Source organism: Oratosquilla oratoria, chromosome 6 (assembly GCF_046742065.1).
Source record: "Oratosquilla oratoria isolate Oo_2021 chromosome 6, ASM4674206v1, whole genome shotgun sequence".
Lineage (NCBI taxonomy): Eukaryota > Metazoa > Arthropoda > Malacostraca > Stomatopoda > Squillidae > Oratosquilla > Oratosquilla oratoria.
The window spans coordinates 69,088,617-69,141,116 of NC_134782.1; the positions used below are offsets into that span (position 1 = coordinate 69,088,617).

The 52,500-nt window shown below is 39.4% G+C and overlaps 1 protein-coding gene across 3 annotated transcripts; it reads right to left on the bottom strand.

The window, feature by feature from the left end:
* Positions 1-7,461: 7,461 nt before the first annotated feature.
* Sar1 (Secretion-associated Ras-related 1) lies at positions 7,462-28,012 on the bottom strand. 3 transcript variants are annotated; one of them, XM_076187215.1, is made up of 6 exons: positions 27,894-28,012; positions 20,855-20,924; positions 15,329-15,448; positions 15,010-15,167; positions 10,153-10,296; positions 7,462-8,432 (listed from the first exon to the last, which is right to left on the bottom strand). In XM_076187215.1, exons 2-6 carry the CDS (start codon positions 20,895-20,897, stop codon positions 8,316-8,318), a joined length of 582 nt encoding a protein of 193 aa, XP_076043330.1. In that variant the 5' UTR covers positions 20,898-20,924; positions 27,894-28,012; the 3' UTR covers positions 7,462-8,315. The 3 variants fall into 3 exon arrangements, with proteins under 3 accessions (XP_076043330.1, XP_076043331.1, XP_076043332.1); XM_076187216.1 differs by lacking the exon at positions 27,894-28,012 and adding an exon at positions 26,544-26,563; XM_076187217.1 differs by lacking the exon at positions 27,894-28,012 and adding an exon at positions 21,378-21,398.
* Positions 28,013-52,500: the final 24,488 nt, after the last annotated feature.

The window sequence follows — 52,500 nt, forward strand, 5'->3', positions numbered from 1 at the left end:
TTTCATCACATATGTATATATTTACTGTATATACATACATATACCAATGGCTTTTTCCCCTTACAAGGTAGGTAGCCAAGTCAAAGGCATAAATCAACACATAAACAAGTTCTTAGAGAGTGTTGGGAGGAATAACAATATAGTGATTTGGGTAATCTCATTGTTAGAGGAGGGGATAAGCCAGTAAATGGAGTAGTAGGGAATTTTGGAAATCCAGGTAACACTTAAGAGTATAGAGTTGATATGAAAGATATGTCTAGAGAGTTAATTATAGCAAACGCAGTACAGTGGTACCACTGCTTATGAACTTAATTCGTTTGTGAAAGAAGTTTGCAAGGTTGTATCCGAGTAATTTTTTCACCATAAGTATAGGAAACATGAATAATTCCAACCTTAACAAAAGTCCCTATTTTTTGCTATGTAAGTAAAGGTTTGTAATTTGCATACACATTAAGATATAAAGATGTATGTCAGAAATTAAATAATTAAGCATAAAGTGTGATTATAAAGTCTATAATAAAAAAAAAGATCCACTTTTCCTTGTCCGTGGGTATTCTTGTCTTGCAGGGGACAGGTTACGCCATGTATGACACTATAGATACTTTTTCTTGAACTTGTTGAACACCCACAGCTAGCCTTGAATGGTTTGTCTTCAGAATCTGCACTAGGCTCTTCTTTCTCTAACAAATCTGCATGTACATGCCTTACCTTTTCACATATGATGGCCTCCAACACACTATCATCCACTAACTGTTCTTCATTTATCCACAGAAGCAACAGCTTCTCTACCTGTTTCATCACCTTAAGCCATTGCTTGCTTAGATTTTTCACCATCTTTGCCTCATCTACAGCCATAATCACATCTTTCATCATAATTGTCCCTATTGTTGACTTGTTCTTCCTGTACATACTGGCAAGATCAGCAATATCAATGTCATATTTCTTGCAAATCTCCTTCAACTCCATGTTTGCTTCCTTTTTGCCACCACCACTCTTTTTCACTGCTTTCTTAGGCCCCATACTAAACTGGGAAGAGTACACTATCACTGGAAAGGCAACAACACACTAAAAAAGTACATGAAAACACACAGACCGCAGGATATCTCTACATTCATCTTATCTGGTTCGTAGTGAGTGTATAACTGAGCAAGAAGGCAGGCGAGAATGATGTTGATCCCACACAAAATCGCCACAGGCATACAGGCGCAATAGTATCTGGGGACAAGGTTTGTATGCGGAAGCTTGTTTTTGTTTGAGCAGCAGTTTGTAATTGTGATTGTTTATATGTGGAGGGGTTTGTAAGTGGGAGTTTCACTATATTTAAGAAGAGAGCAAAGCATAAGTATACATGGGAAAGGGTGATGGATGGAAAGGAGATTGACAAGACTTTAATGGAGTATGTAATGGTATCCAAAGGAAGGATAGGAAAAGCTCTGGATGTCCTTGTTCTTAGAGATTTGGGGAGTGTCAGATAATTTTTAGGTAGAAGAGGAATTAAGAATGGAGGAAGAGGAAAAAGGTGGAATGTAGAGAGGTGCTGAGATTAAAAAAACTGAATAAGAAGGAAAAGAGGGGATATTAGGGACAGCTAAGAGAAGTGGTGAGAGAGTAGAAGTAGGAGTAGAAGAAGAATGGGTTTGTTTCAAGGAGGAATTGACAAGGTGTGCAGAGATAGTATGTGGTGTGAGGAGGGTGGGAAGGAATGATTTTATATTAAGATGGTAGTAAAAGAGAAGAAGTGATATTTGGATTGGTTGGAAAATAGGACTAGGGAAGCATAGGAAAAGGAGAAGAGAGGCAGATAGAATGAACTTAAAGGGATGACCAAAAAAGAAATGGATAATGGGGTGAAAGGGGCTTTGACCAAGAAAGGAGTATCAGTAGAGCAGAGAAGGAAGAAGGCAGAGGATAGGTTTGGGTGGAGAATGATTGTGTATGGAAAGTATTTTGATGAAACCTGAAGGAATTTCTCCATGTCTTCTCTATTTTTTGCATGAGGGGATGGTCGCCATGTAAATGAAATGGCCCTGGTGGATGTGCTGTCTCTTGCTGCACTGCCTTTGACCTGGGCAGGAGACAGGGGTGACCCTTATAAGGGGGAAGAAGCCCTTGGTATATAGACAGACATAGCACATGAATCATGTTCAGATAATGGTGGTTCATAGAATGGCAATTTGGATATGGAAAGAAGTACTATATGATATGGAGAATATGCTAGTTCAGGACAGGAAATATATGAAATTGTTTCCAAAAATTTACTGGTAGCAATCCTGAAGTGACCAATCAAAAGCACATCAAGTGATCTTCAAATGAACCATGCAGTATTAATGTAGGATGTGAAGAAACTCGACATTCCTTGTGCACACATTTTGGAAAAGTAAACATTCAAGATCTTTTTTTCCATCATTTGGATATACATGATCAGTTTTTGTATGTAATAATTAAAAAGTAAAAAACAAATGTCATCTATGCAAAGTTTCATTATAGACTAAGTAATAATAGTCTGATTATGAAATGAGTTTAAGATTTCAGATTAGTAAATGTTTACATTGTTTCATTTGATATTTATTTTTTGTGTTTACCTATTTTTACCTAATTGCAGTACACAAGAAAGGAGCAACACTTGTGGGATTCCACTTTGATCTATAATCTTATTTTCTATTTATCACATTTCATTTGAATTCACAGTTTGGGCTATATCACCTAAGCTGTTCCAAATATTTATGACTTCTGAAAGCCCTCCTATCCCTAATTAAGATCTCTTGTCAGTGTAGTCTCTCCCCTTTAGCAACCTGAATATTATCATGGCAGACCAAATTCTTTTCGTTCTACTAGATATGATTTATGTGTTAGACTGGAAAAAAGTTTGGTTGCTGCCCTTTGTATTCTGAACTCCCTTACACCCTTCACTGTATGTTGGTACCATACCACTGATGTAGTCTATTGCCTTGACTTTCACTGACAAGAAACCCTCAGCCCTACAGTAGCTGGCAACTGTCCTTAGGCCCTCCCAGACTGGACCTTTCTGGGAAGAAAATTTGGACTGTTGTCTGTGCTGTATTAATGTGAGAGACTGTCTAGGGTCACTGAAACTAGTAAGAAGTAGGGAGCAGTTGCCAGTTGTTAGCTCTCCATATAGGAAAAGGTGGAAGAAATTAGATTTATATTGATAGAGATCTTGGGACCAGTCTAGAGAGTGAGTGTCAGCCCCACAGGGTTGCAACTCCAGGAGATCATGGGGTTGATAGGTGTTGAAAATAGGCAGCAAGGAGGTGATTTTCTCTGCTGTTTATCTTTCAGGACAGTTGCAAGCAGATACCTGTCATTGGTAACTTGACATGGAAAGAAATTGAAAATTACAAGGTGTCAGCTATTAAGAAATACATATACACAGGGCTTTTTTCCCCTCCTTACAAGAGAGACAGCCAAAGTCAAAAGGCATAATTCCACTCCCACCCATTCACCACACCTCCCTCTCTCCCTCCTTACCTGGCTCCTCCTGGATGATGGGTCATCCCTGCATTTCACCCATTGTTCTGGGTCAGAAGCAATACTTACGTCCATGAAATGAAATTGCAGTAAAATAACGCAGATCAGATCAAAGTTAAATTTGATCAATGGGAGTAATGAGGTGGGGTCTAATCCTACTACAAACAAGTACAATAAGTCCTCGTTATACGGTACATATGCGTTCCTGAAAACCTTACCGCAAATTGAAATTACTGTATACCGAACCCATTATAACATGTAATAATAGGATATGGCAGACGTACCTTTTCCCTGCTCTTTCCTCTTCAAAACACGAGCAGATACCGTATCTGTGAATTTTTCTTACCATAAATAGAATCGAGGGTAGTAATTACCAAATACCGTAACTGTGAATTTACCAGATAAAGAATTACGTATAAGGAGGACTCACTGTATAGTAAGCCCTATCTGTACCCAATTTCAACTACATTAACCCTAATGAGACCTACTAACCTTCCATTTGATATAACAAAGGTTGGTATATGCAGTGCAAGTTTCAATATGGATGGTGGGTATGTGGAAAATTTAAGTACATATACATATTTTCAGTTATAACAACCAAGCCTTATCACGGGTTAACTGTGTAATAGGAATGGTTGCCTTGATTTTCACAGACTGGAAATCTGCAGCCCCACAATGATTGGCAATGATCCTTGGGCCCTCCCTTATATCTCTGGGAAGGGAAGAAATTTTGGATTGTTATTTGTGTTGTATTAGTCTGGGAGTTCCCATGTCACTGATTTATAATAGGAGGGGAGCAATTTCCAGTGGTCAAATCAACCTTAACCCCTTCCATATGATGATCCCTACATAGGTGTCATGAGGCACAAGTGGGTATATGAGGATGCCAGTGTTGATGTCCTGATTATATTTATTTTGTAGCTGAGTGACCCACATATTCCGTGAACTGGCTGGATTGTAATTTCTGTGGTTATTAATATTCAGAGTGAAAAAGAATTAGTAATACAGCCGCAACTTTATATTTTATAATATGAGTATTGTGGTGAACCATCGTATATCAGGCAGCTGATGCTGCCCACAAGAATTTGACTCTTGTTGAAGTGGTTAATGAAAAGGTGGTGTTGACAAATTTAAAAAATGGGCAGCAGGTCCACTATTTGTAGGTACTTGTCACTGGTCTCTATTTTATGAATGAATGTACTAATGCTGCAACACATATATATATATATATGTATATATATACCAAACACTTCTTCACTCTTATAAGGGAGGTAACCAAGTCAAAGGCATGCACCCACTCTCACTCTCCACCAGTATTCCCCTTTCTCCTTGTGGGTGAAAGGTCATCACCGTCTTTTCCCCACTGCCTGACTTAGAAACTGTGCAAGAAGACATAGTAACACACAACCATGAAATTGGAAATGCTTAAACTTAGATTGAAAACAAGAAATGCCTCAGAATCTGATGAGGTATCCAATTTTATATGGAAAGAATGCAGAGAACCAGCAGTGAATAATACACAATTTGATAACTAGTTCACAAGAAGAGGGAAAGGCATTGTTGGACTGGAAATCGCAAACATACCAATTTTCAAAGGAGGTAAAAGAGGTAGCCCTTAATTGTAGACCAGTGTCCTTAACCACAAGAGCAAAGAATATGAAATCAAATTGTATCCAGAAAAGGAAAGTCCTGTATAACCAACCTGATAAGCTTCAACTTGAAGGTGACCTGTGCTGCACGAGAGGGATGGACTGTGCTACATACATACATATACCAAAGGTTTTTTCCCCCTTACAAGGTAGGCAGCCAAAAAGAAAAAGGCAATAAAAACCATTCCATCCCTAATACACTCCACTCCCCTCCACCCTCCCTCTTATCTTGGCACCTCCTGTATGACAGGTCATCCCTAAATCTTGTCCACTGCCCTGGGTCAAAGGCAGTGTCACAAGACACAGCACATCCACAGCAAGGCCGCTTCATTACATTGGCGACCCCCCCCCCTCTCCGTCCCCTCATGCAGAAAAGGAGAAGACGGAGAAATCCCTTCGGGCTGCATCAAATTTTTCACACATACTACCTCACCCCCCACCCATTCCACCTCATGCATCACATCATCCATATACAACCATTCTCCCGTCTTCTGTCCTCTCCCATCCTTCCTCAATAGACCTTCCCCTCCTCCCCAAAGCCCCTTTCACCCCATCCATCTCATCCTAGGTCGCCCCCCTCATATTCACTCCCTCCACATCTGCCTTCCATACCTCTTTTACTAGTCTTTTTTCACTCATTCTTTCCATGTGTCCAAACCATCCCAATACTCTTTCATCCACCCTATCTCCCAACTCCCTTTCTACCCGTTCTCCTCACCTTCTCATTTCTCACTCTATCTAGCCTAGTAACCCCTATCATACTTCACAGACACCTCATCTCAAACTCCTCTTTTCCTCTCTCATGCTCCATGTTTCTGCCCCATACAGTGCTGTTGGCACAATTACTCCTTCATACAATCTCCCCTTAGCATCTATTACCAAATGTCTATTCCTCATTACACTTTTTAATCCACCAAGGCATTTACTCACTTCTCTCAATCTACATTCTACCTCCTATCTACATAAGAGATGGATTGGAAAAAAAAAAAAAAAAACAGGTCTCAATGAAAACACATTGGAATGGATAAGATAAGTTATTGAAAGATAATACCAGAACAGTAGAGATGAAAGGTCAGAATGGAGAAAAGTGACCAGTGGTGTGCCACAAGGCTCAATTATGGCTCCTATAATGTTCTTTGTATATATTTACATGAGGAAAGGAATAAATAGCTATGCAATCTTGTTTGCTGATGATGCAAAGATTATATAATCTTACAAATGGACCTGAATAAAGTAACAGGAATCAGGTGGTGAAAATTACTTTGACCACAAAGAAATGCAAAATATTGGAAATGGGCCAAAGCAAAAGACCAATGATGGATTACAGGATAGGAAATTAAATACCAAAACCAAAGGAAGAAAAGGACTTTGGTATCATAATCTAAGACAACTTATAACTTGAAGCATATAGAAGGAAAATAACAGGAGAGACTTCTATTGATCGATATGAGTCATTTTACTACATAGATACATATATTTACCAAGGGAGAGAGCCAAACTCAAAATGCATAAATCTAATTCCACCCATTTCATCCCCACATACTCCACTCCCATTCACCACATCTCCAACCCTCTTTTCTTGGCTCCTCCTGGATGATGGGTCTTCCCTGCATCTCGCCCACTGCCCTAAGTCAGAAGCAGTGACCCTCCCTCTCTCTGTCCCCTCATGCAGAAAAAGAGAAGACAGGAGGAAATCCCTTCAGGCTGCATCAAAATATTCACTTGTACTCCCTAACCCCCTCCCCATCCCCCACCCACTCTTACATGCATCACAGCATCATCCATACACCCATTCTCCACTCACCCCTATCCTCTCTCTTCTCAATGGACATCCCCCTCTTTCCCAATGCCCCTTACATGAAAATAATTGAAATTCTGATAAGACCCAAACTGGAATGTGTAGCAGTGATGTGGTCACCAAAAAGATAAAAGTAGAATACAAAAGGCAGCAACCATGATGACCCCTGTTCTGAATGACCAGGCATACAAGGAAAGATTGAAGAAACTAGGACTTCCCACTTTGGAGTGAAGAGACAGAACAAGTTGGATAAAACTATAACCCAACCCATCAATATAAAAGAATTTAGGGCAAAGTTTGACAAGTGGAGGAAAAGATGGGACATACATGAGCGTAGCTCCAACCCCATACACTACAACTATGTAAAAACAGTCCAAAATTCCTTCTGAAAGGGAGGGCTCAAGGACTGTAATCTGTTGTTCTGAGGCTGCAGTTTACCGAATCTTGAAGCAGCAATTTATAATAATATACAACATTCAAACTAATAATTTGCCAAGCAAAAGGTGGTTTAAAAAAAATGACTACTCCATATCCTTCCAAATTTTATTATATAAAGACAGCACTTCCTACAACATGAAAATCACCTGAAACATGACAAGACTTCATACAAGTTGAACATGGGTAAACATCTGCAAGTGGGCACTGCCAAGACAATACTTTTTTTGCTGCCCAAAGGATCTAATTCATCTACTGCTGTGTTGAATAAGGCTTGCTAATCATGGCATCCATATTCTCACCAAATCAATAAATATGGAAAACAAGGTTATCCTAGAATACCATAAAGCCTTAAATTATATACATAACACAAAATGGAAATGCTTTCTGCATCTGTAACATAACAAGGACAAACTTAACTGGGATTTCACTGTAGGGAGAACAAAATGAATATTAAAGTCATCAAGCACTTCACAACCCTGACCTACTTTGAAAAGAAAAAGAAGAAAATATATATATATATATCAACCAGCAGCCCTTTCATCAACTTGCATCCATTCAATGACATTCAACAAATTCTGCCATGAGCTGGGTGTGTTATGGCAGAGTCATCTCTGAACTAAATCCAAACCAAAGATGTAGGTCCTAAGGGCAAGACAGTAGGGCTTTGACATACCACAGTCCAAGATAAAAACAAGGGCACCTGCTGGTTTGCGTTTCTGTTATGAGGCAATGCTACAAAATTTATGCCTGGGCAGCAGTCACTGGTCACAGGTGAGTATACCAACCACTTGCCTGGTGGTCACCAACACTGTTTTTGCATGAGAAATTGTCTTCAAAAAATATCCACACAGCCCACACTCGAAGACTTCTAAAGCTTCCAGAAATAAAGCCAGAGGTGGAGAAGAGATGAGGGGCTTGGGGGCACTTAAGCTGCTTTGCTGTTAGTCAATGTAGTTGGCAATCCAACGGAATCCTTCACCATAGCCTTGACGCTTCAGCACTGAACACATGAACAACTCTAAAGGACGACCAGGTAACTCGTTACGTGGGATTTTACTCTGAAAATGAAGGAAGAACAAGGTTAGCTATTTCAATTCTGCATCAAAGTGGTAGCACTTGGGCACATACTCCATTCCTATTCACCACCCCTCCCTCCCTTTTTTCTTGGCTCCTGGATGATGCATCATCCCTGCATCTACAAGCTCTACTACTCTTGTAAAAATTCTTGACTGCCTTTAACAACTTTGCCCCAATCCCATATATCTGCAATACCTCCCACAGTCCCCTCCTGTCAATCCTATCATAACCCTTCTCCAAATACAAAAAGGCCCCAAAAAACATCCTTACTTTCTGCTAAAACCTTCTCACAAAAATTTGATCCAAGCATCCTCTACTTTTCTTAAACCCACACTGCTCCTCATCAATTACTCCTTCTGTTCCTCTCTTAGTAGGAACACAGTGGCAGTATTTTTCTCCCTCTTCACCCACCACCACAGGGAACAAACAAAAATAAAAATAATGGAAACAAGCATCAAAAGTAACTACAAAAACCAACTCGTTCAAACTTTACCAGCCGCTGCTCCATTACCAATAGTAACATCAAAATTATTCCAGCTATCATTTGAAGCACGAACATTTGAAAAGAACTAGCCAACACCTCACACACTACTGCAGAAATCTGTCACCATTCAGACCAAGAAGTAGATAAACACCACTACAGCACAACCCACATCAGCATCCCCTCCCCCTCCAACCACATTAACATGAACAGATGTCTACACAATTTATAGCTAACCTGGTGCCTCGCATGCTTTTTGTTTATCCTCTGCCAGCAACTGACATATTTAACTCTCAGCTAAACAGAACAGTCGATATAAGAAGACTCCACTGCAGCCACCATGCAACACTTGTAAGACATCCCAACATAGGCTTAGTAACCCAACAGATGACATGCCTTCTTTGCCAGGCTGCCTTGCACTTAATCATGCATATATTTAGACTTTAGCACTAAAACCACACCAACATAAAACAAATCCAAGGTGGTGGATATTTGCCACAAGGTTGAGAGGGTAACCGATTTCTTCTGTCACTCTGATTTACTCTCTCATTCTCTCCATCTCCCACTTCTATTTTTGTTTCCCCCATAGCCTGGACACCAAACTTCTTCCATATAATGGTCCATTCACATTCATACAGCTGATTCTTGGGATGGAAGACCCTTTGGTAGTTGGCCAGGCTACCAGTGTTCATCATCAACCTGTTCTCTAAGTGACTTATTGGGGAGGGTGTGGGGAGAGGGGGGGGTTGCCAATTTCCTGGAGACCACAGGTCTACTGCAAGAGACATCAGGGGTAATGGATTGATTGATCCCTCAATCCTTACCTCATACCTTTTGGAGAATTGCTTTCCAAACGAGGTTGCTAACTTTCAACACCAGATATCCTTTCTAGTACACATTTTACAACATGGGTGGTATTCTTACTGACCCCAACCCCACCACACAATGGGATAATGAGGTAAATTATTGGGGTGATGAGATTTAAGGATGTTAACAAAAAGAATGAACAGTAAAATTGCAAATTATCCAGAATTCCTCTATGAGAGGTCAGTCATTAATCATGTAAGAATGCTGTGTGACTTTGGGGCATCACAGTGTATTGACTGAAGGAAACTGTCAATACATTATAATTGTGAAAATATGACAAACTTAACCAAAACAGCAAAAAAGCATTCATCAATATTCATTCCTTCAACTTCCTTTCTCACACTATTTCTTACCTTCCCTGTAGTTTGGCCAAAGAGTCCAAAGTAATGCCGTAGTTCATCCTCGGAAGCTGCACCTGGTTTGTCAATCTTGTTGCCCAAAATCACAATAGGTACATTGGACAACTGATCATCTGTCAAAAGTGAATCTAATTCCACCTGAAAAGTATTTAAAGCTGAATGAAACACATGAACAGAATAGATTTATATTTTCGAAGTTAGTGCATATAATTTGCACTACACATACAAAAACATCTTTTTCCCTTTACAAAGGTATAGGCAGAGACAAAACCCCCACCCCCACACTCATCTAAACATAAGCAAGGCCCTTCCCATCTCAGGATCTCATAGATGATGACCCTGCCCCCCTGCAACATTGATCATGTCAAAATCAATACAGCAAGACCAAATTCATGATTTCATCATGCACTTTTTTTCATAGTGAAACTGCCTGTTCAAGGAACTTGCAAACAGTTTGCATATGAGAGTTTTACTGTCATTATTTCTCTTGTTACATCCATGGATGATACTATAACAGTGCTGATAAGGCAAACTAAAGTTATGTAATCTTAACCTTCAATAAATTAAAAAATTTTACTAAATAGGAGCTTCTCCTGCTATACCTCTGTTATTCTATATGAATCCATATACAATACAGTAGCAGTAATTTGGTAAACAGGGCCACCACATATCCATCTAGATACCAAGATGATGGTGGGCTAAGGTATTGCAGCAAATCCAATTCACTCAAAACAAAACTGAATATATTGAAGAAAATGAGCATGAAGAATATCCAACCAAAATATATTTTTGGGCACGTGAGGTAATCTTATTACTCTCTCTCTCTTACTCGCGCAGTGGTATATGTACCTCCTAAAACACAAGCCTGGACAGAAAGGGATCATTCCGAGTTACTAGAAGATACAAAAGATGAATTAATTGAAACACTGAAAGATGGAGGAAATACAGTAATTATGGGTGACTTTAATTCAAAAGAAATATGCTGGGAAGAAATGACCGTGAAGGGGGGAGAGAACTGGGGCAATGTACTCCTTGACTTGACCATTGATACACAATGACCCAATGGATTAAAGAAAATACTAGATACAGAGGAATTGAAGAACCCTCAAAATTGGACTTAATACTTACGACAGAACCTGAGATTATTGAAAAAAATGATTATAAAAATCCGATAGGAAAAAGTGACCACGTACTAATAGAAATGGAATTGAAAGAACAAATGGACCAAAGCAAAAATGATAAAACATAGAATAGGAAGACTTATGTATAACAAAACAAACTTTGAGAAACTTAAAACATTCTTTCGCAATGCAAACTGGGAAAAATTCTAAAACGAAGATACAGGGATAGAAGAAAAATGAAACATATTAAAAGAAATATATAATGAAAGAGTGAACAAATATGTACCACAACAAAAAATGGAAAAGGCATACATAAAGAGCTGGTACAACAAAAGATGTAGTGAAGCCAAGGAAAAGAGACAAAGCTTGGAAAAAGTGGAAAAGAGATAAGAAACAAAGCAAATGGCAAACGTACATCAAACTAAGAAATGAATATGTAAAAATATGCAGAGATGTAAAGAGGAATTATACTAAATAAAAATATTTGTCTTCCGAAAATTTTCTTTTCCTGCGGCCAGCGAAGCTTGGGGCAAATCGGTTACATCGCCCGGTCGTCTGGCGGGCACAAGTGTATATTCGAAGAAGAAGAACTCGAAGAAATCGAAGAAGAAGAAGAAGAAGAACTCGAAGAAGAAGTAGAACTCGAAAAATTCAAAGAAGAAAACTCGAAAAACTCGAAGAAGAAGAAAACTCGAAGAACTCGAAAAAGAAGAACTCGAAGAAGAAGAACTTGAAGAAGAATTCGAAGAAGAAGAAGAACTTGAAGAAGAACTCGAAGAAGAACTCGAAGAATAAGAAGAACTCGAAGAAGAAGAAGAACTCGAAGAAGAATTCGAAGAAGAAGAAGAACTCGAAGAACTTGAAGAAGAAGAAAAAGAACTTGAAGAAGAACTCGAAGAAGAACAACTCGAAGAAGAAGAACTCGAAGAAGAAGAAAAAGAACTTGAAGAAGAAGAAAAAGAACTCGAAGAAGAAGAAGAACTCGAAGAAGAAGAAGAACTCGAAGAAGAAGAATTTGAAGAAGAAGAACTCGAAGAATAAGAACTCGAAGAAGAAGAACGAATGAAGAAGGAGGAGGCTAGAAAGGAACGGAGAGAGGCCAAAGCAAAAGCTTTAACAATTCGCAAAGTTTTGAAACAAGAAAAGCATATTATTAATATGATTTTTTTTTTTTTTTTTTTTTTGCATCCGACCAAGATATGGATCAAAAGGTCTCCTGTCGGCATGCTTTGCCTTTGTAATCCTTTGTAAAAAGTTAAAAAAAAAGTTATTACTTAAAGGAAAAAAAAGAATGAAAAAAATATAAAAAGGGTGTTTTGAACGGAAATTTAACACCAGCACAAATCGCCTATATAGATGACTTGCGAGAACAGCTAGATGTTGACAAGAAATAAAAAGTAATATGATTTTGATATTTTATTTTCCTAAAAAGGAGCGGGGCCGGCGCAGCCAGTGGGCTTATGAAAAAAAAGATAATAGACAAATGAAAGGAAGAACCCAAACTATTTTACAAATATGTAAATGGAAAACAGAAAAACAAACAAGAAATAGAAAAACTGCGCCAAGATAAAAAGGAATATACAGAAGAACTGGAAATGGCTGAAATTATGAACAACCACTTCAGATCAGTATTCACAATAGAAAACTCGTCTAACAGTGTAGATAGAGAGAATTATCCCCAGCAATGAAAGAAATAAATGTAACACAAAAAGAAATCAGTGATCAAATTGATGTCAGAAAATCACATGGCCCAGACAGAATTGCAAACTGGATACTGAAGGAATGTATGGAAGAATTAACTGACAAAATATATAATATAATTAAATCCTCACTTAAAGAAGGAAAAGTACCATTGGACTGGAAAAAGGTAAACATTGTACCAATTTATAAGGGAGGTGATAAAGAAAAGCCATCTAACTACATACCAGTCTCACTTACAAGCACAATAGCAAAAATTTGTGAAAGAGTTGTCAAAAACAGATGGGTTGAATACCTGGAAGAAAAATCTATACTGAACCCAAATCAATTTGGATTCAGACAAGGGAGATCATGTACAACAAATCTGATCTGCTTTTACTCAAGATTAGTAGACATAATACAAGAAAGAGATGGATGGGCGGACTGTGCTTTTCTGGACCTGCAAAAGGCATTCGATAAGGTACCTCATAGGAAATAAATAAATAAGATAGAATCAAAGGGTGGCATCAGAGGAAAATTATTAGAATGGATGAAAGACTTCCTGATTGGGAGGAAAATGAGAGTTGTAATAAGAGAAAAATTCTCCAACTGGGAAGAAGTAAAAAGCAGTGTCCCGCAAGGATCAGTACTGGACCCGATCATGTTCGCCGTATACATTAATGACATGAATGAAGGCGTGGAGTGCTATATGAATTTTTTTGCAGATGATGCAAAATTACTTAACCTCTTTCATACGGTGCCGCATATGTAGGCGGCATGAGGAGCAAGTGGATATGCGAGGCTGCCATATCAGCGTCTTGATTATATTTATTGTAGTTGCCCCTGCGTAATGACATACTCTCTAAATTGTCTTCATCACATTTTCTATGGTTATCAAAATTCACGGGTGAAAGAGAGAATGATCGATATAAGCGGTGACTATATTTTATGATGAGAGTATTATTACGACACATTGTACGTCTGGCAGATAATGCTGCCCGCGAGATTTTGGCCTGAAGTGAAGAGGTTAAGAAGGTAAAAACGGAAGAGGACTCCAACTCATTGCAACAAGATCTGGACACGATATGGAATTGGACTCAAAAGTGGGAAATGAAATTTAATATAAAGAAATGCAGTATAATGGAATTTGGAAAGAGTAAAAACAGAATATCAAAAGATTACAGAATTGAAGAATAAAAAAAAAAAAAAAAAAAGCAAACTCCGAAAAAGATCTTGGAGTGATGATTGGAAAGGACATGAAACCTGATGAGCATATAAATAAAATATTCGGAGAAACCTACAATTTATTGAGGTCAATCAAAGTGGCATTTGCTTATATGGATGAAGAAATGATAAAGAAAATACTAACTACACTAATAAGACCAAAACTTGAGTACGCAGCATCACTTTGGACACCCAGTACCAAAAAGAATATTAAGAAACTAGAAAGATTACAAAGAGCAACAACCAAACTAGCACCGACTCTCGCCGAACTAGCATATGAGCAAAGACTATCCAAACTGAACCTACCAACTCTGGAACAAAGAAGAGAAAGAGGAGATTTGCTGACTCTCTACAGAATAATGAAAGGAATGGAAGTTTTAGACAGGAATGACCTGTTAGTGGGACAAAAGTAAAACGAGAGGACATGGAAAAAAACTGAAAAAGATAGTTATAGAAAAAACTTGAAAAGGAACAATTTCCCACACAGAGCGATTAATACATGGAACAAATTAGACAACAAAACAGTATGTGCAAACACTATACAAGATTTTAATATAAAACTTGATGCGGAGAGATACAAAGACGGGTCACCACGAGCATAGCTCCCCTCCTGTATATTACAACTAGGTAAATACACACATATGGATGAGAGTGGGTGCATGTATTGACTGGTCACCTCCCTTGTAAGGGGGGGAAGAATCCCTTGGTTTAGAGACAGATAGATTCCTGGCTAAACAATAATATCCCAAACAACTGGGAAAGAGCTCATATAATACCAAGTAACTAATTCTGCTTTCATGAGTTAACTTCAAGAGCAATGCATTCTCACCTTGGATTCAGGGAAACGTTCTCTATCTGCAGCATCAATAAGGAAAACAATAGCATCTACAGCAGGAAAATAGTCCTTCCATACACGGCGTGCTTGGTGATGACCACCCAGATCAAAGGTAGTAAATTTTATCTGACCTATGCTTAATTCCTCTGATGCTGTTGGGAGAAAGCAAATAAAATAAATTCTTCAGAATAAACACCAATAGTTTTAATTTCTATTACTGCTTACATTATTATTTCACCACCTTAATTATAAACTCCAGTAAGCAAATGAGGTTTTAGTGATTAAAGCCATGTTAAGATTATAAGGGACATACTAGGATGCAGTGTTGGGACATGTTGTGCCATGCGGTCGTCCTTCAACATGTGCAGCAATGTGGTCTTGCCAGCGTTGTCAAGGCCCAGGAACAACAATTTCCCACTCTTCTTCCATAAACCTGCCATTACACAATATTCAGTTAACAAACCAATTCAACCAAAGTCCACAAAAATTATAATTAAAATTTAATCAGATGATTCCATATGATGCTTATTGGGTTACTACAAGAGATGTCAGATATTTATCTCCCCTGTATCTTCCAATCTCACCAACACCTTCACCTCTGAAGGTGCAACCATAAGGGTGCTGTTACTCTGTCTATGGACAATACCCAAAATCTCTATCAACTCTATCCCCTACTTTTTCTCATATGGAAAACTGCCAAATGGTGACTGCTCCCCCTTTTCCTACCAGCTGGTGATAGAGAACATCAAGAATAACTGATGTGCTGCAAGACAGGGTGGACTGTGTTTACCTGGATCCTAAAGGATTTAGACAAGGCATCTCAAAATAGAATCCTGTGGAAATTTAAATACATAGGAGGACTTAAGAGTTTCATTATTTCCTGGAAGATTGGTACATGAGAACAGTATTGAAGGATGAGATGTCTGGATGGAGGGTGGTTACTTGCCAAGCACCACAAAGACCAACCTTAACACAAGTACTGTTCTTAAGGGCAGATCAGCAATGAGCCTCATCTAGCACTGCATGAGGCAGTTGGCAGTGTTGAATGCAATGCCAATTACCCCCACTGTCACCATCCTGGTGAGGTTAGCATGCAACATGACCTTCACCCTCTGCATCATGATGGGCACTGCTACACTGCATGAAATTTGAGCGGTTGTGAGGTGTGCGGCATGTTGAAGAAGCCTGCCTGCAACACTGCAATCAACACCACCACTAATATGTGGGTGCAACATGAGGCTCTATGTAGGCCCAGCCTAGGATGATTAAATGACATGATGGAAATATGACAAACTACACAAACATGTTTCTAGATGGTGCAAATATCATGAAAGGAACATAAGGTGAAGACTGTAAGATGATTAAAACTAGGAGAGACAAAACATACACATTAAGTTAAATTTGGAAGATGAATTCAATGTGATTATGGAGAGAGGGGGAGGCTTTGGATTCTGAGAACGAGGAACTTGAGAGACTAGTAATTATTCATTCCTGTTAGGTCTGGAAGCATTGGGAGGGCTGAGACTAGGATACAAGGGATGAAAGAGGATGGGGAGGGGGAAGGTAAGGAAAGAGTGGGTAAGATGATGAGAAGTAAGAGGATAGGAGGAAGAAAGGATATGGAATGTGGAGGAAGAGGATTGAAAAAGGAGGAAAAGAATGGCTTTTTTGACCACACAGATCCTAATCCTTTCTGGTTGATCAGTCCTTGATACATTTTTTTCTTTCTTCAACTGACCAGCCATTACTCATAAAGCAAGGTGGCTTATCATGGGAGAGGAAAATCCTTACTCTCTTCATTTCTGCCATTTATGCTTATCTCACTTGTTTGTGAAAAATCCAAGGGAGGAAACAATGAACTACTGATCTTTTTCCTTGGTATCAATTCACAGTGGAACAAATCAAAATATTGTAAAACCATGACAACTTTCAAAGAGGTACCACTCACTAAGTTCAAGCATAGACGAGTGGTGACAAGATGTAGACAGGCTGGTGACATTGAAGCTGACATGTGTATAGCTGCCTTTCCTAAAGTGAATAATTTATCTAATACTGGCAATCTGATGTCATGGGAGTAAAATGGTAATCAACTTTGATATCAATCAGCTAATGATTAAGTAACTATTCCTAACTGCAAGTATGTCTACATATGCTGTCCTTGATGATAGAAGTAGAAAACGAGTTGTCTGAAAGTATATGGACCTTGGCTTACTGGCAATACTACAAGTTTTAAAGCTTTCCATATATGAAATTCATATCAGAGCAAGAGTCAACTATGTCCAAATCATTCTTAGACAAGGGCACAGCTTGTATCGTCTAAGCAGTCATTAATACAAAATTAGAAAGGGCACTAAGAAAAAAGGTTAACCACTTTCAAAAAATGTATCAAAGCACAACATCTGTTAGTTCTCTGGTTACAAAATCCAGATTATACCAAGCTATGTCTGCCTCACTTACAAGGCTCACACTCAACTGGGATGATCCAATTTTCTTCCAACAAGACATTCATCAATTCTAACTGTCCAGAATTTTCCAAACCTCCAAAAGCACATCGAAGTTTACGAGGCTTTAGCCCTTCAAGGAGAAAGGTTTTTGTTAACATTTCTAGTTGTAGTATTTCTTTCCACTTCTTTTAAGAGGGGGGGTCAGCCAAGACAACCCACCCTTCACCCACCCCACACCTATCCAATGCTCATTTGTTGTCCCCTTTACCTTAGCTACTTGTGGATGCAGGGCCCTGTCCCTTGTGTCCAATAGTGGAGTCCGACGCAATGCTGTAAGACACAGGACATCCACAACCAAAACTGGTGTACCCCTACTGCTTCATTACATGGTGACACTCCCCCTTCATCCACTTGTTAATTTACAGCCCAGACAAGAAATCCCTTTAGTCAACATCAATTTCTCATCCATTCAGAACCACCTTCCACCCATCCAATGCTCATTTGTTGTCCCTTTTATCTTAGTTCCTTGTGGATGATGGGTCATCCCTGTCCCTCACTCAATGTTCAGGTTAGAAGCAATGCAGCAAAACAAAGCACATCCACAAGGCCTAACAGCCAAAGCTGGTGTACCCAGACTGCTTCATTACATGATCCTCCCCATTCATCCACTCAAGATTTTACAGACAAAAAGAAACCCCTTCAGTTTCCATCAATGTCTCATCCATTCACAACCACAATCTGACCTCTCCATTCCCTAATCAACAGACATTCCTCTTGTACCCAAGGTCCCCTTCATCACCATTCTTGGTTTTTCTCAAGTCTGCTCCATCCACTCCTGCCTTCCACACTCTTTTTAACAGACTTTTTTTTTTACCTATTCTTTCCATACACCCAAACTATCCCAGTATTATTTGATCAACCCTATTTACCAGCTCTCTTTTCACCCGTTCTCTAACTTACCACCTCATTTCTTACTATCTCCATCCTTGTAACCACCACCACCATACTTCTTAAACACTCCATCTTGAAACACATTTAGGCTCTTCCCTTCTGTCTCTCTTAAATACCAAGTATCTGCCACATACAGCATTACAGGCCCAATCACCCCTTCATGCAGTCTTCTTTGCATTCATCCCCAGATACCTACTTCTCATGAGGTTTTTCATAATACCCCACTCACTTGCTTCCTTTACTATATATACCTCCACCCCAACTCCTCCATTCCCTGCTGCATACAACTCTAAATATTAGGTATCCCACATACTTGAAGTTTAGAGTTAGGGTTGATCAAATGTAAATATCTATGTAGAGGTCAAGATCTTTACACCATTTACATCTCTGAGTAGTACCACAGCCATATGTTGATGAATGATACACGTGGTATTGTTTGGACTGGGGCATCAGGCAGGACTGAGAAGGATAGCACTATCAGTGGGTTCTTAATTTCAGTTACACTTTTATGGGTTCATTTCCCTGAGGCACATTTGGCGAGGTTTTCTTGATGCAGTCATGAATTTCTTGTTTACTTTAAGGAGTACTATTGCTAGAGATGATGCACTCATGGTATTCAGGACCAAGAACCTTCAATAATTATCCAAATCATCATTAACATGGTCTCAAAATGGGTTAAGAGGATAGCTAGCAGGGTAGGGCAACCTTAGCCATGTAAGGTAGTTTTGCCTTATGGGATTGGAGTGCTTGTCAATGGTTCTAGCCAATATTTTGTCAGCCAGCATTAATTATTTTTCTCTGTGATGAGGGGGGGGGGAGCAACTGCCACCAAATCTTCATAATAGATAATTCCTGGGTTTGTAGGGAGGCCTCTTCACTTCATTCAAGGGGAAGTATCACAGTGCAGGGCTAAGGTACAGCAAAGGAGCTTTGAACTTCGGAGGGCTGCCACTCCTTCCTTGTTGTCTTTTTCATTGTAGTTACTGCTGGAGTGAACAAGTAAGAAACCCCTGGTAGAACAAGCCTTGTCAATTGCTGCAAGCCATTGTTTTTTTAAGCTGATATTTGAGTTGCCTCCCCACCTGGCCAGGGCTGTTGGGAAACACTGCAAGAAGCATGCAGCAGGTCCCAGGAATCGAACTCATGAACACCTACTCATTGAGTTCAACAAGGTACTGGGCTCCTGAGTGGCCCTCTTGCTAGAGTATGGGTGAAATTGTTGGGGAAGGACCTCCAGCCTGGTAAGGGTAAACGAGGCTATTTCAAGGCACATTTTCTAGTCTCCTATGTGGGGCCAGCAAAGTGGATCCAAGTTGCACTGCCCCTTTAGTTCCTTTATAGGGGTCTGCACCACCTACCACAAGGAGTGTGACTAAGAGCTTCTAGAGATCATTTCCTGCCCCCACCATCATGCACTGTTGCCACTTTTAACAGCAAGAATGAAATTATTGTTACATAGTTGGAGGAAAGTTTTGACTGACAATATACTGCCAGTCTCAGTTGCTGCTTCACAATTACCATCAACTTCCCTGGGAGTCAAACCCACTGGGCACCAGGAAGAGTTTTGGCAACAGTTAGTCTTCCTCAAGGAAAAGTCTGGTGTGTGGATGGAGGGGGGGGGGAGGGAGGGAGGGAGGGAGGGAGGGAGAGAGAGAGAGAGAGAGGGGGGGGAAGGAGAGAGGAAATGAAGGAAGAAGAGGGGAAATGAAGATGGGTGAGAAGAAGACATGGTACAAGGGTGGATGAGGAAGGAGAAAAAGTGGGAGGAAGTGAGGATGTGAAGGAAGGAAGGGATGGGATGAAGGAGGGAGGAGTGTAAGGAGGATAAGGAGAAGGGGAGGGAGAAGGGTAGAAATGGAGGTAGGGAGGGGGTGAGTAGGGACAGAGGTTGAGAGGGAGGCAGGTAGGAGGGTAGGGAGGGATAGGGAGGGAGGTAGGCAGGCAGAAGGGTATGGATGGAAGGCACAGACAAAGGTTAGGGAGACAGGTAGGCCAAGGAGGAAAGTTCTACTGCACAAAAATGCAGATGTAATTATCAAACCATCTGGCAACAGTTAGACCCACCTCTGACTATGTGGTACAGTTTTGGTCTCTGTCCTATAGAACTGATATTAATTCACTAGAATCAGTTCAGAGGAGAATGACCCAAATAATACAAGGACTTAGAAATTTACCTTACAAAGATACTGAAACTACTGGTTGTTTTAAGAGAAGATTAAATAACTTTATGGATGGAGATGACAGGTAGTAATGGACATGGAACTGCCTTGTGTAGGCCTTATGGTCTCTTGCAGTCTCTTCCATTCTTGTGTTCTTATGAATCCTGCTTCAGACTACACTTTGGCCAGAAACATCAGCACAACTAGGTAATTATATACAATGTATTTTTTCACATATTTTTTGTTGGATGCTATTCTTGTGTTCCAAACAAAAATTATACTCACCTAGGTAACCTAGAACACCAGTGAACCATTCCCAGAGGAACATGTTGTCTGTTTATTTTTTTTTCAGTTTCTGAAAAAAAGGAAAAAAAAAATAACCAATGGGAACTAACACATGAAAATCACTTTCTCACATGAACACATGTGCACACACAGGCTAATATTGTATCAATTTATATAGGTGGTGACTAAATGGTATAAAGTGACCTGGGATTCTCCATTCGAACCTACTGAAGAGAACCTTTGACCAGTGTGGTAGCAGAAATATGCAAAAGAACTGTGAAAGACAGATGGTCAAAGCATCTAGAAAAGGACAAACACCCTGGTGGAAAGCCAATTCACCTACAGGAAAGTGAGATCCTGTGTTCCCAATCTGTCGAGTTTTTGTTCAAGAGTAATTCATGTGCTCCAAGAGAAAGGTGGTTGGATGGACTGTATTTACCTAGATCTTGAGAAAACTTTTAAGGTACCTCACCAAAAATAAAGGAAGGCAGAACATATACTGTACATCTTAAAGGAAATTTACCGGAATGGATGAGACTTTCTGAAGAGCAGATCCATGAGGACAGTTGTGAAGGACATGATGTCTGGATGAATGGTAGTTACCAGTGGTGTCCCACATGGTGTTAGCATCAGTAATGTTCTTGGTATATGTTAATGACATGATGGATCACTTAACCAGTTATTCTAACTTATTCAAAGATCTTAGGAGAGTAGGGAACATAGAGGATTGTAGGTTGCTGCAAAATCTGGACGGGGTATACAAATGAAGCTGTAACTGGGAGATTTGTTTCAGTGGGAAAATATATATATATATATATATATATATATATATATATATATATACACACACATATATATCTACAAGATAAAAATATAACCACTATTGGAGAAAAACAAGAGAACAGAAATATCGAGATTTCTACCACCATCTGTGATCCTCTTCAGCAGATAGGCTCAGTAAATGGAGAACAAAAATATATACAAAGTAAGGAGATACATCAGGGGAACAACGAGTCATGTCATATCCTTGGTGAGGTCGTCCAAATGACTTACAGGTGAGATCAGACCCTGTACCTTTGAATCTTAATTTATTGACTGCCAACCAAGTAATGGAATCTGGTTGGCAGCCAATAAATTAATCTCCAAAGCTACTGGTCCTAAACTGTACACCTGTCAATCATATGCCTGACCTCACCAAGGGCATATGACATGATGATCTCCTCATTACCCTAATGTACCTCCTTACTTTGTATATATTCTTGTTCTCCACTTACTGTATTTATCTGCTGAAGAGGACCACAGACAGTGGTTTAAATATAGAGATATCTCTGTACTTCTGATCTTATTTTTCTCCGACTGATATTTTATTTTACTTGTATGCTACATCACTTCACTCTAATACATTATATATACATACATATACCATCTGATCTTATTTTTCTCCGACTGTTATTATATTTTACTTGTATGCTATATCACTTCACTAATGCATTATATATACATACATATACCAAAGGCTTTTTCCCCTTACAAAGGAGGTAGCAAAAAATAAATAAATAAATTAAAATAATAATAAATAAATAAATGAAAATAAAATGAAAAAAATAAAATTAAAATAAGATAAAAAAATAAAATAAAATAAGATCCACTCCCACCCATACCATCCCCATACACTTCACTCCCATCCACCTTCCCTCCCTCTTATTTTGGCTCCTCCTGGATGACAGGTCATCCCTGCATCTTGCCCACTGTCCTGGGTCAGAAGTAGTGTTGCAAGACGTAAGACACAACAAGGCTGCTTCATTCAATCAGCAACCCCCCTCTCCATCCCCTACTCATCCAGAAATAGAGAAGATGGGGGAGAAATCCCTTCAGACTGCATCAAATTACCCTTCACACCCACTCCCTTACCCCAATCCCCCACCCACTCCCTTTCATGCATCACAGCATCATCCATACACAACTCTCCATTCACTCCCATCTTCTGTCTTCTCCCCGTCCTTCCTTAACAGACCTCTCTCCCAATGCCCGTTTTCCTTCCATTCATCCATCAATCTCATCCTTATTCACCCCCTCATGTTCACTCCTTCCACACCTCTTTTCTTAATCCTTCTTCACTCATTCTATCCATGTGTCCAAACCATCCCAATACTATTTCATCAACCATATCTCCCAATTCCCTTTCCACCCCCACTCTTCTTTTCACACTCTATCCAGACTAGTAACCCCAATCATACTTCTCAGGCAACCCCATCTCTAGCACATTCAAACTCCTCCTCTCTTATGTTCCATGTTTCTGCCCCATACAGTGCTGTTGGCACAATTACTCCTTCATACAGTCTCCTCTTAACATCCATTCCCAAATGTCTATTTCTCATTACATTTTTTAATCCCCCAAGGGATTTACTTGCTTCTCTCAATCTACATTCTACCTCCACTCCTCCCTTTCCCTCCACATTCGCACCCAAGTATCTAAAACTATCCTCTTCCTCCACTTCTCCCCTAGTACATCTCATCACTTTACTTTTACCCATATCTATCTACAACTTCCTTCTTTCACACACCTTCCCAAGCTGCCACTAACTTCCTCAATCCCACCTCTGATCCTGCCACAAGCCCAGTGTCATCAGCAAATAACAACTGGTTTATCTCCCACTTTTCTCCAACCCATTACCCTTGTGTTTACCTCACGTACCACCCCATCCATGTATAAATTGAATAGCCAAGGCAACATAACACATCCCTGGCAAAGTCCCACATTTACCTCAAACCACTAATTCTCTCCATTTCTGATTCTAACACAAGTTCTACTACTCTCGTAAAAACTCACTGCTCTTAAAAGCTTTCCTCCTATCCCATATATCTGCAAACCCATAGTGCCTTCCTGTCTACCCTGTCAGAAGCATTTTCCAAATCCATAAATGCCCAAAAAAACATCCCTACCTTTTTATATATATAACACACACGTATTGAAAATAGGTATAAATAAGAACTGGCCATCAATGCTCTGTCAAAATTGGTAATGCTTTAATTATGAAAACAAAGGAAGTCATGATAATAGAAAATCTGTCACCAGAATGATCATTGGTGAACTCATGGACATTTGGGCCTTTGGACATTCGGGAATTTGCCCAGGACATAAAACACTACCAATTCCCAAAGTGGGTTTATGTCCTGGGCCCAAACATCTACACAAGTGGCAGTTGGCAAATGTTGGATTAAGAGACCTAGGTGTAATCTGTTTAAAACTAAAAGAGTGGCATTCTACTACGAAGATAAAGAAGATTACTGAAAATCTTATTCAACCTACACAGAAATAAATATACTCCAGTGGTGTGCTTACTGTACAAAAAGAAAGATATAAACAAAATAGAAAATTCAGAGAGCAGTAACTACTACAGTTCCAGATCTTGCTGATAAATCACATGAAGAGACTGAATATTCTGGGGCTGCCAACATCAGAGAATAGAAGAAAGAGGGATGATCTAATAGAAGTTTTTAGAGCCATGAAATATGAAGACGTATGATAATGGAGATATGTTTATAAGAGAACAAAGGAAAAGCAGAGGCTTTTAATATATATATATATATATATATATATATATATATATATATATATATATATATATATATATATATATATATATATATATATATATATATATATATATATAAACATGTTTATGGCATAAAAAAAATGGGTACAAGACTTCGCATCAGGTTTCAAAACTTTTGTACATTCTGAGTGGCAAGGATGGTAATTGTGGAAGGCTCAGATTGTTTGAATTGCATTGATGCTACTAGTGACCTGTTCCATAATTACAATGGCAAAGTGAATAAAAGTTTAGTTACTGCCTTGCTCTTTGGTGACACTGGGTTTTGTACAAAATAGGCTACAGGACTATAGATTTCAGTTGGTCCAACCCTGATAGACTTTGTATCACATTTCAAAATTTATGTATGTTTTGGGAGGCAAGATGGTAATGTGTGGGACTTTTGCTCAGAGGGACCTGTGTTCAAAGCTTATCAACGGTCAAGCCTAATTGCTTAAATTACATTGCTACTACCAGCAATATGTTCCATAATAATTACAATGGTTTACCGAATAAAAGCTTTGTTCTCTAACAACAGATTTCATAGAAAATGGGCTTCAGGGCTGCAGATTTCAGTCAGCCTAACCCTAGGAATGAAATTAATGTTCTCTAGTGTGATTCAAGTGAATTGCACACACACAAAAAGGAGGGATGCTTTGCTCTGCCAGGGTTGGTAAGAGTGAAAAAAGGAGTGAATTTCTGTAAAATTAATAGCAGAACTGCATGAATAAAGTTACAAAATCTTGATTTCTGACATCTTCTAGCGAGAAGTAAATTACCTTAGTCAACCTAAACTTAACCAACCTAACATGGATAGGCAAGATTACCTAGTACGAGATGGAGAATTTGGTGTAGTCTCCACTAAACGGAGCAGATACAGGTTCCCATTTTATCTAGCAGCCACAAACTGGGGGGATTTAACCTGCTATACTAGTTCTCTTTCACCCAGAATGTTTGTAACCACTGAAAAAATTATCAAGCTTGTTCAGTGAATAAGAGGGTCACTCAGCTACAACTACAAATAAATATAATCATGATGCTGATGCATCCTCATATAATCACTCGCATCTCATGATGCCTACATGGGCGTCATCATATTCAAGGGGTTAAACAAGAAACAATGTGACCTACTAAGTGACATACAGAAATGTTGCATGTACACTATGCAGTCAGAGATAAATCAACATGAAAACTATGCAGTTGTAGAAGATTTTTAAGAAAAACTGGTGTAACCCACAAGGCAAACTGACCTAAGATTAAAAAAAAAAAAAAAAAACATGGTGGACCACTACAGAAATAAGACTAGGTAAACACATAGGTCCTGGACAGGTGAAGAGCGGGTGTATGCCTTGGCTAGCCACCGCCCTCATAAGGAGTAGAGAGAGGGCCTTTTGGTATATGTAATACAAAGTTATGTTAAATCATCTTCAAACACACTAAAACTAGAGTACATCCACATACAACACCACAAACTGGTTTTGAAATCAATAAAATTCAAATTTACACCACATTTAATGATAATGCAAGATAAAGTATCCATATAGTTGCTGAAATCAACTAGGGAAAGCCTGCAAAAGCCTTTGGACAGTGGGGCTCCAAACATAATTAGAAGTAACAAGTAACGACTGAACATGGAACCACTGACTGGTGCTTGTATGTGGCACTCTCTCTCCAGACTAAGCCTAAGATCTCTTTCTTAGCATCTTCAATTGTATTTCTTACACCTTTTCACATTTAACAGCTGACAATCTGTGACTGTTCCCCTCTTCTTACCACTTTCTGAGTGACACTAAAACTGCCAAACATAGACAACACTCCTAAGTTTCTTCTTAGAGATCTGTGGGAGGGCCTACACCTAAGGTCCACTGCCAGCTACTGTGGGACCACAGATTTTTCACTCAGTTCAATCAGCCATTCTCTTCTCCCTGATCTCTCTTCCTGAAGACCCACAGCCTTCAGTGAAACTCCACAATAATCACTATCCTCACTATGACCAAACGTCTTGTACAATTTCTCAAAGGCAAGCTTTGTTTGTTACACTGTCATCAATTAACATTAACTACTAATTCTTCAACAATATATTATATTAACTCAACCTGTTTATTTCTTCCTCAAATAGGTACAACCTGACAAGTCACTGTAATTATGAATTCTAATCATTGCAGCACTTTCAATTCACTCTTAATCAGTGTCCTATAATCAGCTTAATCTCTTGACTGATTAAAGTACCCCCTACAGATAAGAATCTGTTTGGATCCTCTTGGAAGATAAAATGACAAGGTCTTACAATGAGCACATCAACTCATGTCTGATAACCCTCAAGCCAAGGGCAATAAACAACAAACAAGTTTCTGAACTGGGTCACTCGTCTGTTATTACAAAAGTGGGTCATATTCCAGTATCACGCAAACATTTTCCATTTCTTTTATGCATCTGATAGATCTATTTTTTCCTATGGAACAAGTTACATGAGTCATTGGACAAAGTTTCATGTTAAATATAAGTATTTACAGGTTCTGAAATTTTGACCAAGTGTCTATCATGACCTGTCATCAGTAACTTGCAAACCCAGCTGTGGCCTTGATCACTCTACAATTTTTCTGGTTGCTCCTTTGACTGTCTGAAGAAATCTCAATTAGGGCCTTATTTAGTCATACAAGTCTTTGCCTCAGTATTAACTAAGGACCAATTATATAATCCTCTTTGTAAGTCTTGAAATGCCAAAGCTCAATACTATTTATACCTTTATGCACAATCATTTCCCCTACCTGCTGTTGTACACAATGCCCTTGAGTACTATTACATAATATGCTGTACTTAACAACCAACACATTCTTATACAAATTACCAATTCCAGTTTTGACACAAATACTGTACGCTATAATAAACCAACTTTCCTTCCATAATTTAAAGTAATTTACTTAATACTTGTATTATTTCACTTCCCATGAACCCTGGATTACATAGTGTGTGGCTGCATACCTTAATTTGATCAATGGGTACTCTCCAATTCTTCACCATTCATTTAGTTCATAGCATTAACTGATTCGCATGCAATATGCACCACTACTCTGTCTGTGCAATATAAATAAGGTGTTTATGACTTCGACGCCCAGTTGACAGTTGACTTCCCACTGCTGGTAAAGCTTCATCACTGGTGGCTATTACTGCTGATAATGCGTAAATTCCAAATATTCTATCACGATCTTGTAATTATATTTTATGTTATCTAATCTTACAGCATTTAGAGCCCAGTTAAAACTGACCCAACCCAGAACTGTCATTGTACTGCTACGGCTTTTCCCTTGCAATAACAAGCCGAATTTAAATCTTGCCAATTTTGGGTCATAATATGAGATTCTATGTTCTGGCTGCCACTTCATCAACTTAACCGAATAACTTCATTCAACTTTTCCTCTTAAACAATGGCCTTAGTCATATCTTACCTTTAAAAAATAGCGAATTTTGGGTCCTCTCAGTACTCTTGCATTCTCCTATGATGTTAAGGTCATACGTGTACTAAGCGAGTTGACGAGTAGGAATACGGCCGTATAAATGGAGTAAACTTTTTTATCTGATCCTTTGAAGCGCTGTATTTGATGCTATTTTGTTTATTATCAACCAAGAGCTATGACGTCTATATTTCTTCCCTGTTGGAACTTCTATGACGTAAACATTATCCATTACATCTTTGATAAGTAACCCTCAAATTTCTATTGCATATATGTTCTTATGAACAATTTAAGAAACAAATTCAATCAAGGTACAATATAATAAACTACCTCAAAAGTATATAGAATTTATATATCTTATTTAGTTAACTTTACTTATTCTAAAGGTATCTGCCTGTACAATGACGTCATGGGTTCACCGATCTTGTACAAATTAGCAGTAAAAATGTAATAAACATTGCACATTTCAATACTGTTGACCATTAAAAATATTTTATAATATCTAACTTGGTTTATTTCAATAAGAAAGGTGACAGTGTTAATAAAGCAATCTTACGGTCACATCACCATACTTGCCAACACTGCATCACTTTCGGACGAAATATTCAGGTTAAGTTATGACGTTACAAACTCCTCAGTGACGTCATTGCTAAATAACCAGTTGTGAGTCTGTCAGCCAAATGCATAACGCCTTACATTTTCTACAATTTCACGATCATATAATGTAGAGTTAACAAGATAAAGTAGGAAAACAGTCAGTTCCAAAATACCACAGAAATTATCCACAATTTTGTCTTCGTGTCAAATGCATGTGCCAACCGTGCAAATACGTCTTAGCGACAGGATCATATAGTTTCCAAATTCCAAATAATACCCAAACTCCAGATATTCATACAAGTTCTTTCATTTAATTTCTTATGTCTGCATAAATTGGTGTCTCAACATGCAGATATACTCACACACTCATCACACCACACACACACACACACACACACACACACACACACACACACACACACACACACACACACACACACACACACACACACACACACACTCAAATATATATATATATATATATATATATATATATATATATATATATATATATATATATATATATATATATATATATATATATATATATATATATATGTATTTGTGTCTATATATATATATATATATATATACCAAAATGTATCCCTCATTATTCTCATATTCAAAGTCTCTGCCCCCGTAGAGTATCGTAGTCACAATCACCCCCTCATACAGTTTTCTCTAAATGCTACTAGAACAAGATATAATGGACTCAAACTGTTAAGTCGTAGCTTTAACCTACAAACTGGTAGGAAAAATGCCAGCCACGTCGTCGATGAATGGAATAAATTTCCAGCCGAGGCAATTGAATTCGAATTTTAAGATTTATTTACATTATTATTATTATTTTCTTTTTATGCATCCGACTGTATTTGGACTGAGTGGTCTTTTGTCCGTCTTCATATTGTCACTCGTTGTAACTCGACCTACGGGCGCCAGCTGGGCCTTAACAGAAAGTTATACGGCGCGAGAAGCTTAAATATAAACCAGAACAAATGAAGAATGAATAAATTAGAAACCATCAAACAATACATACAAACATACATACATACATACATACATGCATACATACATACACACATACATACATACAAATGTACGTACGTGCATACATACAAGTACATACATACATACATACATACATACATACATACATACATACATACATACATACATACATACATACATACATACATACATACGTACATACGTACATACATAAATACATGTATATATACAAACATACATACATACATATACACATGCATACGTACATACATACATACATACATACATACATACATACATACATACAATTACATACATACATACATACATGCATACATACATACATGCATACATGCATACATACATACAAGTACATACATACATACGTACATATATACATACGTACGTACATACATACGTACATACATACATACATACATACATACATGCATACATACATACATACATACGTAAAATATATATATACCTACATACATACTTCCATAAATACATGTATACATACATACATACATACATACATACATACATACATACATACATACATACATACATACATACATACATACATACATACATACATACATACATACATACATACATACATACATAAAGTATACACATACCTATATACATACTTCCATAAATACATGTATAAATACAAACATACATACATACATACAGACATACACACATACATACATATATACATACAAATATACATACATATATACATACATACATACAAACACACAAACATACATACATACATACATGCATATATACATACATATATACATACACACATATATACATACATGTATATACATACAGGTACATGCATATATACATACAAGTACATACATACATACATATATACATACATACATACATACATACAAGTACATACATACAAACATACATACAAGTACATACATAATACATGCATGCATGCATACAAGCACATACATACATACAAGTACATACATAATACATACATACATACATGCATACAAGTACATACATACATACAAGTACATACATACTTACATACATACATACATACATACATACATACATACATACATACATACATACATACATACATATATACATACATATATACATACAAGTATATATGAGTGGTGGGATGAGGAAACAAGGTTGTAGAAGAGAAGAAGCGAGCTTTCACAGATTGGTTACAAACTAGGACGAGGGCAGCGGCGGCGCCAGGAATTTTTAGTTGGGGAGGCTAAGGGGGGGCTGAATAAATTTTTTGGGGGGCTAATAGTAATATGATAATACACATATATTATCCTCATTTCAGAAGGGGAGGGGGTTAATGGTTGGGCTAGCACTGACGGCTGACAAATCTTTAGCCCTGGCAATTAAAAATTCCACTTAATAAAATTATTTCAATGAGTGTTTTAAATTTTCAATTTGCTCATTTCAGTTGGGGGGGCTAATGGGGGGGGCTGGCCACTTTTTTGGGGGGGCTAAAGCCCCCCAAGCCCCCCCCCCCCCTGGCGCCGCCACTGGACGAGGGAGTCATATGAGAGGTACAAAGAAAAGAGAAGGGAAGTAAAGCATAAGATAAAGGAGGCAAAGAGGAGAGCAGATGTGAAATGGGGTAAGAGGATGACAGAAAAAAATTGAAAGTAATAAAAAGATGTTTTGGAAAGAAATTAAGAGAGGAAGAAGAGGCAAATCAAGTAGAGAAGAAAAGGTAAAAGTATGGCTGTCCCCGTGGAGTAGTGGTCTAGGAGGGGAACTGCTCTTGCGGTTCGAGTCATCAGCTACGTACAGATGGACAGATGATAATGGAAGAGAAGGCAGTAAGAGGAAAATGGGCAGAGAATTTTAGGGAGTTGCTAAATGTGAAGAAGGACAGGGTGGGAAAGGTAGTTGCAGTGGGAAGTGCTAAGAAAATGAGAGTGATGAGTGAGGAGAATGGAGGAGAAATAAGGAAGGATGAAGTGAAGGCAGTTGTTAAGATGATAAAAACAGGTAAGGCACATGGTCTGGATGGATGCCATGCAGAATATCTAAAAAAAGGAGGTACAGTGATGGCGGTCTGGCTAGTGAGGTTATTCAATGTTTGTTTGAGAGAGGGTAGAGTACCGGGGGACTGGAGGAATGCCTGTATAGTTCCACCTTACAAGGGAAAAGGGGACAAGTGTGAGTGTAATAGTTTCGGAGGGATTAGTTTGTTAAGTGTAGTTGGGAAGGCTTATGGGAGGATCTTGATTGAGAGGATTAGGAGAAAAACAGAGGGAGTAGTTGGCGAGGAACAGTGTAGATTTAGGACAGGTAGAGGTTGTGTAGATCAGATTTTTGTGGTAAGACAGATAAGTGAGAAAGCTATAGGAAAAGGTAAGGATGTTTTCTGGGCTTTTATGGATCTGGAAAAGGCTTATGATAGGGTAGATAGGAAGGCACTGTGGGAGGTTTTGAGGATATACGGGATAGGAGAAAAGCTTCTAGGAGCTGTCAAGAGTTTTTACAAGAGTAGTAGAGCATGTGTCAGGATTAGAAATGGAGAGAGTGAGTGGTTCGAGGTAAAGGTGGGACTTCGTCAGGGATGTGTTATGTCGCCCTGGCTGTTCAACTTATACATGGATGGGGTGGTGCGAGAGGTAAGTGCAAGGGTGGTGGGTCAGGGATTGGAGATGGTTAAAGAAAATGGAGAAAAGTGGGAGGTAAGCCAACTGTTGTTTGCAGACGACACTGCACTTGTAGCAGGATCAGAGGAGGGATTGAGGAAGGTAGTGACAGAGTTTGGGAGAGTGTGTGAAAGAAGGAAGCTGAAGATAAATATGGGTAAAAGTAAGGTGATGAGATGTACAAGGGGTGAAAGTGGCAGCAGACTGGAAGTGAGTAGGGAGAGAGACTGGAGGAAGTGGATAGGTTTAGATACTTGGGTGCAAATGTGGCAGGAAAGGGAGGAGTGGGGGTGGAGGTAGAAGGTAGATTGAAAGAAGCGAGTAAATGCCTTGGTGGATTAAAAAGTGTAATGGGAAGTAGACATTTGGGAATGGATGCTAAGAGGAGGTTGTATGAAAGAGTGATCGTGCCAACAGCACTGTATGGGGGCAGAAACATGGTTATAATTTAACTTTACCTATTCATTTATTTTATTTGTTATTATTATTTTCTTATTTATTTATCGTCATAGTTTTTTTTCCCATCCGACCGAGTTATGGACCAAAAGATCTCCTGTCGGGATGCTTTTCCTTTGTAATCCTTTGTAAAAGAGAGAAGGAGTTTGAATGGATTTGAGATGATGTGTCTGAGAAGTATGATAGGGGTTACTAGGCTAGATAGAGTGAGAAATGAGGAGGTGAGGAGGAGAACGGGTTGGTAAGGGAGTTGGGAGATATGGTTGATGAAAGAGTATTGGGATGGTTTGGACACATGGAAAGAATGAGTGAAAAAAGACTAGTAAAAGAGGTATGGAATGCAGATGTGGAAGGAGTGAACATGAGTGGGCGTCCTAGATGAGATGGATAGTTGGGGTAAAAGGAGCTTTGGGGAAGAGGGGAATATTTGTTGAGAAAGGACGGGAGAGGACAGAAGACAGGGGTGAATGGAGAATGGTTGTATATGGATGATGCTGTGATGCATAAGGTGGAATTGGTGGGGGGATGGGGGGTGAGGTAGTATGTGTGCGAAAAATTTGACGCAGCCCGAAGGGATTTCTCCCCGTCTTCTCCTCTTCTGCATGAGGGGACGGAGAGGGGGGGGGGGTTCGCCGATTTAATGAAGCGGCCTTGCTGTGGATGTGCTGTGTCTTGCGGCATTGCTTCTGACTCAGGACAATGGACAAGATGCAGGAGGTGCCAAGATAAGAGGGAGGGTAAAGGGTGGAGGGGAATGGAGTGTATTAGGGATGGAATGGGTGGGAGTGGTTTTTATGCCTTTGTTTTTTGGCTACCTCCCTTATTAGGGGGAAAAGCCTTTGGTATATGTATGTATGTATGTACATACATACAAGTACATACATACATACATAAATGCATACATGCATTAATACATATATACATACATACATACATGCATGCATACATAAATACATACATACATACATAATGATGAAGGTGGAAAAAGAAGTCACGGGTCTAGTTCCGAGTTACTGAGTTTATTCCTGACCGGTTTCGCTCTATGCTTCTTCAGAGGAATGTGACTCTGGAGTGAAGCTGGCGGTATACATAGTCTGAGTAAGACCGCGTTCCCTCCTTGGAGGTGGGTTACGTTTGGTTGTACAATGGTTTTTAATACAATGAACAATAGTGATAATAATACAATAAATTGTTGTGATGTTATTACAAAACAGCTCCGGTGTGTGTGGAATGTTGATCGAGGGTGTAACATTGTAAGTGAAGTGAGTGGTGTAGAAATGTGTGAATCCTAAAAAGTGTCATATGATAACTTATAGTATTAAATAATATAATAATATAAAGATAAATATCCAGATAAAATGAATAAGCACATTTTTACTTATTTATTTATTTATATTTATTTATATTTTTATTTATATTTATTTTTATTTATATTTGTATTTGTATTTGTATTTTCATTTTATTTCATTCATTTTATCTGGATATTTATCTTTATATTATTATATTATTTAATACTATAAGTTATCATATGACACTTTTTAGGATTCACACATTTCTACACCACTCACTTCACTTACAATGTTACACCCTCGATCAACATTCCACACACACCGGAGCTGTTTTGTAATAACATCACAACAATTTATTGTATTATTATCACTATTGTTCATTGTATTAAAAACCATTGTACAACCAAACGTAACCCACCTCCAAGGAGGGAACGCGGTCTTACTCAGACTATGTATACCGCCAGCTTCACTCCAGAGTCACATTCCTCTGAAGAAGCATAGAGCGAAACCGGCCAGGAATAAACTCAGTAACTCGGAACTAGACCCGTGACTTCTTTTTCCACCTTCATCAACTTGTCACAATGTACCAACATACATACATAAGTACATACATGCATACATACATACATACATACATACATACATACATAAGTACATACATGCATACATACATACATACATACATACATACATACATACATACATACATACATACATGAATATATACATAAATAAATACAATTACCAAAAGACCCTTCTCCCCTTATATGGGGATGGCCTCACCCAGCCTTCACCCGTCCAACGCTCATTTGTTATTTGAGGACGAGGGGTTCCCCCTGCCCGGCGGTGAGATTCAGCCGGTTCTTTCCGGTTCGTAAGAACCTGTAACGTTCAATTGTGTTACTTGGTCTCGGTGACGTAGGGACAGAATGAAACTCTGGTTCGTTTGTGTTCCAGTGAAGTTTACGGCGTCGGCCGCCGAAGAACGGTCCTGGCGTCCTCCCCGAAGTCGGCGACCGAGCTGACCTTGAACGAGGACACGCCTCAAGTACAGAGGAGAAATAGAGAAGAACTGGGTCTTTTTTTATTTCTATTTATTCATTTATTTATTTATTTATCTATTTATTTGTTTATTTATCTATCTATTTATTTGTTCATTCATTTATTTGTTTGTTTATCTATTTATTACTTTATGGGTAGTTTAGGGTTAAGGTCGGTGGTGGATGATTTTGTATCAAGAGGTGCATGTGGGTGGGTGGATGGAGGAGGGGGTTACGCGGCCATAAAGGAGAGGCGCGAGCTATGTTTTGCGTTCTCTACCCAGCTGGAGGGAGGTATAGAAAGACTCCCACGAAAGGAGGAACAGATCAGATTGGGTGCCAGGATTGTTTGTGCTCGTCCGGCGTTGGAGGTGCTGTTTGCCCTCAGGCGGTCTAGGGCGGTGGAGGGGTTCCCGAGGAGGTCCTACGGTGTCTTGAAATGATCCTTCATTTCACTACAACAGAACAGGCAGTGGTGGAATGGGAGCTCTGCCTGCTCGGGGAAGGCAGTTATAAAGCAGTGACTGACACGATGCTATGACCAGACCCGACCTAATATGCGGTCCCTTTCCTGGAGGGGGGGGGGAACCTTCCTGGCCACCAGCGTCAGGTCCTAGTGCCATCCAACTCCCGGACGTATACAAAGATATACCTGTAGTGTATGTGTACACCACAAACCTGTTCTTGGAATTTCATAAGCTCCGCGAACCGGTAAGTGAAAATTGGCTTATACAAGCTATAATACAACCTAAGTGGTATCTGCATGAGAGAACTCGTTGTTAAACTTTTCTTTAATCCCGTTACTGCCCCCGCCGCCGCCCACTGCTCGGATCAGAAGCAATGTAGCTAGACGCAACACATCTACAGTAAGGCCCGACAGCCGAAGCTGGTTTACTCACACTTCTTAACTACATGAGGATCCTCCCCTAAAAAATGCATGCAATATATATATATATGTATGTATATATATATATATATATATAATATATATATATATATATATATATATATATATATATATATATATATATATATATATATATATATATACACATATATATTGATAAATATTTTAGACAAATTATTTGGATGATGGAGAACATAAACACAGGGGAAGGCTCGGAACCCTAAACACTCTAACGTTTCGTTCGCGTAGAACTTCTTCAGAGAGTGTATGTAGAACTGCAGTTGAAGTTTATGTACTAAATCTAATTATCTTTTCGGACACTTGGGAAAGGTCGTTTTTCTGGCGTGTTTTAGAATTAAAATACTAGTTTCTTTAGCTAAATTGATAAACCCTCCTCGATGATTCGATGAATTATTAGTTGAAATATATGCTGATTCAACAATTCTTCTAGTGAATTTATCAAAACCTTTATGTAGCACTTCAGCTTCTCTCCAGTTTGGTAAATGATCGAATTTTTCCGCATGAACTACTAAAGAATTAGATGTCCTATGTGCTTTTATGTCATTTTTATGTTCATGAATTATTTTTTCTAATCCTCTTGACGATTCGCCAAAATAAGCCATTGAGCAACTATTGCATGGGATTTTGTATACGACGCTGTTTTCGGAATTGGTTCTCTTTTCAGAAGTCTTTATTAAATCACCTATCCTCTTGTTAGTTATTTTAGCTTTGTTTATACCTGATCGAGGAGGGTTTATCAATTTAGCTAAAGAAACTAGTATTTTAATTCTAAAACACGCCAGAAAAACGACCTTTCCCAAGTGTCCGAAAATATAATTAGATTTAGTACATAAACTTCAACTGCAGTTCTACATACACTCTCTGAAGAAGTTCTACGCGAACGAAACGTTAGAGTGTTTAGGGTTCCGAGCCTTCCCTTGTGTTTATGTTCTCCATCATCCAAATATATATATATATTCAATAATACCATCAGTTCTTCTACCAAGTTGTTTCCTCATGAGCGTCTCACCATTGCCTATCACTATCCTAACACCGTGCGTTAGCAAATTGTGAACGTTCAACAAAAACCGAAGGAAGTTGAGTTACCTGGTGTTTATTGTTTGCCCTGCCAAGATTGTGATTTGGTTTACTTGGGTCAAACCGGGAGAGACTTGAACACTAGATTGACAGAACATAAAAGGTCAATTCGGTATGGGCAAGAAAATTCGTCTGTATTTATTCATGTCAAAAATAAGAATCATTCTTTCGACTAGGGTAAGGCCAGATCAGTGTTCAAGTCCCACTGCTGTTTCAGGAGAAAAATAGTTGAATCAGCATTAATTGAGGAATGCCCTAATATTAATATTTCTAAAGGGCAGTGGACTCCTGACATAATTTCACGCGCAGCGGTCAGCAAACTGGTACGGAGCTTACAACCACCCTCACCTCACCCCCTCCCTCCTCCGCCACCCCAGTTTGCCCCGCGCCTGAGTGAGGTTATCTGTCCACATTCCTTCTCTTTTCTGTAGCTTATAAGTCCCCTATGTCCTCTGTCTTATGTACTTTCCTGAAGAGGGCTACAGTTGATAGCCAAAATATAGGATTCTACTTTATTCGAAGTTTTTTTTTCTCCGACTGTGGGTTTCCAGTGTGTCATATATATATATATATATTGGTTGTCAGGCCGGAGGCCCCTTACCGCTTTCACAATGCCTCACCAGATGGATCTATTCTCTGCCAATTCTTTCCAGTCCTCTCCACGTCCTCTCCAGTCCTCTCCACGTCCACGTCCTTTCCAGTCCTCTCCACGTCCTCTCCAGTCCTCTCTTGGTGCCACCCTCTCCACGTCCTTCTCCACTCCATCCATCCATCCGTCTGTACCTGGGTCTCCCTGATGGTCATCTCCCCTGTACTCCTCCTTCCATCACCTTTCTTGGTAGTCTGCCTCCATTCGGCCGCAGTGTCTTGCCCACCTTGCTCTTCTCCCCCGTACTTCATCCTGAAAGTACGGTTTTCCAATCTGATCTCTAATTTCCCTGTTATGTCTTCGTCTCCATCTCCCTTCTTCTTCATCATATACTGGGCCGAGGATTCTTCTCAGGATATTGTTTTCAAAATTTTCCAATCTCTTCTCCCTTTCTTTTGTCATTGTCTATGTCTCACATCGGTACAGGACTGTTGGTTTTATTGCAATATGTGTGTGTATGTAATATATGTATGTATGTATGTATGTATGTATATATATGTATACATACACACACACAAACACACACACACACACACACACACACACACACACACACACACACACATATATATATATATATATATATATATATATATATATCATACAATCCATGACCGTCGCGCAGAGGATTCGAACCACCGCCTATAGACCCAAGAGAGTCCACAGCACCCGCCTTTAACCACTCGACCACAGACGATCTAAAAGTGTACTAACTCGTAATCTAACTGATTACCGAGATTGGGGAGGTTGCTAACTGCCACCCATATAACCCCCATTTTTTACAGTACACCTAATCGCACCAGTGGGAATGGTAAGGACTAGATCGAATCCCCCTCACGCTTCGCCATCGTAATTATTTGAATAATTCGCTAGTGGACAGCGACATCAATCATACAATCCATGACCGTCGCGCAGAGGATTCGAACCACCGCCTATCGACCCTAGAGAGTCCACAGCACCCGCCTTTAACCACTCGACCACAGACGATCTAAAAGTGTACTAACTCGTAATCTAACTGATTACCGAGATTGGGGAGGTTGCTAACTGCCACCCATATAACCCCCATTTTTTATAGTACACCTAATCGCACCAGTGGGAATGGTAAGGACTAGATCGAATCCCCCTCACGCTTCGCCATCGTAACTATTTGAATAATTCGCTAGTGGACAGCGACATCAATCATACAATCCATGACCGTCGCGCAGAGGATTCGAACCACCGCCTCTCGACCCCAGAGAGTCCACAGCACCCGCCTTTAACCACTCGACCACAGACGATCTAAAAGTGTACTAACTCGTAATCTAACTGATTACCGAGATTGGGGAGGTTGCTAACTGCCACCCATATAACCCCCATTTTTTACTGTACACCTAATCGCACCAGTGGGAATGGTAAGGACTAGATCGAATCCCCCTCACGCTTCGCCATCGTAATTATTTGAATAATTCGCTAGTGGACAGCGACATCAATCATACAATCCATGACCGTCGCGCAGAGGATTCGAACCACCGCCTATAGACTCAAGAGAGTCCACAGCACCCGCCTTTAACCACTCGACCACAGACGATCTAAAAGTGTACTAACTCGTAATCTAACTGATTACCGAGATTGGGGAGGTTGCTAACTGCCACCCATATAACCCCCATTTTTTACAGTACACCTAATCGCACCAGTGGGAATGGTAAGGACGGCGGTGGTTCGAATCCTCTGCGCGACGGTCATGGATTGTATGATTGATGTCGCTGTCCACTAGCGAATTATTCAAATAGTTACGATGGCGAAGCGTGAGGGGGATTCGATCTAGTCCTTACCATTCCCACTGGTGCGATTAGGTGTACTATAAAAAATGGGGGTTATATGGGTGGCAGTTAGCAACCTCCCCAATCTCGGTAATCAGTTAGATTACGAGTTAGTACACTTTTAGATCGTCTGTGGTCGAGTGGTTAAAGGCGGGTGCTGTGGACTCTCTAGGGTCTATAGGCGGTGGTTCGAATCCTCTGCGCGACGGTCATGGATTGTATGATTGATGTCGCTGTCCACTAGCGAATTATTCAAATAGTTACGATGGCGAAGCGTGAGGGGGATTCGATCTAGTCCTTACCATTCCCACTGGTGCGATTAGGTGTACTATATAAAAATGGGGGTTATATGGGTGGCAGTTAGCAACCTCCCCAATCTCGGTAATCAGTTAGATTACGAGTTAGTACACTTTTAGATCGTCTGTGGTCGAGTGGTTAAAGGCGGGTGCTGTGGACACTCTAGGGACTAAAGGCGGTGGTTCGAATCCTCTGCGCGACGGTCATGGATTGTATGATTGATGTCGCTGTCCACTAGCGAATTATTCAAATATATGTATATATATAAATATATATACATATATGTATATATATACACATATATGTATATATATACATATATGTATATATATATACATATACAATGTATATATGTATACACATACACACACACACACACACACACACACATACACACACACACACACACAACTATATATATATATATATGTGTGTGTGTGTGTGTGTGTGTGTGTGTGTGTGTGTGTGTGTGTGTGTGTGTGTGTGTGTGTGTGTGTATACATCACCCATTAACAAGCTATATAAATCGTTAGTTCGTCCACATTTGGAATATGCTGTTTTCGTATGGTCACCGAATCTCATTAACGACATTGACAGACTGGAAAAAGTACAACGGCGAGCCACAAAACTGATTCCAAATATCAAAAATAAATCATACGAAAATCGACTAAAACACATGAATCTGTTTTCCCTAAAAAAGCGTAGACTCCGAGGTGACTTGATACAGGTCTTTAAGATTTTAAAGGGAATTGACAACATCAAAAGTGACAAAATTTTCACATTGAATGAGAATCAGACAAGAAACAATGGTCTCAAACTGTCCGGAAATAGATTCAATTTGGAAGTAGGTAGAAACAACTTTGCCAACCGTGTAGTTAATGAATGGAATAAACTTCCTGCACAGGTAGTGCAATGTAGTTCAGTTCGAAGCTTTAAGAATCATTTAGATAAATACCTAAGTAAGATGCTGTAATTATTATAATCTATCTTATATTATTTGTTTTTGTTTTGTTATCTTTTGTCTGTCTGATTTTCATTTATTATTAGTTATATGTCAATTTATCATTATTTACTATTTACCTGTTTGTTTATTATTTAACTATACCTATGCATTTATTTATGTATTTTATTTGTTATTTACATTATTATAGTTTTTATTTATTATTTTATTATTAATATGATTTTTTTTCGCATCCGACCTAGATATGGATCAAAAGGTCTCCTGTCGGTATGCTCCGCCCTTGTAATCCTTTGCCTTTGTAATATATATGTATATACATATATATGTATATATATATATATATATAATATTCATATATATATATATACATATGTATATATATATGTATATATATATATATATATATATATATATATATATATATATATACACACACACACATACATACCGACAGCTGTTTCAACCATTTCATACGGTCGTCTTCAGAGTAAAACTGAATACAAATGGGAAAGACAATGGGATATAAAGGCCCATGGGCCGTACAAACAACAGAGAAAATAAAAACTGGTGGTATGGTATATGATTGGTGGGAATATATACGGGTGGGCGGCGCCTGGAAGGGGGGCCCTAGTCTTACGATGGACATATGTCACGTCTTGCCGGGTTGTCACTTCCGGTAAACAGATATCTAGATGCACCCTCTTCCCGGGACCTACGGTGAGCTAATGGCACGTCTTGTCGGCTTGTAACTTCCAGTTGGCAAATGTCACGGTGTGCGGGTCTGTTTTTTTCTACTGGAAGGAACATGATCCGATGACCTCTGGACGTTTAAAGTAGGCTGTTCCAAAGTAATACTAACCGTCTCGGCACTGATTAACCGTCCGTAGTTAGAGTCTGTGTGGATTATTTCTGCGTCCCGGATGAAGTCTTCTAAGCACGGCTTCTTGTCGTGAGCGTCGAAGTAATGTTGGTGAATTGCTCCGTTATTTCGGTGTTCTAGCAGTCGCCTTCTTGAGGTGGTCATCGTGTGGCCGACGTAGCTCATGTCGAGGGGCTCGCATGCCTCTTCAGACCATTTAAATTTGTAGACTACGCCGGCTTTCGATTCCTTAGGTCCCCCAGGGGTGGTGTTATTCTTCATAATTAAGGAGGCTACCAGATTGGGACGGCTGAAGACCCTCAGCAAAACCCTCTCGTAGGGTTCCTTTGGTGAAACTCCATCGGTGATAATCCTTCGGAGAGTGTCTGCTTCCTGTCTGTAGGCCGTTCCATAATCTATTTTATGATATAAAGTAATATATTTCTTGTTATCCTCAGTGGTCTGGGTTTGTGTGTGGAATTCTTCCATATTCTTCCTTATGACACCCTCAATGAGATCACCAGAGAAACCATTATTGGTTAACATCTGCCTCACACGTTCCAGTTTGGTATGGACGGCTTTCCACGTATCTCCTCACGTAAGCTCCAACGACATACCTCTTGTATGAGTCTGGCCCTTGCATTTAGGCACCGTCCCACGTTGGTGGCTTTAGTGTAGATAGATGTCACGTAATGGCTCGAATGCTTCTCAGCAAGGACATCAAGGAAGGGAAGGGTCTTATTGCTACTACTTTCAATAGTGAAATTAAGGACTGAATTAGCTTGAAGGGAATCAGCTAGCTTCTCAGCATCGTCACTTTCTTTGGTGGTAATAAAAATATCATCGATATATCTAGCGTAAATATTCGGCTTCTGGTGACCATATATATGCGTATATATATATATATATATATATATATATGTATATATATATATATATATATGTATATATATATGTATATATATAATATATATATATATATATAGATAGATAGATAGATAGATAGATAGATAGATAGGTACGCATACATGCATGCACACACAAACACACACACACACACTCACACTCACACACACACACACACACACACACACACACACACACACACACACACACACACACACACACACACACACACACACACACACACACACACACACACACACACAAAATGGAGGAGGGGGGAATGACCAGTTCCCGGTTTCACTACAACCCTCTAGACAAGAGGAGGTCTTCTTCGAGCAACGTAGAGCCTCAGTGCCTCCACGGTGGCTATTGAAACAGGTTCCTGGGGGGGGGGGTCCGTAAAGGCATCCCAGTCGAAATATCTTGTGTAAGAATTACACCCTTCCCTTTTATTTACTGAAAATAGAAATAAATAGTCCATAGAATTCATCTACTTTTTCATGGCCGTGTGTGTGTGTGTGTGTGTGTGTGTGTGTGTGTGTGTGTGTGTGTGTGTGTGTGTGTGTGTGTGTGTGTGTGTGTGTGTGTGTGTGTGTGTGTGTGTGTGTGTTGGTGTGTGCGTGCGTGTGTGTGTGTGTGTGTGTGTGTGCATGTGCGCGTGTGCGTGTGCTTGTATCTCATTACTTCCCCTCCCTAAGTTGATTCGATTTGCTGGAGTTGCCTGCCAACCTGTGGGTCAATTTTGAAACTTCTTTTCTCCTGGTGCTTCTCAGAATTAATTTTTCGTCGTTGTCTTCTTTATCTCTCTCTACTTCTTTCTTTCTCTTCGTCCACCGGAAGACATTACTTTTTCCAGTTCTGGGCTTAGGTTTCCTACATCCCACTACCAACCCCTCTTTTGTGTCATTTAATTTTTTTATTCTCTCAATTTTGCTAACTGGTGAATTTGTCTATATACACATACATATATATATGCACACTGAGTTAAACATCACAGCATTGTCACAATTATTAATCTTTTTCCTAATATTTTCAATTCTCCTCACTACAGTTCTGACTTTGGGAGGATGATCATAAACTAGCTGTCCAAAGTTATCCATTTTAATAACACACAATTTGACGTTTCGACTTCAAGGAGTCATTCTCAAAATAATAAATTACAATTCAACACAACACAATTGAACAGGCATAGAACAACTACATTTTCAGACTGAACAAGGCAACTTCTTTCCATATACATGGAAAGGCTTACAATAGTCCTCTTAGTATCCATTCCTAGATGTCTATTTCTCATTACACTTTTTAATCCACCGAGGTATTTGCTCGCTTCTCTCAATCTACATTCTACCTCCACTCCCACTCCTCCCTTTCCAGCCACATTCGCACCCGTAATGCTCACTTCCAGCCTGCTGTCACTCTCTCCCCTTGTACATCTCATCACCTTACTTTTGCCCACATTTATCTTCAGCTTCCTTCTTTCACACACCTTCTCAAACTCTGTCACAAACTTCCTCAATCCCTCCTCTGGTCCTGCTACAAGTGCAGTGTCGTCAGCAAACAACAACTGGCTTATTTCCCACTTTTCTCCATTTTCTTTAACCATCTCCAACCCCTGACCCACCACCCTTGCATTCACCTCTCGCACCACCCCATACATGTATAGATTGAACAGCCCTGACGAAGTCCCATCTTTACCTCAAAACATTCACTCTCTCCATTTCTAATCCTAACATAAGCTCTACTACTCTCGTAAAAACTCTAGACTGCTCTTAACAGTTTTCCTCCCATCCCATATATCTGCAGTACCTCACACAGTGCCTTCCTGTCTACCCTGTCGTAAGCCTTTTCCAGATCCATAAAAGCCCAAAAAATATCCTTACCTTTTCCTATAGCTTTCTCACATATCTGTCTTACCACAAAAATCTAACCTACACAACCCCTGTCTGTCCTAAAACCACACTGTTCCTCACCAATTACTCCCTCTGTTCCTCTCCTAATCCTCTCAATCAAGACCCTCCCATAAGCCTTCCCAACTACACTCAGCAAGCCGATCCCTCTGAAACTACTATATTCACACTTGTCCCCCTTTCCCTTGTAAAGCGGAACTATACAGGCACTCCTCCAGTCCTCCGGCACTCTACCCTCTCTCAAACAATCATTAAATAACCTCACCAGCCAGTCCACCATCACTGTACCTCCTTTCTTCAGACATTCTGCATGGCATCCATCCAACCCAGGTGCTTAACCTGCTCTCATCATCTTAACAGATGTTTTCACTTCATCTTTCCCTATTTCTCCTCTATTTTCCTCACTTATCACTCTCATTTTCTTAGCGCTTCCCACTACAACTACCTTTCCCTCCCCATCCTCCTTCACATTTAGCAACTCCCTAAAATACTCTGCCCACCTTCCTCTCACTGCCTTCTCTTCCATTATCATCTCTCCATCTGCACCTTTTACCTTTTCTTCTCTACTTGATTTGCCTCCTCTTCCTCTTTTAATTTCTTTCCAAAACATTATTTTATTACTCTCAAAATTTTCTGTCATACCCCTTCCCCATTTCACATCTGCTCTCCTCTTTGCTTCCTTTATCTTATGCTTTACTTCCCTTCTCTTTACTTTGTACCTCTCATACGTATCCCTCGTCCTAATTTGTAGCCAATCTATGAAAGCATGTTTCTTCTCTTCTACAACCTTCTTTGCATCCTCATCCCACCACTCACTACCCTTCCTTCTATTTCCTCCCGCCCTCCTTGTTCCACACACCATCTTTGCACACCTTATGACTCCCTCCTTGAACTATCCCCATTCCTCCTCCACTCTTAGTTGCACTTTATCTTTCACTACCTCCCACCCCTCTCTCAGCTTCTTCTTATACTCATTCTCCTTTTCTTTCTCATTTAAGCAGTTCACTGTAAGTGCCTCCCTACCTTCTGCCCTTTTCCTCTTTCTCCACCTATTGTCCACTCTCAATTTACCTTCCACCAAAAAATTATCTGATATTTCCCCACTCTCTCCCCTTAAAGCATGTGCATCCTTAACTCTTCCTACCATATTCCTGGTCACCACTATATAGTCCATTAACGCTCTATCTGCCACCCTTCCATCCACCACCCTCTCCCATGTGTACTTATGCTTGACTTTCTTCCTAAACACTGTATCTGCTATCATCAATTCTCTTTCAAGACACATCTCCTCCATCAATTCTCCACTACGATTTTTACCTGGAACTCCATACTTCTCAATCACTCCGTCTATTGGCTCGTTTCGTACCCTAGCATTAAGGTCTCCCAGTACAAATACATTGACATTTCTCTCTAATCACTCTATGCACTCATTTATATCTATCCAAAAAGCCTCCGTTTCCTCTATGCTCTTCTCACTACCAGGCCCAGACGCACTTACAAAAACCCATATCTCCCTTCCCAGCTTCACCTTCATCCACATCAACCTTGATGAAACCTCCTTCCACTCATTTACACTCTTACTTATCTCTTCATTTAATAGTATAGCCACCCCTTCTCTCCCTCGTCCCCTCTTCACTCCTGAGTACCTCCCTGCTACACTCCCAAACTCACACTCGCCCTTCCCTTTCATTTTAGTTTCACTCAAATCCAGCACATCCATCTTTCTTCTCACAAACATACTGCCTATCTCTTCCCTTTTACTCTCATCTGTACCACATCCACGCACATTAAAAGACCCTAACCTTAGGGTACTAGTTGGAAAACTCCCAAACCCTCTTATGCCTTTACTTTTTTTAGGCATGTCCCCTTTGGGGCTACAGATAGTAGGACTCCTAATCCCATTCCCCGTCCCGTTTTTTGTCGCCTCTTACGACTCAAGTGGAAAGACTTGGCGGTAGCATTCTCTTCCCCCACCACAGGGTAGGCGAAAAAATAAAATGAATATTCAGAGAAATGGTACAGGGCAGTAACAAGGGGTTGGGGACAGCATAACGGAGGGACAGTCGTAGTATAAAAGTGTCATCATTTCTCTATGGACAGAGTTTTCCTCTATCTCAGACAAAATGATGTGTGGCTCTGGTCCGTAGGGGTGCCCCATATAGACCCTAAAGTATCAGCTGCATGCTACTCTGCCACAATAACATGCAGCCAATACCCCAGACGGGGAAAATGAAATAAAAAAAATATAATAAAATAAATTATTATAATATAAATAATAATCAATAAAATAAATAAATGCATAGGTATAGTTAAATAATAAACAAACAGGTAAATAGTAAATAATGATAAATTGACAGATGAATAATAATAAATGAAAATCAAGCAAATAATAAACAGACAAATAATAACAAACAAATAAACAAATAATATAAAATAAATGGCAGTTATTACAGCATCTTGCTTAGATGTTTATCTAAACAAATCTTAAAGCTCCGAACTGAACTACATTACACTGCCTCTGCAGGAAGTCTATTTCATTCATTAACTACACGGGTGACAAAGTTGTTTCTACCCACTTCCAAATTAAATCTATTTCCTGATCATTTGAGACCATTATTTCTTGTTGGATTCCCATTCATTGTGAAATTTTTATTACTTTTGATGTTGTCAATTCCCTTTAGAATCTTAAAGACCTGTATCAAGTCACCTCTGAGTCTACGCTCTTTTAGGGAAAACAGATTTATATGTTTTAGTCAATTTTCGTATGATTAATTTTTTTATATTTGGAATCAGTTTTGTGGTTCGCCGTTGTACTTTTTCCAATTTGTCAATGTCTGTAATGAGATTCGGTGACCATACGGAAACAGCATATTCCAAATGTGGACGAACTAACGATTTATATAGCTTGTTAATGAGTGATGGACTTTTGAAGTCAAAAGATCGCGCAATCAGTCCTAGAATCTTATTTGCTTTCTCAGAGGCTGAAATACACCGATTAGATGATTTGAGATCGTTATTGATAATTACGCCGAGATCCTTCTCACTATCCATTTTTGTTAACGAATTTCCAAATAACTTGTAATCGTACTTACTGTTATTTTTACCTATGTGCATAACCTTGCATTTACTTGATTTAAATTTCATTAGCCACTTTTCAGACCATTGCTGTAATTTGTCTAAATCTTCTTGAATATCTAATTGATTTAAGTGATCATTTGCCATTCCGCACAATTTTGTATCATCAGCAAATTTGGAGACAATAGATTTTAGTCCGTGCTCTGTATCATTTATATATACTACGAATAGAAGTGACCCAAGAACGGAACCCTGAGGAACTCCACTCGTAATATTTTTCCATCTAGAAGTTTTGCCATTTAAAACAACTCTGTTTTCGATCTTTCAACCAATTTCTAGGCTACCACTTACTCCGTATGAAGCTAATTTAGTAAGTAGTCTTTCGTGGGGGACAGTATCAAAAGCTTTTGCAAAGTCTAAATATGTTAAATCTATATTGCTTCTTTTGTTATAAATCGAGATAACTGGGTTGTAGAATTCGAGTAAGTTAGTCACGCAAGAACGTTTCCGTCTGAATCCATGCTGGCTATCATTTATCAAACGGTTACTTTCTAAAAGGTGTTCGATAGCATCTCTGGTTATAGTTTCCATAATTTTTCCTATGACTGAAGTCAAGCTTATAGGCCTGTAGTTTTTTTTCACCTTTTTTGAATTCTGGAGTAACGTTATCGAGTTTCCATTCTCTTGGGACATCTCTGGATATGATGTACTTCTTGAAAATAATTTCTAATGGAACAACAATCTCAGTTTTCATTTCCTTTAAGATTCTTGGATGCCAACCGTCAGGCCCTGGTGTTTTATTAACTTTGAGTGTCTCTATACACCTTTTAATTTTTTCTTTTGTTATGTTTACTGTAGTAAGTTCACCCTAGATTTTTCACAGGTTTCAGTTTGGAGTTCACTTTGAGGTGTTTCGTTTACGAATACTGAACTAAAATAGTTGTTTAAAATATCACGCATTCCTTCGTTTGAATACTCAAGTTGAACATCAGCAGATAATAGTGGACCAATGTGATTCCTAATAACCTTTTTATCTCTAATGTAACTGTAGAATTCTTTGGGATTCTCTTTGGATTTATCAGCGATATTTATTTCGTATTGTCGTTTTTGTTTTTTATTGTCTTTTATTGTCGTTTTTGTTTTTATTGTCTTTTATTGTCTCTCTGCATTATTACATAACTTTGATAGTCATTAGGTGCACCCGAGCACTTGTATTTCTTATAAGCCTGTCTCTTTTTAGCAATACTTTTTTCAATTTCTTTGTCAAGCCATTTTGGGCGAGCCTGATTTGGGGGGCGTCTGTCCTTAAACGGGATGTAAGTATGAATCATCTTAGTAAGCGTATTTGAAAATTTTCCCGCATCTGATCTACAGGTCTTTCGCTTAATTTTGCCTTCCAATCTGTAAACTGAAACTCCTGACGTAATCCTAAGAACTGAGCTTTACTAAAATCGGATATTTTAGATACACAAGAATCTATTCTAAAAAATTTCTAGCAGTTTCAATCTAAGTTGTGATCGCTATTTGCAATAGTTTCACCAACTTCTATATCGGTTATCATGCTTTCACTGCTAGTAATCAATAGATCGAGTAAGTTTCCATGTCTTGTGGGCTCTTTAACAGGCTGAACTTAGTAATTGCCACCGAGAAAATCTATCAAGCGACTGCCTATATGGCCATGTTCAAGGGTCATCCAATCAATGTCAGTAAAATTGAAATCACCCATTATCAATAAGTCCCGGTTGCAGAAACTAGACAGTTCTTGAAACAACGGTTTGTCGTCTGCTAATGATAATGTCTTTGGCCTATATATTACACCTACATTAAATTTTTTTGTCCATTTGTTTGGGTTAATTCTACCCACAAACTATCATATGCACCCTGTTTCACTTTCTCTAAAACGCATTGCTTTTAACGTACAACAGAACACCCCCACCTTTTTATGGTTTCTATCCTGATGAAAGTGTTTAAATCCCGCAATGTTAGATTCAGCTTCAAGCTCTTTACCATTTTACCATATTTCGGTTATTCCTATCATATCGAGATTTTCACTTGTGACATACGCCTGTATTTCTTGGAATTTATTCCTAATACTACGAGCATTAAAGTACATGGTATTAAGAAACTCGTGATTATTTCTTTTTGACACGTTTTGTATTTCATCATTATGCCTTACATTATAATTTTGTTTTTTATCGACACATTGCTCTATATTGACATTTGGTCCTTCGTTGACATTCAATGCCTCATAGACATTTGCCCCATCACGGACATCTGGTCCCTCACGGTCATTCGATCTCTTATGTACACTTTGCCCCTCTACGTCACCGCAATCCACACCAGGCACCCGTCGTTCGCTGACATTTTGCCCGGCATCCCTTCCTAAAATGATATTCTGTTCTCCACTGACATTATATCCTACCGTGATATTTTGTCCTCCACTATCATTGCATACCATCGTGATATTTTTTCTTCCACTATCATTATATCACATCTTAATATTTTGTCTTCCACTATTAATACATCCCAACACGTGCCAGCGTAGATCCTCGGAAGGATCCCAAAGCCTACGTGACGGTTCCCACGCTCCTTCATCTCCTGAAGAAAGACCTTGTAATTCCGAACAAGTTCCTCTGATCTCACCCTACCCACATCATTACTTCCCGTATGAACAATCGTAACCGTGTTCGTCCGCATTTGCTCCCTGATGGTCTGGGTACAATTGGCGATCTCACGGCCCGGTTGACATACAAGTTTGCAACGTCGTTTAGTCTTCCACTGCAGGATGTCCTCATGGCCCGGCACCATGGAGTCCCCCACCACCAAGAACTCCTGATTTTCAGCAACCTCATCCTCCAGCAGAGCAAAACGATTGGCAAGAGGCAGCAGTTACTCCGCAGGACACCCGCTTACCGAACGCGGGCTCGACAAACGGGACCCCACGGAGCGCCACTCGCTCACGGCAGTGGCAGAAGTGGAAGAAGTGGTACGCTCTTTGGGCTGTGAGGAGGATTCACTCTTCTCACAGAGCGCACTCTTGAGAAGAAGAATTTCCTCCTCACACTTCTTGAGACGGTCCTCCAGGTTCACACAACTGTGAGGCGGCTGATGATTTCTTTCGCCGTCGGACGATTTCTTTCTCCCCACCATCTCTCCACCATGAACAGACCACAAAGAAGCCTCTCAGCCAAGCTCGGGCAAGCTTGGGACCGCGAGAGCAGACCTAATCCCATATATCTACCAGCAGACTCTAAACAACTCGAAGTCGCCCCAAATACAGGGTCAAAGGTTACCGCAACGGTCGTCGCATCAAACTTTGCACACTGGCAACCTAAGAGTGCCACCCTTCTCATTGGATATTCCCTCGTAGGGAACGCCCATTTTTCCACCATGTATAATTTTAGCTATGAAGATCTGGCACCTCCAGAGTTGTCTTCTGGGCAGCCAGACACAAATTGTAGGAGAATCGGATCAACGAATAAACTGGAAAAACGCATCCGAGTTTGCGCCAAACCCCACACATAACACAACCTTCACAAGCCAATTCGCTCCTCTTTCGGTAATACAAACCTCTAAGAGAAAATATAAAAGAACAAAAGAAAATAAAAGCAGTCATAAGAACATAAGAATAAAGGAGACGGCAAGAGACCATAAGGCCTACACTAGGCAGCTCCGTATCTATCACCGCCTGGCATCCCCATCCATAAGGTTGTCTAATCGTTTTTTAAAACAACTGATAGTTTCAGCGCTTACTACATGGTTACTAAGATTATTCCATTCATCGACCACCCTATTAGTAAACCAATTCTTGCCTATTTCCTTCTTAAATCTAAATTTGTCCAGTTTATACCCATTACTGCGAGTCCTGCCCTGTTGTTTTATTATGATGACCTTGTTTGCTTCACCCTTGTTATAGCCTTTGATCCACTTGAACACTTCTATTAGATCACCCCGCACTCTACGTCTTTCCAGAGAGTGTAAGTTTAGGTGCCTAAGCCTCTCTTCGTAAGGCAAATTTCCGAGTCCATGTATCATTTTGGTCATTCTTCTTTGTACTGATTCTAGTGAATTGATGTCCATTTTGTAGGACGGAGACCAAAACTGTACCGCATAGTCAAGGATGGGTCTAACTATCGCTAGATAGAGTTTAATAATTACCTCTGCACTTCTATTCGTTACCGTCCTAGCAATGAAGCCTAATGCACTGTTAGCTTTATTTCTGGCGCTAATGCAGTGCTTCCTGGTTTTGAGGTCCGGACTCACCAGAACACCCAAGTCCCTCTCGTACTCAGATTTTTCTAAAAGCGTGTTATCTAAATTGTATCTATTTTCGGGGTTGTGTAGCCATACGTTTAACACGCTACACTTAGAGATATTGAAGTTCATTTGCCATTTCACCGACCATGTTAACAATTTATTAAGATCATCCTGCAGAATCTTTGCGTCGTCTCCTGACCTAATTAGGCGTCCTATTTTAGTGTCGTCCGCAAACTTACTAACATCACTATTTATCCCATCGTCTAAGTCGTTTATGTACATAATGAAAAATAAGGGACCCAAAAACCGAGCCCTGGGGGACTCCGCTAGTAACATTGCCCCACCTAGATTGTATTCCATTTATGGTGACCGGCTGTTTTCTGTTACTAATCCAAGCTCTAATCCATTCTAACACTTTTCCTCCTATGCCATGGGCTTTGATTTTATTTAGTAGTCTCCGGTGTGGTACCTTGTCGAACGCTTTGCTAAAGTCAAAGTAAATAACATCGTAATTTTCATTGTTATCTGACGCCTTATATACTTTAGTGTAAAAGGATAGAAGATTAGTCACACATGACTTACCCTTGGAGAAACCATGCTGTGAATCACGAATTAAATTATGCCCTTCGATGTGTTCTCTGAGTCTATTTACTATTATTGATTCAAGCATTTTTCCTATAACCGATGTCAAACTGATTGGCCTGTAGTTGCATATAGACGATCTATCTCCCTTCTTAAAAACAGGAACAACGTTTGCCTACCTCCAAGCAGTTGGAACAAAACCAGTGTCTACCGATTTATTGAATATTTCAGTT

What these genes read in the sequence shown, in the direction of transcription:
- Sar1 (XM_076187215.1), bottom strand. Translation starts at nt 20,897, where the DNA reads ATGTTCCTCTGGGAATGGTTCACTGGTGTTCTAGGTTACCTAG. An exon ending in TGGTGTTCTAGGTTACCTAG is followed by an intron (nt 15,449 to 20,854) that starts GTGAGTATAATT and finishes GTGTAATGGCAG; the next exon opens with GTTTATGGAAGAAGAGTGGG. An exon ending in TTGGCCAAACTACAGGGAAG is followed by an intron (nt 8,433 to 10,152) that starts GTAAGAAATAGT and finishes CTTCATTTTCAG; the next exon opens with AGTAAAATCCCACGTAACGA.